The 72,089-nt window shown below is 40.3% G+C and overlaps 1 gene segment (V, D, J or C); it reads left to right on the top strand.

The window, feature by feature from the left end:
- Positions 1 to 41,186: 41,186 nt before the first annotated feature.
- LOC140461135 (Ig heavy chain C region-like) lies at positions 41,187 to 58,880 on the top strand. The segment is given in 6 exon segments: positions 41,187 to 41,607; positions 51,767 to 52,081; positions 53,970 to 54,266; positions 54,343 to 54,660; positions 57,202 to 57,522; positions 58,158 to 58,880. Coding segments are annotated over 4 exon segments (1,206 nt in total).
- Positions 58,881 to 72,089: the final 13,209 nt, after the last annotated feature.

Below are 72,089 nucleotides of genomic sequence, written 5' to 3'. Positions count from 1 at the left end.
CGGGCAGTTTAACATCCCGAAGACAATTGCACATTTCTTGTCAGGCCGATGACCCTTGTCATTAATAATTCATCGCAGGTCCACAAAGCAGGCAGCTTCATATGCAAACAACTCCTGGGATGCTGTTTGTTTGCAGTTTCTGTTTGGGAGCCACAGCCATATAAGCAGTGTTCACAATGAACGTCACTTGTTTTCAAAACATGAAGCCATTCTTCAAAAAAACCTTCAGTTTCAGGCTGTTCTTTCTTATTCTCGTCCTAACTTTAAACTTCTCAATCAAATGATAAGGCGTCGTCTTTGCGTTGGAAATATCTGTGGTTGGCCAATTGCTTCCCTTATACTTACCGTTCTTGAAAAAAAAGAGCATAAAGAATGTTGACAGAAAGGCTTTACCCCTCTGTTGAAAAACTACTCATTAGATTATAGCGTTCGTTTGACGTCTGTCGGGACGGATGGGCACCCTGACTCATGACTCACCATCTTTCTACCTCACAGAGATATCCGCATTCTGATATCTGTATTTTTACCAAGATACACCTGGGAGCTATTAATACACTAAGGAGACTCTCGGATCGTTTCCATGAGCAGGAAGTCAGGAATTGTGTGGCACTGGCGGAACTTAAACTGGACATCAATGAGCAGCTTAGCTCTGAGTGTGATGCTGTGTTTCAGCGATGCACATGACACTTTCTTACATTGTACCGATGCTCCAGTGTGGATTGGTGCAGTGGTAACTGGTCGAGGTCTGCTTTGTGTGTACACGTGATTTTCCAAATTGTCAGGTAATTGCCAGAGTTGTGGCTGCACTGAAACAGTTGGGTTCGGGGTGTGGAAAATTCTGGAGAAGTCTTCACTGCTAATGTTGGAGCGTTTTTAGGAGCCACAGTCTTTGATGCATGCAGTGACCACCAGATGTTCTTGTTAAGATATGGAGTGAACAGCTCTGATTGGAGACTGGCATCTGTGATGTTGTTGTGCTCTGGAGCTGCTGTAGACTACTACCTTTTCGATTTCCCTATCAGCCATGGCGACAGCTTTCTGCTCGTCCATTCTGTTAGTCCTGAGCAATTTCCCAAAGACCATTAGATGTGGTACCCTTTGTGCGTTCAAAAATACTTCCTCTGCTACTTTGTGGCATACTCTAACCTATGATCAGTGACTGAATTCAATTCTGACCAATGGCGTTAGTCTTGGAAAGTAAGTTGGATTTATTCATTGATCATGGCTCGAATATAGAGTCGAACAAGGCTCGAATATAGAGTCAAAGAGTCATACAGCATGGAAACAGGCACTTCAGTCCAATTAGCACATGCCAAACACATCCTTATCAAATTGTCTTTTAAACGCTATAACTGTGTTTTCACAGAGGCAGTGCGATTGGAAATGAAGTTCTCTTCTCTCTGCTGAAGGACTGTAGAGAATGTGAGGACTGCAGATGCTGGAGATCAGAGTCAAAAAGTGTGGTGCTGGAAAAACAGAGCTGCTCAGGCAGCATCCGAGGAATAGAAGAGTCCAGGCTTCCACCATTAGCTATTTATCAGGAACGATTGTGCGTTGTACTGCATAACATGTGAACGCCCATCGTTGGTCACAAGGGCACGTGTTATCCAAAAACCAACCCTGACATGACGTACTTGAATGCACTTGTCACTATTTAGTGGAAGATACCTCAATACTCTGGAAATATATTCTTATAAACTCTGACCCTAGTGTCTGTCGAGCACGCCTCAGCACAATTCTGGAGTTTAACATGTCTAAATATTCAGACAGGAACATTTAGTAACGGACTCTCGTCTTTATTCTTGCAATGTAGCAGATCAGGTATCATGGCACATGGAAATGTTCACCTGTGTCTCAAACTCCAGCCCTTTATTTCATGATCTCAAGCCCAGACTCATCACGAAGTTGCTTCCAGTACACAGTTAGGTTTCCATGAACCTCTGTTCACATTCAATATTTACCTTGTTGTCAGCTTGAAAGGCAACACACACATTAATCGACTGTTTCACGCTATCCTTCATCATTTCAATTACTGTTCAATTTTCTTTATACCAGTTTCTATTTCAAAGCAACATAAACCTCCCTCTGCGTCCTGCTTTCTGTCGTTCTTTTTTGTGTCGACCCCTTAAATCTTGACATCAATTTATACAATGCTGTGAAATCGCTTTAAACTATCTTTACGGATTGTCCTTTCGATTTCTGTGCTGTTACACCTCCCTCCAGTCTTATGTCTTTTGTCAAGAGAAGTGTCAATTTTCTGTCTTAAATGTAGGAACTTTGTTTCAACCTACAAAAATAGAATTCTCTTTATGCAGGAATTTCGATGAATCGATCTGTGGGAGCTCTACACTGAGGCGTGCATACACACAGACACACACAGACACACACACAGAGACACACACAGACACACACAGACACACACACACACACACATGGTAGACGGTGATGGAATTGACATGGGTTGTCTCTGGATGATGCTTATGATGTCTCTTCTGAGAAATGGTCATTGTCTGACAAGTGGCAAGAATCTCGCTTCCTGCTTGTCTGCCCAAACCTGGATTCCATACAGTGTTTTCCTGCATTTTAGACGTGGACTGCTGATGTTGAACATCGTCAAGTTTGTTACTTTATCAAAACAGTCAATCTCTGTTCGCAAGAGAGTTGGGGAACAACAGTTGCCTCTTCTCTATTATGTCTAAGTATGATAAAATTTTAGTTTTGCAAGTTTTTGCATTCATATAACATATTATCGCTTATTTACATGCTACCTTCATTGAGGACAATTGTTAAGACGCTGAATGTTAATGACCAAGTCCACTACCACCCTTTGCCCACCCCACTAGCACTTCATCCACCAGAATCTAGCCATTCTGTTCACCAAATGAATGCATGCAATGACACCAGCAGGTGGAATTAATGTATAAATTGTGCATAACAACCAAACATTTTCCATCCCCTATTATATGTGGTGGAACCGATCTGGTATCTGATTACGGATCCTGGGAAGTAAATGACATGCCAAAAAAAAGAAATGATCAGGGTAACTCATCCCGATTTATGATTAGTATGAATAAAATATTACTACCTCACGTTAGGAATATTCTCATATTGTCCCAGGAGTTCTGTGTTCTCATCTGATGATGCGCTACTGAAAGAATCATAACATTACACAATACTTTCAGTCCAACCATTTTGTTATGGTGTAGCGATGGTTAAGATGGTTAAGAGCTAGAAAAAAAAGTATGAAATTTGTCGCGACTTTTCAGTCAGGAAAGATTAAATGTGTTTCAAGATAATGGCAGCGCATGAATTTGTATACCATGAATACTCTCGAATTTCTGACTGCTCTGCCTTCGTGCTTTCAGTAATTTCAGCATTAGACTATGTGGTGATTAATGCATTGAACAGAAAAGGCAGAAGTGTGAGATTTCCAAGAAGAAATTATTTGCTGTGCAAAATAGAAGCCTAATACAGATTTCAACCTCCTGCATTGGATCCAAACCATGTTTTGTAAAGATTAGGGAATAAATTTCAACTTCCTGTTTTTGGCTCTAAGCCATGTTTTGTCGACACAGAGAATTAGAAGGGAACACGAATGATTTATGAACCGATATGTCAACGTATGAGATGCAGCATGGGAATCTGTGGTATCTTGCCCATCTACATAGGAAATGAATGTATGGCGCAAATTTAACAACCGTACGTGTTTACATATGTAATATTCAAGGGATTTGCAAAGTAAATGTTATTTATGCCAGTCACTACTGTTAAGAAAAACACTTGGCTATGATGTTTTTCTCTCTCCCTGCCAACGTCACTCTGCAAATGATCCCATTGAGACACAATATCCAAGCAGCACTGTGTCAGTTGCAAAGCAACTCCATGAAAGCCCTGTCTCCCGAACGGACTACATAATTCAGAAATTTATGTCACAGTGCTTTTTTCTTTTCACATCCCTGCATCTTTCCTGACAAAATAACAATGTCTCCTTTGATGAGCCTTTGTCACTTTAAACTAACTCAAACCTTCAGCGTTCCTACTATCCAGTATTATCACATATAATTCATTTCTTCCCTTTATTTTGCATCAAACCCAAACATCGAACCCAAGCATCGACACGAGACGGCTTTCAGCGTGTAACATTGTCAAAGATTTCATTTGTCCCTCCTTTCTCATTGCACTGTCGCATTCAAAGCATATCATATCAGCAATTTCTCACCCCATTGCAGAGTTTCGTTTCGATGCTATCATTCCATTTCCCACAGGCCTGCATCATGATTGTACGAATTGCAGAAACTCACATTTGCCTATAAATGTGCAGGAATGTTAACCTTTATTTAGTAATAAAACTAGCTTCAGCACTCTCAACATAGCTGTGTATCCATCTTCAGCTCGTCCCACATCTCTCTGATTCACTATCAACAAAGATGAACCAAAAACACAATTGGATCGAATTTATAACATTGCTGCACTTTCTCTTCAATAATATCAAATCCAATCATTGTTGTTTTGTGTAAAAACTGAAGATGAACATGTTAACAAGGAAAAAAGACACAGAATCTTTCTACTTTGTCATGCTGAATGGCCACAAGAAGAGAATGGCAATCGCAGTTAAAGCACACAAAAAGTGGTCAACATAAAATATAACACAAAATGATGTGGAACCGAAAAAGCAACAGGTCTCAGCAGCAGAGAGAAAACAGTTCGGAATTTGATCCTGGATTGGCGAGACAGTGCAATTTGGAAACTGGGCCTGGATTGTCTGGAGTTTTGACGAATGAGAGCTGACTATGTTGAGACTTACAAAATAGTTAAAGCAACAGACAGGGTCGATGCAGGTCAAGTGTTGTTCCCCCAACACCTCCACTCGCAGTTGTCGAGTTAAGAATCTGACGAACAATCTACAAATAAGGGAGCTGCGACCTTTGAGAAAACAAACGATACGAATCATTTTCTCCCTTCAATAGTCGTGAACTTTTGGAAATCCATTCTACAGCCTGAAAAGCAATTTCAGTTTTTGAGAGCATTTAAAGTTAGCATTGATCGATTTCTGATTGCCAATGGTGTTATGCATTATTGGAGCACTGTAGCTTTGAGCATTCTATCAGGCACGATTGTATTAAATTGCAGAGAATCTTCAGTGGGTTAACGATTCTCCACATTGCGAAGACGTTCTTCTAAAAAATGAAACGTTTAAGAATGGAAGTACTATTTGTCCTCACACGGTACATGCATGACCAATGGCGTGCCTGCTCTGCAGTAGCTTAATCTATGGGCTGGTAGATGCATATGTGGCTACAACCAACTGACTAATTTTGTCTGTATTTGCTTTCTGTTTTATCTGCCCAATGTAACGCAGACCACATCGTAAACAGGTGAAAACAGTGAACTGATTCGAATGGAGTACTGTTGATAGTGCCGGTAAGATAGCTTACGATGTGTTAGGTTTCATTGTCAGTGGGATTGAGGTCCGGAGCTGCAATATCATGCTGCACAGTTACTAAGTTTACAGGTTGCAACAGGAATATTGTGCACAGTTATTAGTCGCCATATGTGGAAGCTTTGGAAAAGGTGCAGAGGAGATTTACCAGGATATTGCATGGTCTGGAAGGATGGTCGTGTGAGGAAAGGCTGAGAGGTCTGGGTCTGCTTTCATTGGAAAGAAGAAGGCCAAGTGGGGATTTCATAGAGATATACAAGATGACCAGAGGATTACATAGGGTAGACAGAGAAGGTCTTTTTCCTATAATGATGACGTCAGCTTGTAAGAGGGGCATAACTACAAATTGAGGGGTGATAGATTTAAGACAGACGTCAGAGGCAGGTCCTTTACTCAGAGATTGGTTAGGGCGTGGAATGCCCTACCTGCCAATGAAGTTAACTCAATCACATTCAGGAGATATAAGCAATCCTTGGATAAGCACATAGATGATGATGGGATAGTGTAGGGGGACGGGCTGAGAATAGTTCACAGATCGGCGCAACACTGAGGACCAAAGAGCCTGTTCTGCGCTGTATTGTTATATGTTCTATGCTCTTCGTACAGATAATTCAATCGGTCCCTTGGAAGCTGTGTCTGGAACCTTATGTATGAAGGAGTGTGGAGATAAATCCGTAAATGGTGCACGTTCTAAGATTGCAGAGGACGACGCCATGCGGATTGTAGGAGATGTTTTTTGGAAGATGATTGGAATAGAATGTCCAAGGTGAAATATTCGTGCAAGGGATGGGGTGGGAATATGTGAGTAATGGTAGCATCCAGTTGGAGGTAATGGAAAAGATGAGTGTTGATGATTCCAATGAGGATGCCAGTGTGTGGAACGTGAGGACGAGTGGAACGTTATTGGAGGGATGAGGAGGTGTGAGGAATCGGTTATTAAACACTACTCTCTATCAGTAGTTGCCCATTGTGTCCAACTATTATCCTTTTCCTTTGCACTTTGTCTATGTCACCCTTGAGCTGTAACTTCATGCACTCATTAACTTTTCCTTTAGCTTCCACTTTGTTCCACATGCACACCACCATTTCAGCACAAACACCATCACGTTTCCACTTTGTGTTTGAAACATTAATTTTATTTTGCTCCTACAGTTACAACACGCCGATTGAGCTTGTGTCGCACTTGCTGTTTCTTTAGATAAACACAACTTTTGTTTTCCGTTCTTTTCCCCAAATTAGTGACAATTCTGGTACTGTCTTTTGCATTTCATGAACTTGAATCCCAAATTGATTGTCAATGTAATACTTCACACATTCTGGGCGATCCGGAAAATGCTGTGAAATTGCAGCAAAATGTCTGATCTCAGCAACTGTATTTCGAGATTCACAAACACATTCTGGTTGGATACAACACCTTGCTTCATTGCAAACAGCTTGGACATCTGAATTGCGTTGAGAAACAAGTTAGGATCAGTCACTCTGCAACGCACGAGTTTGCTGGAAGCTCTGCATAATAGTTATACTCCCTCGTACAAGCTGACGTAATCATTCTAGGAAAAAGACTTTCGCTGGCTATTTTATCTAATCCTCTGATCAGAAGCCTATTCGTTGCAGACAGATAGGTCATCTGCATGAACTGCATGTGTTTTAATTCGACAAAAGTGACAGCCATTTGCTTATTCCTTGCTGAGGGCAATGGCCTCATTGATCTGATTCAACGGGTCTGGTTTGAAATTTAGCAAAGCCTTGTCTTTAATTGTCAATCGTTATCAATGTGTATCCTCTCTGTATCCACCAATCAAAACTTGCCAAGCAATCAATATTTTCCCTTCATTCAGTTCAAGTGTTGGCTTTTCCCTTCCACTTGAAACTGTGACATTTCCTGATTTCCTTCAATAAAATTTATCTGTGTTTCGTCAGACCTCAGATTCTGTCAAGTCATATTATTAAAGTCAAGTTAGTCAAACATTTGAAGATCTGCACTTCTTTTCTGCATTAAATTCCATTCCATTTCTGCATTAGTTTTGTTTTCCATTTACTTTGCCAGTCTTTTTGCCATCTGGTGATTGCCAGAATTGGTAGCTCTCCCTTTACTATTTCTGCTGTTGAGCTGAAAAATATCCTGTTTGAAGGACTTCCATATTGTACTTACATTTTTGCCTCCAAATGATACATTCCAATTCTCTTAGTTCAGACTTGTTTTCAATTCACTGATGCTTGCCCTGTTGTGTTAGGTATCTTAAGGCTTGAGCTTTTAGTGCATATAATATATGACTCTTTAGCACCAGATGTTATTGTGATGAGGGTTTCTAAATTCTGGTCAACTTCAGCATGTTCCACATAATTGCATAGACATAAATTCAGCACGGGTTCCTCCATGATTCATCTGGAAAACCTTTAATTCAGAGAATATGAAACAGGGAAAGGGACAGTCGTGGATCATTCAATCCCTCGAACATTCTCCACCATGAAGTAAACCAACCTCTGATTTGTTTGCATCATCCACATTTTTCTTTTTCTCGCAGAACTGAAAATATGTTGACTTCTGTTTTGAATGTTCTCAGTGACAGAGTATCAGAGTTATCTCGTGTGGGGAAATTCCAATGTTCCTGAACGATTGTGTAAAGGCTTGTCTTCGTTCCATCTATAATAAAGTCATTGTTTTGCACATGAGGAAACAGACACTTCGGTCTAAATGTATTCCACACAGGTAACGTAAATTAATCTAGACTAATTTTTCAATTTTTGGATCATATTCTTCTTAGTCTTTATTACTCATACAACGATCGAGACTCTTTTTAAATGTCGTAATTGTACCAGCCTCTACAACTTCCTGTGGCAACTAATTTCATATATGTACCGCCCTCTGCATGAAAAACGGTGGGCCTCATGTAGCTTTCAAATCTTTCCCCTCTCAGCTTTAAACTGTGAATCCAGGTTTGGACTCTTCTACCCGAGTTAAAAGGCATTGTGCATTCAAGCTAAACATGTCCATCATGAATGTTTCAACAGCTGAGAGGTCACCGAAAAGGTGCCGACTTCCGAAGGAAATCAATACCACACTGTTCACCCTCTCCCTATAGCTCCAATCCTTCAATCCCAGCAACATCCGTGTCAATGTTTTTTGCATTCGTTCAGGTTTAACAACATCTTTCCAAAAGCAAGGAGACAAGCATTATCATGTTTTCCATAAATGTGAAAACCAATGTTCTGTACAGCTGTAAGGTGACATCCCAACATCTCTAATCAATGCACTGAGCAAAAAAGGCAAGCCACACAAATGCATTCTTTCTGACCCTGTCAACATGTAAATCCACTTTCAAGGAAGTATGAAACTGAACTCCGAGACTTCTTTGTTTGGCAACACCCCTGAGGACGTCGCTATTATGTGCAAATGTCCTGCCCTAATTTGCATTTCAAAAATATATGAAATTGTATTTAAGTAAATTAATCTCTACCTCACTTCTCGGCCCATTGGCTGACGTGATCAAATTCACATTGTACTGTGAGATAACCTACTTCACTGTTCACGGCATCAGCAATTTTGTTGCAACCTGTAAACTTAATAACCTTTCCTGCTACATGCACATCCAAATCATTGATTTCAATGATCGAAAGTACTGGACCCTAATGAACCCTTGTGACACACGACTGGTCACAGGTCTCAGTCCATAAACCAAACCCCCAACATCATGCTCTGTCCCCACTCTGAAGCCAGTTTTGTGTCCAACAGATAGCTTTCTCTGGAATCCATGTGTTTTAACCTTTTTTAACCAATCTACTATGCAGTTTCTTGGAACGCCTTGTTGAATTCCATATATATACAACTTCCCCATTTTTGCTTTCATCTGTCTCGTTTTCATCTCTTCAAAATACTCAATAACTTTAATGAGATACGATTGCCCACGCACAAAGCCATTTTGACTATCCCTAATAAGTCTTTGCCTTTCTAAGTATACACGAAAATCCTGTCTCTCATAATCCCCTCCATCGACCTTCCGCCACTGACGTCAGGCTCACCGCTGTAAAATTCCCTGACTTTTACGTATGACCTTTCAGAATAATAGTGCCACATCAGCCATGACCCAGGCTTCTGGTTCATCACCCATGGCTATCACTGGTACAAATACATCAGCAAATGACTCAGAAATATTTTTTCTTGCTTCCCAAAACTTCTGAAAGTTACGACACGGAGTAAACCCTCCTTCTTCATTTCAACCAGCAACTCAGAAAAGATTTATCCCACGATATAATCTGTGAAAATTCGAGTAGCCAGGAACTATTTAAAGTAAAAATTGACAAATTTATTTCTTGAAGTATAGCAGAGAATTATTCAATAACAACTATTTACCACTCCTTCCTCTAATCGATCTTTTACCTTCTGCTTTTACAATACAGTGGTTAGCACTGCTGCCCCACAGCGCCAGAGACCCGGTTTCAATTCCCGCCTCAGGTGACTGTCTGTGTGGAGTTTGCACATTCTCCCTGTGTCTGCGTGGGTTTCCTCCGGATTGTCCGGTTTCCTCCCACAGTCCAAAAATGTGCAGGTTAGGTGAATTGGCCATGCTAAGTTTTTGCCGTAGTGTTAGGTGAATGGGTAATTGTAGGGGAATGGGTCTGGGTGGGTGCACTTCGGCGGGTCGGTATTCACTTGTTGGGCCGAAGGGCCTGTTTCCACACTGTAAGTAATCTAAAAAAAATGCTAAAAATGCTAGTACCATAAAACCACCAATTAAGATTTACCAAAATTCAACTTTCCAAGGACCAGCCAGATTTTGAACCTCCTTTTCTTTTTTCTTTGGGATTTCTGCTTCAGTGGTCACTTGCCGATAGAGGTACATTTAAAACAGCTATTTTCTGGGCAGTCTTCAAATGTAGTTGGCTTGGCACTTCTCTCAACTGTTTAATAGTACGCCTAAAGAATCGGATTGTGTCTTTGGCTTTTATGATTGTCAGTGTACTCAATTCAAACGTGATTGGAGTTATTTTTCGGTGTGATTTAAACGGTTTGGCCTAATTCGAATTTATTTTTGTCCTCTCCAGGCAACCAAATATTTGAGTTTTCAATGAAATGTTACATCGTATCTTTTTGTGAGAACTCTTCGTGTGGCCAGGAAGATCTGCTGGCCTTTAACTCTCTTAAAGGTACAGCGCACCTACATCTTCATGACATTATGACAGGCCACTCTGTCGTCAGAGTTTCCTGAGGCCGAGAATGACACAGCAGAATAGTGTTTTCTGGCCTCCCTGGTCTCAGGATTAAGAATATCTATGAGGTCACAGTATATTCACAAAAAGGGAGAGGGACTAGCAGGAGGCAGTTAGACACATTGGAACTAAAGACATTGAAAGAGAAAAGGACGAGGTTATGAGAAATGAATAAACGAGGTAAGGCAGGAATATAACATCTTTGGATTACTCCCAGTACGACGTGATAGTGAGGGCAGGGAACAGAAGGATAAAGCTGATGGATGTGTTGCTAAGAAGCTGTGCATGCGAAAAGGATTCACATTTTTTGAAGTTTGGAATCGCTTTAGGGGTAGAAGTGAAATCTAATTTAAAGGAATCCTTCTGAAACTGGTACAGCTAGGAAAAGGAGCAGGTCAACAGTCAGCGTCGGCATGAATGAGCAGAGAATAAGGTAGGACTGATTAGTAGATCACATCCACTTTAATGCAAGAAGCCTAACTGGTAAGGCAGATGAACAAAGGACATGATTGGCTACAGGAGACTGAGGTATCACAGCGGTTGCAGAGAGGTAGCTCAGGAATGGACACAACTGGTAACTTAATATTCCATGGTACATAGACTCCCAGGATTTTAAGGCGGGCAAGGGAGCTGGGGATTGAGTTCTTGATTAAGGATAACATTATGGCAGTGCTTCGGTACAATATTCCTCAGAAAATATCCAGGAGTGATATTTGGGGAGAACTGATAAATAAGAAAGGAATGATCGTCTTGTTGTGATTGTCGTATCGATACTTCAACATTCAGCAGCAAATTAAGCAACAAGTTTGTAAGGCGATCTCAGTTTTCTATAAGAATAATAGGGTGATTATGGCCGTGGATTTTGATTTTCCAAACAGGACTGGAACTGCCATAGTTTTATAATCGTGGATACACAGGAATTTGTTAAGTATGTTGAAGATGTTTTGTCTTATTTTCGTATTCAGAATGTGGATATACCTACTAGAGAATATTCAAAACTTGACCAAAGGCTTGTAAATAAAGCAGACAGGTGACTGAGGTGTCAATGGAGGAGTACTGCGGGGCCAGCGACCATAATTATCTTACTATTGAAAGAGTGATGGAAAAGGTTAGACCTAGTCTCCTAGTCTAAAAGATAATGCTTTTAATTGTAGAAAGGCCAACTTTAATGGTGTCAGTTAAAATCTTACAAAAGTTGGTTGACATAGATGCTCGCAGGTAAATGAATGGCTGAAACATTAGAAGTCTTCAAAATTGGAGTACAGAGATAGTATATTCCTGTTTGTTTGAAGTGCAAGGCTGCTATTTGCAGGGAATGCTGGATGACTGGAAAAGTTGTGGTTTTTTTCAAGAAAGCATACTTCAGGTATAGACAGCAGGGATCGAGCTAATCCCTCGAAGAGTCTAAAGACAGTCAAAGTATACTTAATAGGGAAATCAGGAGGGCAAAAAGGGGACGTAGGATAGATTTGGTAACTATGGTTATGGGGACTCCACAGTTATGGAGAATCCAAAGAGATTCTACACATGTATTCAGTACGAAAGAATAATAAGGGAAATAACAGACCAACTTAAACATTAGCGAAGTCGCCAATGTGTGGAATGATAGGAGATGGGGGAAGTACTAAACTAGCATTTTGCATCAATGTTTACTGTGGAGAAGGATATGGAAGAGAGAGAATGGGAGAAGTGAACAGCGACGTCTTGAAAAATGTCTATATTTCAGAGAAAGCGGTGTTGGACGTCTTAAAATGCATCAAGTTTAATAAATCCTCAAGACGCGATCAGGTATATGCTCAAACTCTGTGGGAAGTAGGGAAGCTATTTCTCTGTCCCTTAGAGAGTTATTTATACTTTTGATAGTCACAGAGGGGATATCAAAATGTTGGAGGTTGACAAACGCGATGACAGTATTGAAGAAAGATGATAAGGAAAAGGCAGAAAAGTGCAGTGGATGCGATCTCTATGAACTTCACTGATATGTTCAACCATTTTTCTCCTGGTAGACTATCAGAATTGTTAGATCACACGTAATATACATAGAACTAGCCATTGGGATGCAGAATTAGCTCGAAAGCAGAAGACACAGGATGGTGAAAGACGGTTGCTTTTCACTCTGGAGGTCTGTGACCAGCTGCATGCCACAAAACTCGGTGACGGATCAACTGCTTTTGGTCATCTACATAAATTATTTGAATGTGAGCATAGGAGGTGTGGATATTAAGATTGCAGTTAACAGCAAAATTCGAAGTGTAGTGTACAATGAAGAAGGTTATCTTCGAATAGACCGATACCTTGGTCAGCTGGCCCTATGGGCCGAAGAGTACCTGATGGAGTTTAATGTGGTTAAATGTGAGGTGCTGCATTTTGGGAAGGCATATATTTAATGGTCCGATTTAGGGAGTGCTGCTGATGAAAATACCTTGCAGTAGAATGTCACAGTTCCTTGGAAACGAAGTCCAAGGTAGGATTGCGAAAAAGGCATTTGGTTTGTTTGCTTTTATTGATCAGTGTACTGATTGTAGAAGGTGTCATGTCATTCTGCAGTTGGACTGGACATTGTTGAGGCCACATTTTGAATACTGTGCGCAATTCTGGTCTCCCAGCTGAAGGAAAGATGTTGTGAAACTTGAAGGGGTTAAAAATAAAATCATAAGACTGTTGCCAGGGGTAGCGCGTGTGACATCTTGGCAGGGGCTGAGAGCTACCTTCCCTGGAGCGCCGGAGGTTGAGGTGTGACCTTATAGAGGTTTATGAAGCCATGAAGGGAATATTAAGGATGAACAGACAAGGTCTTTTTTTTCACCTGGATTGTGGGAGCTCAACACCAGAGGGCATTGGTTTCAGGTTGAAGGGGAAACATTAAAAAGTGACTTGTGGGGCAAAGTTTTCACGCAGATAGTGTTGCATGTCTGTCAGAGAAAGTGGTGGAGGCTGGAGCAACCACAACATTTATAAAAATCGAGTTTGGTATATGATAAAGAAAGTGTCAAATGGACATTGGATATATGCTGGCAAATGGGAGTATGTTTTTTCAGGATATCTGGTTGGCACGGAAAGTAGGACCAAAATGTTTGTTTCAATATTGTGTTGCGCTGGGACTCAATGAACTTTTGTCGTTTTCCAAATAAGTAATGGGAAGAAATATTCATTCAGTGTCTTTCCCATCTCGTGCCATTCCACACCCAGTCGAACGAATTAAGTCTTGAAGTCGCCCTATTCTCTCTGGACTTATTCATTTCAGCTTAATTTATTTGTGCAGTCTTTTTGGATTCTCCTTAAGGGTATTTTCCAAAACTATTCAATGTCCCCCTTTCCCCTCCTCATTTCCCTCTTCAGTACACTTCTACTGGACATATACTGCTTTAATGGTTCACTTGATCCCAGTTGTTTATACGTTCCAGGTGCCTCCTACTTTTTCTTCATTGGAGTGTCAATTTGTCTCGTCATCCAGTACTCCCCACATGTACCAGCCTTGCCCTTTCCAGTATTAGGAACATATTGTCTCTGGACCCTCGTCACCTCTGTTCCTCTGTTTTTGATGGTTTTCACTTTTTCTGACGCCCCTTTACTGAGAATAACCTCTACCAATCGGCTTTTGAATATTTTTACCTAAAACCATCAAAATCGGCCTTAATACGATTTCCATTGCTTTAAATCAGTTCGATAAGTTTGAATCTGGAAATAAGCGAGGAATGTAGCTGCTGGACCGTCAGAGTTGAAACGTCAGGCGCTGGAAATTCGCAACCAGCCAGGCAGCATCCGAGCAGGAGGATAATCGACCTTTTGGCCATTAGCCATTCTTCAGTCTTAATGAAGGATTTATGCCCGAAACCTCAAATATTCTACTCCTCGTATAATGCCTGATCGGCTGTGCTTTTCCAGTGCCACACCCGATAATTTTCCATGACTATTTTAAAAGCAATAAAATTATGATCACCAGTTCCAAAGTTCTTCCCTATTGATAACTCAATCGCTTGTCCCGCCTTCCGCCCAAGATGGGTCAAATTTTGCTCCTTCTCTCCTAGGTTAATTCATTTACTGAAGAAGAAATGTTTCTTGAACTCACTTAGCAAATTCATCTCCATCCAAGACCTTCACACGATAGACTTCATAGTTCACGTGTGGAAGTTAAAGTACCCCATTACAAACCTATTATTTGTATAGACATCTGAGATCTCCTGAAAAGAAAAATCCCTTCTCAGTTTCTCGCTGATCATTACAGGCCTAAATTACAATCTAATAAGGGGACAAACGCTTCCATATTTCTCAAATTCCACCCAAAGTCGTTCATTGGTGTTCTTCTGGGATAACCTCCCCAAATACGCCTGTAATGCTTTCCTTAACCATAAATGGCACTTGATCTCCTCTCTTGTCCACCCCCCCCAACCCCTCCCCCCTCCCCCCCCCCCCCACCCGCTATCCTTGCCATAGCATCTATACCCCAGGACATGAAACTGTTGTTTTAAAATTCATTCATGGGATGTGGGTGCCGCGCATTCGGCCAGTACTTATTACCCAAAGAGCAGTTAGGAGTCAGCCACCATCCTGTGGATCTGGAATCACACCGAGGCCAGGCAGGGTAAGGACAGTAAATCTAATTCCCAAAAGGACATCGCTGACCCAGATGTGTTTTTATGATAATAAGCAATGGTTGCATGCAATCATACAGCATGGATTGAAGAGGGATTGAATTCAAGAGTCGTGAGGTGATGTTGCAGCTGTACAGGACTTTGGTTAGGCCACATTTGGAGTACTGTGTGCAGTTCTGGTCGCCTCACTTTAGGAAAGATGTGGAAGCTTTGGAGAGGGTGCAGAGAAGATTTACCAGGATGTTGCCTGGAATGGAGAGTAGGTCGTACGAGGATAGGTTGAGAGTTCTCGGCCTTTTCTCGTTGGAACGGCGAAGGATGAGGGGTGACTTGATAGAGGTTTATAAGATGATCAGAGGAATAGATAGAGTAGACAGTCAGAAACTTTTTCCCCGGGTACAACAGAGTGTTACAAGGGGACATAAATTTAAGGTGAAGGGTGGAAGGTATAGGGGAGATGTCAGGGGTGGGTTCTTCACCCAGAGAGTGGTGGGGGCATGGAATGCGCTGCCCGTGGGAGTGGTAGAGTCAGATTCATTGGCGACCTTTAAGCGGCATTTGGATAGGTACATGGATGGGTGCTTAATCTAGGATAGAAGTTCGGCACAACATCGTGGGCCGAAGGGCCTGTTCTGTGCTGTATTGTTCTATGTTCTATGTTCTATGTTCTAACCCTTTGGTCCAATCAGACCACGCCAACAATGTACCCAAACTATGGTTGGCACAGTTGCACAGTGATTAGCACTGCTGCCTCACAGTGCCAGAGACCTGGGTTCAATTCCAGCCTAAGGCAACTGTCTGTGTGGAGTTTGCACATTCTCCCGTGTCTGCGTGGGTTTCCTCCGGGTGCTCCGGTTTCCTCCCAAAAATGTGCAGGTTAGGTAAGTTGGCCATGCTAAACTGACCTTAGTGTTAGATGTAGGGGAATGGGTCTGGGTGGGTTGCTCTTTCGATGGTCGGTGTGGGCTTGTTGGGCCGAAGGGCCTGTTTCCACACTAAGTAATCTAAAAAATAAACTACCAGTACAGCCATTCCCTGAGCTACGTTTTTGTAATGCCTTTGACATTCCTGTCCCATGCTCCCAATCATGAATTCAGTTTATCTGAGTTACCTTTCAGGCCTCTTACATCGAGACAAATTAAGTTTAATTTATCAGTCTTTCATAGTTCTCTGCCTTGCTCTTTCCTGCTTTTAATATTTTAGTTGATCCCTGTTCTCAACTGCACCAACCTCAGACTTATCTCTTTGCTCACTATCTCTTTTGATTCCCATCGAGTTGTCTCACTTGCTGACTAGTATAAAGCCACGGGAGTGGCACTGGCAAATCCCCCCGCCAGGATATTGTCCCTCTTCCAATTCTAATACAAACCATCCTTCTTATTCGGGTCACCCTCCCCCAGAGGCGATCCTAATGATCAAAATGTGCCCAACCATGCCCCCTGTAACAACTCATTCCTCTACTCTATTCTTCAATCCCTACTGTCACTAACATGTAGAACCAGAAGTAAATCAGATGTTTGGCCTCTTTTGAATTTTTAAAAAAATTCTGACTCGTTTCCTTAAATTCTCCTGAGTGAATGGTGTCATCTTTCTGTTCCTTTGTCGTGGTGTGCAGCGACCTCCTGCTGGTTTCTCTCCCCTTTGAGAATGTTCTGCACCGTCTCTGATAGATTCTTGACCTTGGCACCAGGGAGGCAACACGCACTCTGATATCTTGCTCTCTGCTGCAAAGATGTGCATTTCTGCTCCTGACTATAACGTCTCCGAGCGCAATTGCTTGGAAACAGACACATCATTCATTGCAATAGAATCAGTCTTGCTTGTCTGTCAATGCTGCCTCATTCTGAGAGCCCATCACCGCTTGAAGTTTGCAGAACGACATACTTAGTTAAGATTGGGAAAGCTAAGAGAGATCCCTGCACTCCCTGCCTACTGGTCCTACTTTTTCTAGAGGTTGCCCATTAACGTGATTGAGTGCATTTTTTCTACATTCTGAAGCTGTCATTCATCACACCCTCAGGTTCCTGTAAATTCTTCTTGCCTCTAACTGACGCAGATTAACTCACGCAACTGTCTTACTTACAGACAAGTGTCTTTGTATCCTAACTGTTGTGAAAACAGCCAATTTACCGAATCGAAACCAACCGTGTTTGTGACATCAGTAGAGTTTCCTTCGAACCCATCTTTTGTTTTCTTACCTGAAATCGATCATTTATTATTTGCTTGCTGTTTCATTAACACACCTCATTGTCATGCCAATATTTCTGTCCTGGGCTTGATACACTTTATCCAAGAAGCACAACGCAACTCAAGGAAGAACACATACTTTCCCCTCAGGTCCTTTTACAAATTCTAATGCTCATTTCTACCATTTCAGAACCTGACCACATGATGCTGGTCCTCCATTATTCTGCAATTGATAGAAACATAGCAGATAGTAACAGGAGTGATCCCTACAGCCCTCTCGACTACTCCACCATTCACTCTGGTTGTGGGTCATCATTCAGCACAGCACCTTTTTCTTGTTTTCCTCCATCTTCATTTAACCCTTTCAAATTGATAACTAAACTTAAATTCTCCTCGAAAACATTCGATGTTTTGGCTTCAATCGTTTACTGTGACAGAGAATTCCACAGGCTCACCAGTCTCTAGTTAAATACATTTCTACTCATCCCAGTCACAAGAGGCCTTGCCTGTGTACTTCACCTGTGATTTCTTGTTCTGGATCCCTAGTCACCGGGAAGATCCTTCCTGCAATTTCCCGTCTTCTCCTGCTGGAATTGTATTGGTTTCAATGTGAACTTCTCTGATTCTTCTCAGTTCCAATGAATATCCTCCTCAGAAATCCAGTGTCTCTTCATACATCCGTCCTGCATTCCAGGAATCGGTCTGGTAAGCCTTCAGTGCACTCCCTTCATAGCCAGAACGCCCTTCCTCGGAGAAGGAGATGAATTTGTACACAGCCCTCCATGTGTAATCATCAAAGCCCGACAATTGCAATGACACATCTCTGCCCCATACGGGAATTCTCTCGCTGTGAGGACTAACATACCAGTTATCAGCTTCACTGTTTTTTGCAGTAATACATGTTATCACTCTTTTTTTGGCCTTCTCCGAGTTGTTGTTCTTGTGTCTTGCAGGTCAGCTGAATGCCTGAAGTATAGTTAATGTAATGAAGACACATCCGGTTCCCCACGAATGCAGAATGTACATTTTCTTTTCCTCGTGAAAGTCCCGTATCATTCAGCATCTGATGTATTAAGTTACTCTATATGTTCATCGTGTGACATTTGATCCGCACAACAGTCGTTTGCAGTATGCTGGGAAATTAATTTAAAGCAGAAAAATGAAAGCGGGCCGAGAAATTACGAAGGCAGATTGTGAAATTGATCGGAATGAATATGTTAAGTCGAAAAAGCAACCATGAAGCTAATGCTATTCGAGAAAACCACATTTGTTCAATAATATCCGTCAGGGAAGGTGATTGGTTGGATCTTCAACTTGAATGTTCGATGTATAGAAGAAAGAGAGGGGGAGGGAGATCGGGAGTCGGAGAGAGAGAAAGAATGTAAGATACACAGGGAGAATGAGAGAGATGAGACAGACAAGGCGGCAGAACGGGAACGAGAGGGAGAAAGGAAGAAATGAGAAGTGGAGAGGCGGTGTGGGAGAGAAAAAGAGAGAAACGAATGAAGGAGAGAGATCGAAAAGAGAGAAGGGGAGAAAGGGTTGTGTTGAGCCACACAGAGCGAGAAACATAGAGAGAAATGAAAGTCTGGAAGCGTGGAACAGAGTGAGAAAGAGAGAGAGAGAGAGAGAGAAGCAATTAAATGAGATGAGGGTGAAGAAGATGGGTTTCATAAATTTTCATAAATTAGAGCTTCTGCGAAACCTCTCAAACTGGTTCGCATAGGAAACAAAAGGTAGCAAACACTCGAGTGCAAACATTTCCAATTTTGCTTTCAAGTTAACGACCATGGTCCTTTGCAATAAATAATCTCTGTCCGTTCTTTTGCTGAGCCTTGAACGTAGGATGTCGCTGAATGAAATTGTGAAAGTGCTTCACCAGAGGCCGGATCAAGAAAAAGATGGTCTCCCTTAATTGTTCCATCAACGACTGTCCGGGGATGAATGATAGCCTTTCTCTCAAAGCTGCACGAGAGACAGTGAGGAATATAGATGTTGGAGAGTCAGATCAGAAAGTGTGGCGCTGGAAAAGTAGTTCAGGCAGAATCCAAAGAGCAGGAGAGTCGAAGTCTTGGGCATAAGTTCTTCGTTAGGAATGTCAAGGCCACGCCCTTAGAATTAAAAGCCCTCATTGCATTATTTGTTCAAATACAAACTCCCAGCTGACGTTGCATGGATAGTGCCTGTTTATCAAGTTATTTTCCCCTGAAACTAACAGACAATGTTAGGAATGCTTGGCAGCTTCTGTTGCGAGTAAAGGAGCTCAGGTTTAAGGCTTTCATGGTTTGTCACAGTTAACATGGTACAAAATGGTAGTAGGTGTCTCACACGCAGTCATGTTCAAGCATTTCTCAAATGTTATTTATTGATATTAACTCACAAGGTTGGCACTACTGCAACTTTTGTGTAGAATCCGGAACCCTGAAATTTCACATTCACTTCGGAACTGATCACAGTTTGACACGAATGTCGGAGTAGAAACCCTGTTACATAATTTCTCATTGCCAGTTGTAAAGGAACAAACACTGGAGGAAGTCAACAGGTCTGACTCATCTCGAGTTTTGCAGAAGAGTCACACTGGATTTTAAGTTTCTGTCTCTTCAGATTCTGTCAGTTAACATTCCCAGGCTAGTAGTCTTTTATCAAAAATAAATTTGCGAGGTGACACTGCATGAATGAGACTGCAACTGAGTATCTGCAACTGGGAACATGACCAATTGGAAGTTCTCCTTGAAACCACTCACCATTCCGACTTGGACATGTGTTGCTATTTCTTCAATATTGCAGAGCCAATAGCCTGGAGTTGTCTTCCTAATAGCATTATATGTCGACCCTCAATACATTGACTGTGTGGTTCAAGATGGTAGCTCACCACTCCTCCTCCCGGTTATGGACGAATATGACCTCCTAAAATGAGTTCAAGAAAATAGCCTATATCTGAGCTTCTTATTTTGTAGGCAGATGTGAAGTGACTGTTCCAGGGGTAATGCAGCTGCTAACATCATTCGTTTTACAAAACCAAAATTAACTTTAAAACAAAATTGAACCACAAACAAAAGAAAAGAGAATTTAGAATAACTTAACTGCTGGAAAACTGATCAAATTGAACAAGCAACTTAATTAAGAAAATGCTGCAATCAAACAACGTTCCATAAACACATCCGTTGCAAAAGGGAAATTCAAACACGGGTTCTTACCAGTCCGAGGGAACAACTTTCAGAAAGTTCAGAGTGGTAAGTCAACTAGGAATCATCTTTTGGTGTTTTGAACGCTGCTACACAGCAACAGTTTCTCTCTGTTATTGTGAAACCAAAGTAGTAATAAGCTTGAACATGTAGCGACGTATTACCCCCGCCCCCCCAAGTAATGTAACCCCACGAGCACTGTCAGAATCAGCGATAATATTGGAGATAAACACTGAGTACTGCACTCTCCAGGTAAAAAACAATGACTGCAGTTGCTGGAAACCAGATTCTGGATTAGAGTGGTGCTGGAAGAGCACAACATTTCAGGCAGCATCCGAGGAGCAGGAAAATCGACGTTTCGGGCAAAAGCCCTTCATCACGAATACAGGCAAATGCGAGGATGGAGGGGGTGGGGAGAAAGTAGCATCGAGTACAATAGGTGAATGGGAGTGGGAATGGAGGTGATGCATCGGGGAGAAGGGTGGGGGAAGGTAGCAAAGAGTACCATGTGTGGATGGGGGTGGGATAAACGTGAAGAGCAGGATTAATATCAACTAGATAAAAACAATCTATACCTTCATCCCCACTCCCATTCACCTATTGTACTCTATGCTACTTTCTCCTCACATCCACCCTCCTCTCATTTGTCTCTCCACCCTTCATGTACTCTGCCTGTATTCCTGATGAAGGGCTTCTGCCCGAAACATCGATTTCCTGCTCCTTGGATGCTGCCTGAACTGCTGTGCTTTTCCAGCACCACTCTATTCCAAAATCTGGTTTCCAACATCTGCAGTCATTGTTTTTACCCAGTTGATTTTAACCCTACTGTGAATTCTCTTGCAATGATGCCTGTCTTGAAGACGTTTTCCTCCTCTCTCTACAAGAATCTCAGGGAGTCCCTCTCCCACTGCAACTCCCAGGTCATTCCCTCTGCCCTGAAGTTCTTCACCTTCATCCTAACCCCATCCCTCCATTGTACTCTTTGCTACCTTCACTCATCCTCCTCCCTGACCTATTACCTTCATCCCCACCCTCATTCACTTATTGTACTCGATGCTACTTTCTCTCCACCACCACCCTCCTCTCATTTATCTCTCCACCCTTCAGGCACTCTGCCTGTATTCCTGATTAAGGCCTTTTGCCCGAAACATCGATTTTCATGCTCATCCGATGATGCCTGAACTGCTTTGCTTTTACTGCATTCTCCAACTTCATGCTTTCCGAAAAAAAATAGTCATGGTAACTGCAATTTAGGTTGGAAATTAGTACATGTCTTGTTGCCGATGCCCCTATCCTGTGAACGATTAAAAAAAAGGCCAGGAACTTGCTACCAGGGAAAACTTATTATGAAGACAAAAGTTCGATTTTCCATGAACTATGCAATTTGAAGATAGGTTCATGAGTGCAAGGAATGACGGGCAGATTTTTTCGACTGACCAATAGACAATAAAGACAATTAATCATCTCAGATAGGATTTGCTCAACCACTGAATGTGTTCACTCTTTGTCTTCCCCAGTGAGCATTGAAGGCTGGGCCGTACTTTATTTTTGCATTCAGGAGGAAATCATGGTTTGGGAGAGCCGTCTGCAATTGGAGTTAGGCTGGAATCAAATGAGCCGTTGATTTATCACATGGTGGAACAGTTTCAAAGGACCAAATATCCTACTGCTGCTCCTACTTCTTATTCCCTTATTTGGGATTACACAAATTCAGTCAGTTTGCTGATAAGGTTTACGGGCAAGGCAGATGAAAGTATTAGTGTTGATTATATGTACAATGGAAAAGAGCAAGAATTACTGGCAAGGCGTCTACAGACAATTGATGTTCACAAATTTAAGTATGCAGCACGAAATGTTTGCAAAATCCCCAATAACATACGAAGGAGAAGGTTGTGTTGACGAATTGGTTCATTAAACAAATGGTGTAGAAAACATTCTGTTTTTACTCAGCTCTCAGGGTTCTTGCTCAATTTGATATAAATGCGCTGATTTGGATGTATCAGTAGAGGGCGCAGTTTATCGACAGGCCCAGCTATCTCATTTTCGACTGTCAGCTGGAAGGACGAAAACGAGCTGGTATTCTTTTCATTCATTCAAGAGACAGTGAGAGTCACGAAGTAAGCAAATATTGTATTGCACATCCGCAGCTGAGATGGTGTCTGTGATCCATTGCAGTCTCTGATCTTGGCATGGACAGCCACAGTGCTGTTGCGAAGGTCGGTCAAAGACAGTACCCTTCAGGAATGAGCAACATTGCAGGAGATGCGATATAACTCCAAGTCAAGACGGTGAGGGGCTTGGAAGTAACTTGAATATAGATGTGTTCTCATGCATCTGCTGCCCCCATCATTAGCAATTGTAGAGGTCATTTGGAAACTGTATAGTTTTAAATGTCTTAATGGGAAGGATGGACACAAGAACATTACAGCAAAGCAAAGGTTTCGTACCCCAGTTGGCTGAATGCTTGGTTTCTGATGCAGAGGGAACAGTGTGGGTCCAATACCATTGGTAACTTAGTGTTTACTGTCAGGGAGGATGCAATCGGGAATCTGGCGGGCTGAACGAAGGAAAAAAGAGGACTGAAAGGCAATATATTTGACACAGAGAAGTTGCACAACCAAGAAAGGTCGTATGTTATTTGAGAACAAGGGTTATGAGGTGAGATACATGGAAATTCTGAACACAGTGTTCCAAGTCGAATGTTTTGAAGGAGCTTACAGAAGGGATGGCGGACCACAACTGGGAGCCTCTTATTATGGATCGTGGAGGAGGCGTGCAGCAAACACCCAAATGTCAGTAACATCAACTGGAAGCGTGGTCACAGGCCAAGTAAAGAACACTTGTACAGAGTCTTGTTGAAAAGCAACATTTGTTGTTGACTTGGTAATGTCCGGATCTGAATTTCCAACGGCATTTCACCTTTTGCAAGAGCTGGAATCTCGCAAAATCGGTTGGAATAGACCATGAACAGGAAAGTGTATTGTGGTATCATAGCTATAAACCTATCCCTATTGCTTTATTGATACAAGATTTATTTTGTCATGTTAAAAACACCGAGGACACCAATTATTTAAAGACATGCAGTCAGAGAGTGGAAACAGACACTTCAGTTCAACTGTTACATGCCAACAAGGGTTTCTGAACAGAATTGGTCTCATTTTCCTGCGTTTGGTCCATATCCCTTGAAACATTTGCTATCTATGTACCTGTCCAAATTCCGATTACATGTTGCAACTGTATCTGCATATGTCACTTCCACTGGCAGCTCATTCTATCAATGCAACACCCTCTGTGTGGAAAAGTTCCCCCTCAGGTCAATTTTATATCTTTTTCCTCGCACCCGAAGCTTTTGCCCTCTTGTGTTGGACTTCCGCACAGTGGGGAAAAGACCTTTGCTATTCAGGCTTTAAATACCACTCATGATTATATGATGTGGATGTACTCGTGTTGGATTGGGGTGGACAACTTCAGAAGTCACACAACACCAAGTTATAGCCCAACGGGGCTATTTAAAATCACAAGCTTTCAAAGCGCTGTCCTTTCATCATATGTAGTGATGAAGAGACAGTGGTCTGAAGTTTGTGATTACAGACAATTAAAACTATAACGGGGCATCATGTGATTTTGACCATGAATGTTTCAACATTTTTAAGGTCACCCTTCAGCATCGTAACCTCCAGGGAAGAACAGTCCGAGCTTATCGTGCCTCTCCTCATAACTGAAGCCCTCTTGCCTCGGGAAGATCCTAATAAATATTTTTTGCACTCCTACCATTTTAATGACACCTTTCCTGTTGGCCGACCTGAATTGTCTGCAGTACGCCCAATGTGGTCTCACCAATTATGTATACATCCATAACGTGACCTCCCAAACTCATGTAATCAATGTTCTGACAGACGAAGGCAAGTGTGACAAACACTCTTCTTCACCAAGCAGTCTACCTGTGACACCACCTCCAAGGAACTATGTACCTGCACACTTAGGTGTCTCTGTTTGTCAACATGCCTCTGGGTCCTTCCATTATTTCCTACTCTGGTTTTTCTTCGGAAGGCGCAACAATTCCTAATTAGGCAATTTGAACTCCATCTGTCATTCCTCGTCCCACTGGACCAGTTTTCCTTGTAAGGAATCTACTTGACTATTCATTATATTGCCAATTTTGACTTAATCGCAAGCTCACGAACGATGCCTCCCATTTTCTCAAATAAAACGTTTACTTTAATGAGGAATAACAGTGAAAGAAACACCAATACATGAGGCAGACTATTGGTCACAGCCTCCAATCTGAACCACAACCTCAATCACCACCTTCTGTCTTCTCGCACAAACCCAATTTTCCCAATTCACTAGCTCTCCCTGCATCACATTTGTTCTCATGGTATTATCCAGTCTGCCATGCGGAACCTTGCTAAAGGCCTTGCCAATGCCCATGCGCACAATGACTGTCATGCTGTCTTCATCTACCGCCTTGGTCACCCCTCCAAAGATCTCAATCACGTTAGTTAGACGTGATTTCCCACGTGCAGAGTCATGCTGAGTGTCTCTCATCATTCCCTGCCTTTCCAAATGCATGTGGATTATTTTCTCAGCATCTCATCGAATAACATGTCCACCACTGACGTCAGGCTTACTGCTATATCGTTCCTTGGCTTTTCCTTGCAGTCTTTCTTAAATAGTAGCACAACACTTGAACCCTTCAGTCTTTTGGCAGTTCATCCGTTGTTGTCGATGTCGCAGATAGATCTGCGAGATGCCGCAATTTCATTCCTAGATTCGCACAAAATACTGCTCTACACTGAAGCATGTCACAGGCATGCGTCGACGTTTATGCATTTTAAGGGTTTCAGTGCCTCCTCGTCAGTGATGTGGACTCTTCTCAAGAGATGTCTAATAATTTTTCTGAGTTGTTCGGTTCCATATCTTTCTGCATTCTGACACAAAATATTCGATTAGGATCTAACAAGTCTCCTGTCGTTTCACACAGACAAGTGACCCTTTCTTCCGCCCTTAATATACATGCAAAATCTCTTTGGATTCTCCTTAATCTAAGCTGCCAAAACTATCTCTTGTCCCCTTTATGCCGCACTGATTTACCTCTTACGTATGCCCCTACACCCACTTTACTCACAGCATTCACTGATCTCAGCTGTCCATACATGAAATATGCCTCTTGCTTTTTCTTGACCAGAGCATCAACGTCTCTCTTCAGTCAGTGTTCCCTACTCCTGTTTTACCTCGTTCCCTACTCCTGTCAGCTGTCCCCTTGACTCTCAGAACAGCAACATGTTGTCTCCAAACTCTCGTTATGTCACTTTTGAACGCTTCCAATTTTCCAGACGTCCTTTTGCTTGCGAAGAGCCCCACCCCATCAACATTTGAAAGTTTCTGTTCAATATCATCAAAATTGGTCTTGCCCTGATTTAGAACTAAACGTGTGTATCAGCTCTCTCCTTTTCCATTACTATTTTAAGACGAACAGAATTATAGTCACAGGTCCAAACGTGCTCCTCCAAGAGCATGTCAGTCAATTGCCTGACGTATTTCCCAAGAAGTGGTCGACATTTCCGTCTTATCTATACATCCATCTACTCACTGAATGAGAAAACATTCTCTCCTGGAACGTAAATGCTGCTGCACACATATCAGTGACATGAGAGGATGAATAATAATGCGTATCAATCACCCCATTGACACATATGTGGTTATTGAATCATTGTACATCGATAGGTTAATCTGCCAATTGTCCCTGCGTGCTGGCTATGTTGAAAGAGAGATTGAATTTTTAGCACTTTAAATCACTTTTACTGTAATTTTTTTATTTGCAAACTGCTCAAATCTTTTGCTTTTTGAAGGTCATCAGTGCATCTGTTTTCAATACTTTCAGGCAAATATCGACCATGCACAAACAACTTGCTGTCTCAAACCAGAGCTAACCGTTTTTCTTGTTGTCTCTTGTTTTAAAGCAATTATCTTTAATTCATGCTTAGCTATTGATAACATTGACAGAGAAAATTGTTTATTCCCATAACCAACCTATAATGTTAAGTCCGTTCATTAAATATTCTCTGCAACTGCAGAAATAAGACAATAGAAAGTGGAGTTGCAGGTAGATAGGACAGTGAAGAAGTAGATAGGACAGTGGCCGGTATTTGTCATTCCATTGCATACTGAGTTGAGAGATCATGTTGCGGCCGTTTAGGACAATATCTAATCCAGTTTTTTTTTTCGATTCGATTCGATTCCCTCCAGTGCACAAGCAGGCCCTTCGGCCCAACAAGTCCACACCGACTGTCCGAAGAGCAACCCGACAGGACCCATTCCCCTACTCCCTACTAATGCACCTATCACTATGGGCAATTTAGCATGGTCAATTCGCATGGTCTGCATATCATTGGACTGTGGGAGGAAACCGGAGCACCCGGAGGAAACCCATGGGGAGAATATGCAAACTCCACACAGACAGTACAGATGGACGATCCACAATTCTGGTCTCTCTGCTGTAGTAAGGATGTCGTGAAAACTGAAAATGTTCACCAAAGGTTTTTAAGGATTTTGCTATGATTGGAGAGTTTGAGCTACATAACGTGGGGATATTTTCCTTGGAACATTCGAGGCTGAGGGCTGAAATTATAGCGGCTTAAAAAGTCATAAGGGACATGGATGAGGTAAACGGACAAGGTATTTTCCCGAGTTAGGGAAGTCAAAAAATCGAGGGAATACTTTGAAGGTCAGAAGGAAAAGATTTGAAAGGAGCAATTTGGGCAACATTTTCAATGACAGGGCGGTGCATAAATGGAATGAACTGCCAGAGGAAGTGGTGGAGGCTGGCACAATTGCAACATTTTGAGGTCATCAGATGGGTATATAAATAAGAAGCGTTCAGAGGGATATGGGCTGCATGTTGGCATATGTCACTAGATTCATCTAGGATATCTGGCCAGCATAGACATGTTGACTGAAATGTCTGTTCCTGTGTTGTATACCTCTGTGACTCCATAGCTCTTACAGGAGCATTGTGCCATGCAGAAATGTACTTTCGACCCTTTTCAATATTTACAATTTTTCATAATTGGCAATTTCAATAAAAGTGACCACATCAATGGCATGCTTTTTATCCTGAAGGCTGTGCACTGACATAAAACAGATCTCAAGTTGATTCAGTGACTTCTGAGGAATGACCATGTCTTCATGGTGTATTTTTCTCAGTTCCCCTTTTAATGACACCAAAGGTCTTGACTGTTTTAGTTAGAGCATTTAAAAGTCTCCTTTCCCTTCATAGTTTGTTTCTGAAACCTCGAGGTTCATATTCTTTGAAATTAATTTGCAAAATATTGGCAAAAGAAATAAAAAAGTTTTCCTTCATTTCACAGAGCTCTGCTTGTATGTTTTTTTGAGTTTGCACTCGTGAAGCACAAACTTTGATTCGAATATGACAACCGTGATGTCGGTCCGTTGCATACTTTGACATCTCCTCTTCACAGTTCACCTCCTTCACGTTCAGAACGTGAAAACTGAAGCAGAATTAGGCCATTCAGTCTATTGAATCTGTTCCGCTATTCAATGAGACTATGGCTGATCTGATAAACCTGGACTTCACTGACCTGACTTCTCCCTTTACCTATTGCTTCATTTACCGAGTTAAATTCTATCTATCACTGCTTTGAATATGTTAAATAACCCAGCACCGACTGCCCTGTATGATAAGGAATTCGACAGATTCACAATCTTCTTGTAGAACAAATACTTCTCGACATCTCCGTTATGTTGGTAAATGCTTACACTGATTGCGTCCAGTGGCCCTCGACACTCCCACAAGGGGAAACAACCTCTCCAAATCTCCTGCGAATTGCAATTGGTTTGATAAGATCGCCTCTCATTCTTCCCAACCACAATATGGAAAAACTCAATCTTTTCATTACAGTTATTAAAAGAAAACCCTCCATAACCGAAATTACCACAATGAAATTTCTCTGGACTCTAACCAATGTCAAAACACCTTCGACAGATAAGGAGACCAAAAGCTGTTCACGGTTTTCCATGTGTAATTTGATTGTTGCCTTGGACAGTTTTAGAAGGCCTCTTTCCACAGCTCAAAAGGAAGATGACCAAATATGTGAGATAATTCGCAGGTGTCGATACATTTAAAGTGAGGCAGGTTTTGCCCCCAATTTACATAGTGACCTACTTATGGAAAGAAGAATTATGAAGTTAGTCATTCACCACGCCTTACTTAAAAATAACGACAAACTAATTATAATGTATGCCGTCATTATTTCAGCTGGATTCCAGATAATGTGAGAGCAATCTTTCTTTATATCAAGATCGCAATTGACCAAATTGTGGTTCCGTGATCTTGACCAAAACTGGAGTGACTGAGAATCAGGTGAAAAATCTATGATGTTTCACGCCATTTCTGGCAGATGGAAAATATTGGAGATGTTGGAGATCAGTAATCTCAGCGCCAGGCATCTCTGCTGAATTTCTTCAGGGGAATAATCTTAGCTGAACTATCATCATGCTTTCCATTAATGACCTCACCTATACCATAATGGCAGGAGCAGGGATGTTCACTGATGATTATACAACTTTGGGTACCATTCATGACTCTTCAAATGCTGAAGCAGTCCATGTCTAAATGTACCACAATCTGTATTCATAGAAGGTTTTGAGTTGACAATTGTCAGCGAAATTCCCTGCCACTCTAATCCCAGGCACTGATTATCTCCAATAACATTGCCCGGAGATATTCAGTGATGTTAGTTTTACAGTATTGTCATCATTGACCAGAATCTGAACTATTGTAGTCATATAAGTACAGTCTCAAAAACAACTGTTCAGAGTCCAGAAATCTGATTCACTAACCATAAGATCGGGCGTTGCATCCTTGAATGGAATGATATTATGTTTGGCTACAGAATTACTTCTCGGGAAGATGGGACGGACAGATGTCACTGCCCGCATTGATACCACAACAGATGCAGATAGAAGAACGGAGAAGAAAGATTTCAACGAGTTCAGAATGAAATTGAAAAATAGATTCTCAAAGCCAGTAATCTGAGGATTTCTCTGTGCCATGTATCAGAGGGTATAAGAACAGAAGGATGCTGAAAACATCTTTCAAGAGCGGGTGTAGGAAAAGGTGCATTGAATGTCTGAGGAATTAGAATTAATTCTGCAGCAGGTTGGGTCGGTGGTATCTGAACGTGCTACATCTTCACTGGTCAGTCTTCTCAGATGCTGGAGATCAGGATCAAGAAGTGTGGTGCTGGCAAAGCACAGCCAGTCTGGCAGCACAAGAGAAGCAGGAGAGTCTATTTTTCGAATATGAGCACTTAATCAGATGAAGAGCTCATCCTTGAAACGTTAACTCTCCTGTTCCTCGGATTCTGCCTGACCGGCTGCGCGTTTGCATCATCACACTTTCTGAGTATTGCAGTTTCTCTTTAATCGTAACTCACAGGGTGTTGGCAGATGGATAATTCAGTGACAGAACACCATTGGGTATGAAGTGGTGATAGCTAGATTTCTTGTTGTCGATGATAATTGGTTGGATCTCAAAGTATTTGAAGTCCCCAAAAAGTTTCAGAAAATTCAGTGAAAATAATATGTGATAATTGATTCCGTGTCGAATGAGTCTGAGATGCAATTTAGACACGAATAAGTTTATACAACGCAATTTATATTACACAGACACACGTATGTGATATATATGGATATACATTTCTATCTGCATTTATGTATATATTGAAATATATCTCCTCACTTCTGTCTACTTCAGACCCTGTTTGGTCGGTACCTTAAATTCATTAACTTTTTTCTTCTGAAATAGAGTGATCGAGGCTTTCAGCACAGTTCAGGTCCAGTCCCTCCATCTTGGGGCTAATTGTGGTTTATCAATCATTGCTTTCCCTCAACGGCTGTAACATGTTTTCAGCGGTAAGGTTTAAAAAATTCACACAGTGCTCCATATGAGCTTTAAGAAAGCTGCTTTACAAATGAAATAACACTTCACGACTCCTGTGATGAAAGCTAAAATTCTATCAACCTTTCTAATTGCTTGTTGCATGCAGATGTTAGCCTTCAGTGCATAATTGAGAAGGGCACCCAAAGCCTTTTGTTCCTCTTTATTTTCCAACCTTTTCATTATTTGGCAACTATTATGCACACCGTTTCTTTCCACAATCGTGAGCAATGTCTCATTTTGCCAGGATATTTTCAATCTGCCATGACCTGATCATTGCTTTAACATGAATTACCATAAACCCGTGGGCGATTTTACTTCATGCCTCCGGGAAACAAATCAAATGCATTGTGTGTGTATTAATATTCTTTTGACCTTTTCCGGATATTTTAATTTTTATCTCTGTGAAATTCTCGGTTTCACGCTCTTTAAGCCTTCAGAAATAAAAAAAATCCCCTGACATTGTCAATTTGATATGTAACATTCCATGAAAAGAATGCTTCCTTCATGTTTCATTGGGGTGTTGTTCTGATCAGCCATTTCAGGCCATCTGCATCTTCCTGGAGATATCAACCGTGATATCGATAATTTGCACCTTTCATTATTTCCTGTACGCTGTTTTTCTCAGTCTACCCATTCCAATTTTGCATGGTTGAGCACAATCTTGACCAGACACAGCTCTTTTAATTAAAAGTGTGGAACCGGCTTTACGCTGACAGGTTCGCTCCTAATTTTCAATATTTTTCCTTTTGAATTTTTAAGAAACAATATTCAGTTAGTATAGATGCCTCAAAAGTACGATTGCCTGATGCAGATGCGTACTTCCATCAGTGCAGTTGAATTATCATTCTTTGATCAATAGCGCGGAACAGCTGTTAATCTATCGATAATGTTTGCATTTTTAAAGACAGGCAACTATTGAGAATCTGAATTTTATCATGCAAACCTTGCAAAACATTTTCAAGCTTCCTGACTGCAGAATACTGATCAGTTTCTGCACTATGAACTTGGATCAGCCATCTGCAAAGTTTTTGTGTAAATTGTAATTTGACTGCATAATGCAAGTTATTGTGCTCATTAATATTTTATATTTAACTTTAATGTTGCAACATGTCATTTATTTCTAATACTTTAAGGAATTTGTCAAGATTAATTTGCATTTCCATAATTCGCCCAAAGTTGATGAGTGTAGACTTACACAGTTACTGAATGATGTCGATTTTGGTTGAACTCCGAAACAGGTCACGGATTATTTTTTTTTGTTTTGAAAGTCTGCTTTACGGGAAAACAAAGCAGAACTGAAATGTCTATCAAGCACGTTTCTAACGCGTCTATTAATTTACTTGATGTCAACGATTAATTGCTTTGAGAGCAATATCTGTTTGAGTCACTAAGGTGCTATCCGAAATAGTGGAATACGTTGCAACTTGGCTTCTCAAGTCTATCTTCAGCAAATTACTGTTAACCAGATTGCAATTGACTTAAAATGAACTCAGCGCGAGGGTCAGAATATAAAACAACTTCGTGGCATCAAGAATAATTTCAAAGTACTGGATACAGCAAAGGCTACTGTTACTGCCAATGTCCATACAGTAGATACAAATTAAAATGCTCCATACCTTTCTAGTACAAGCTCTTCCAGTACAACTGAAATGCATTGCCAGTGTGGGATGGATCATTACGAATGCTGGGGGCCTCCCCTTGACAGCGGGCCTGGTCGATGGATTCTGTCCTTGGGAGGTTAGCCTTTGCAATTATCCATGCCGAGTACACCACTCGTTGTCGCCATCTCCATTATTGAATGTTTCGGTTGCCATACCAGGTAGTGATACATCCAGACAGAATGCTCTCCACGGTGCAGCTATAAACTTTGGTAAGGGTATTCGCCGTCACGCCAAATCTGCTCAGATGCCTGTTGAAGAAGAAGCTTTGGTTGGGCCTTTGTAACCATTGCAGCCATAAGAAATCCAACTCCCGGGAACTTGACACTCTCCTCTCGTTCCACTTCTGTACTGTTAATGTGTAGGGGGGCATGAGTAACATCCGCCAAAAGACAATAATTAGTTCCTTGGTTTTGCGGTCATTGAGAGCTCGGTTGTTCTCAGTGCACCATTTTTCCAGGTCTTCCACCCCCTGTCTGCAGCCTGTTTCATCGGCATCTGAGATTCGGGCGGAAGGATTGACTCTTCTGCTTTACCTCTGGAATTCAGCTCACTTGTCCCATTTGAACTAAGATTGCATTGACGTCAAGATATCAAGATCTAAGCAGCCTTGGCACAAGTCATAATTACTGCAAAGCAATTGGTTCTTTTTAACACTGTTGACGAGCCGTATCTTCACTTTTCCAGTGATCGAGATTATAATGATTGGGTAATAATTGTTTGGAGTGGAAAAGGAAAGAGCGAGGCCATTTTCATCATTGCTGTTGAGATAGCATTATTGCAGCTTTACCAGAACAACTGGGCTCATGGGACAGCAGGTTTTGCAAGACAAGTATTGAGTACATTTGGAGGAACGTTGTAAGTCCTCATTGAAGTATTCGGAGCCTCCAAATACTTGATGGTATGAGCAAGAATGAATCGAAACTGTAGACTGACATCTTTGAATTCTGGGGCCTCTGCAGGAGCAGAAATTTAAGAACAAAGCTGACCACCTCTCAATTTTAACAAGGAATGGTCAGTAAGTGCTAGCTCAACCATGATATACATGTCCCACAAATTAAACAATTTAAAAGTTAGCAGGATTACAATTTTCAATGCACATATTTACTTTGACAGAAAGAGACAGGGTGTGCTAGGGATGAGAATAAATCACAATTTTCCTTCCAAACTTGATATAATACCGTGTTCTCTCACGCATTTTAAGAAGCCGCAATGGAACCTTCTGACAGAAATCTGGGAGTTTATTATGATTGTATGAAGTGATTCAAGATGATGTCTGTCCATTATATTCTCAGGAGTAATTTGGAACTGTAACCAAAACAGGTCGAAACATTCTCGTCTCTTTTGCAAATGTTGAGTTCAAATATGAATTTTTTAAAAAGTGTATTACTCGATCTAAAAGACGTTATGTAGCCCATGGGCAGCTCATGATAACTGAGGTGCATTCCCCCCCATTAGGAATTGTTTTGTGGCAAATTCTCAGTTATTATAAATTGAAAAGATTTTTCTGGACTTTAACTGGTGTAAGGAACAAAAGTTATTGATTTTACGGGAGCGGGAGGTTAAAGGCAATAAGAGATAAGAAACGAGCTAGTTCCTTCTTTTAGTTCCCTAATGAGACAGAAATATTAGGCCATTTGTGGCATCGGGGCGAACCCGACTGTATGTTGCAGTGAACACTGCATTTATTGATTGGCTGAACTGCAGTTCGTATTTATGTTTAGGAAAGGAAAACGTTTGAAATTGTGTTCATGCATCTGTTGGACTGCAGTTGTTTGGTTTGTTTAATTGCGGTCTCACGTAAAATATATTAAGTTGTGTGCATGAAGTAATGACGGTCATTAAATCTACAACAGAACTTACATTTATATAAGTGTTTCCCTGTCTCTTGACGACTACACAGCTTCACAAACAACGAGTATTCTTGTAGGCACTGCAGTGAAAGATATATAGTAGATACATTGCCTTAGTCTCGACAACTCATTCTAAATATTATTTCCTGATACGTGTGTTCATGTGTTCCAATGTTTAATATTGTTTCAGCACCACCCAGAATTGCTATTGCATTCAAAATTGCTCCATTCTGGCATTATTAGGAATTCTAAACATTACTATCAAATAATCAAAACAATCTGGTCAGGATTGGTTCACGAACACCGAGCTGCCATGGATTCTGAATAGAGACCACTTTACGGGCATTCTGGCGAAAATGTGACGTTTCTGCTTCAAGGTTTTTGTGGATTAATGTAACAGTAGGGTTATGTGTGTGCTTAGCAAGTGTATAAATAAGTTCTGATAGAAGATATAGGAAAATTAGAACAGGATTAAGAACCCCCATCTGACTGTATTCACAATATTGTAAAAACTCTGCAAAGTGTGTCAATATTAAACCATACTACCGAAAGAAATGGGGGATCAATAAGTTCATTTCGTATACTCAAACTGCTCCGTTATTCGAACATGGTTGACAGGCCCCTCAACCCCATTCTTTTGCCTTTGCTCTGTGACCTTTCATGCTCTTCCCAATCAAGAACCTAAATCTGTCTTAAATACACTCAATCATTTAGACTCCACAGACTTCTGTGGCAACGCGTTTCACACTTTTACAGAAGAAATTCCTCTCCATCTAAATTTGAAGGACCGGCCCTTCATTCTGAGCCTGTGCCCTCTGGTTGAAGTCTGTTCTGCCAGTGATTTTTTTTTTGTCTGCGCACCCACTATTATACTGGTCTCTCAGTATTCTGTAAGATTCAATGATACTCCACCCTGATCTTGCTAAACTGCATTGAGCACAAAGGTAGAATCTTCAACTGCTCTTCATTAGATAAGCCCGGTATCCAGTGTACAGTCACTGCGTATCCCTTCCAATGCCACACGTCCTTTGTTAGACAGGAGACCAAAACTGCTCACAATGATCCAAATGTGCTCCTGATGGAACCTTATACAGTATCAATAGTAAATCACCGTTCTTGCAGTGTAGCACTCTTGATATGAATGATAAACCTGTATGTGCTTTTCCAAAGGCCAACTGCACCTGCATGTTAAACCTGAAGAGAATCTTGAAGTTGGATTCCCAACTCCCATCATGCTTCAAGTTTCAAAAGTCCTTCCCCATTTCGGAAGTGTTTCTCACCTTTATCCTTTCAATCAAAATTCATAACCTTACATTTACCAACATGATATTCCATCCACCACTTCTTTGCTAATCCCCCAGACTGTCCAAATCTTTCAGCAAAATCTGCTTCCTCAGCATTACTTGTCCCTCATTTCATCATTTTGTCATCTGCCACTTGGCAACAATGCCCTCAGTTTCTTCGTTCAGATCGTTTATGAATAAAGCGAATCGTGCTCCCAACATTGACCCTGCAGAATTCCAGTAGTCACTGGCTGCCATCCTGAAAATAACGTCTTTATCCCCACATATTGCCTTCTGCCAGTGAGCCAATTCTCCAGGTATGTCATTGAGTTGTGCCAAACACCTTGGTTCTTATCGTATTTAGCAGCCCCTTGTACTTGTTAAAATCATACTGGAAATCCAAATAGATCATATCCATTGAGTCTCCTTTGTCTTACTTCCTGGCTGCTTCTTGAAATACTTCGAACAGATTTGTGAGGCATGACTCCCCTTTGACGAATCTATGCTGAATCAACTCTGTTTTACGAATCACATACAAGCTTTCTGAAATATCATCTTGAATAATTGAATCTAAAATCTGAACAACGACCGAGGTCAGGCAAACTAGCCTAAATGTCCAGTCTTCTGACACCCTCCCTTCTTAAACAGCGGTTTTACATTAGCCATTTTCCAATCCTCTGTGATCTTCCCCAACTCCAGTTATTCCTAAAAAAATGCGCCACCACTGCCTTCATGACCTCTTCAGTTATTTTCCCCAGAACTCAGTGTTTACGTCCACCTGTTAGGGTTATTTATCCATCTTCAGAACTTTCAGCTTCCCCAGCACTTTCTCCTTAGCCATGGACTCTGTACCTAACCCAGCTCGTTGACTTTTTGAATGCTTGCAATGTTACTGTAGTATTCCATTGTGAAGATTGATGGAAAATACCCATTCATTTCGTCCACAATTTATTGGTTCATAATATCTCCTTCTCCAGTCTCATTTCTTTGTGGTCCAATGTCCATTCTTGCCTCTCTCTCACCTTTTATATATCGAAACAAATTTCTTGTCATCTTTTGTAATAAAGCTAGCTTTTTCTGACAAATCACCTTTTTTAAAATCAATTGCCTACTGCCGCTTTTAGAGATTTTCTAATCTTTCTTTTCCCACTCACCATCACTCGCCATAATTTTCTTCTGCTGTTTCTGATTTCCCTTGTCAGCTATGATTGCATCGTCGTCACCTTAATATATTTTTTTCTCCTTGGAATGAATTTCTATTGTGCCTTCCGAATTGCCTCAAAAACACCTGACGATGCTCTTTGGCATCTTTCTGCTAACCCTTCCTCCGAATAAAAGTCTGGCCAGCCTCCACACCCCCATGTAATTTTCGTTACTTCTAATTAGTTAAATACCATGATCTGTTTTAAGCTTCTTACTCTTAAACTGCAGGCTGAACTATATCACATTATGTTTATTGCTCCCGAAAAGTTCAAATTCATTACCACAGGAAGGAGGTATAGAGTCATAGAGATGTACAGTACGGAAAGAGACTGCGGTGCAACACATGCACAACAATCAGATAAACTAAATAAATCCACTCCCATTTGCCAGCACTTGGATCATATCTCTCCAACGTCTTCCTAGTCATATACCCATACATATTGGTTTTAACTGCTGTAACTGTACCAGCCTCCACCAGTTCCACTGGCAGCTAATTCCAAACTTGCACCATTGTCTGAATGAAAAAAGTAGCCCCTTTAGTCTTTTTTAAAATCTTTCCCCTCTCAGTCCAAACCTGTGCACTCTACTTCTTGACCAATTAAGCAAGGGACCAAACTTTGTCTATTTACCCTGTCTGTGCCCCTCATTATTTGAAAAACCTGTACAAAGTCACCATTCATCCGCTAACGCTACAGGTGTAAAAAAAACAGCCTAAGACTATTCAGACTCTCCTTCTAGCTCAAATCCTTCAATCCTGGCAACATCCTTGCTTATCTTTTCAAGTTTCACAGAATACTTCTCATAGGAGAGCGACCAGAATTGCAGACAATCTTCCAAAAATGGCCAAACCAATGTCCTGTACATCTGCAACATGATCTCTCAACTGCTATATTCAAGATATATGAAGGCAAGCGTACCAAACGCCTTCTTCATTATCTAACTGCGACTCCACTTTCAAGGAACTATGAACGCGCACTTCAAGTTGTTTTTCTTCAGCCACACTCTCCAGGATCTTGCCATTAACAGTGTATGTCCTGCTCTTATTTGCCTTTCGAAAATACAGCAACACACATTAATCTAATTTAAACTGAATCTGACATCACTCGGACAATTCGCCCATCTGATGAACTTCCTGTTGTACTGTGAGCTAATTTGCTTTGCCGCCCGGTATCCCTCCAACCTTGGTGCTGCCTGCAAATTTACTAACTTTGACTACGATGTTGACATCCAAATTCTTCAAATAAATGATGAAAGCAGTGGACACAAAACCAATCCTTGTGGAATACCATTGGGTCCCAGGCCTCCAGCCTGAAAAACAACACTCCTCCACCTCCAAAACGTTGAAAGTATTCAAATGTCTGCCATGTATATCACCTAGGACAAATTGGGATCAACGCTGATGGGGAGATTTCATGATTAGATGGTTGAGATGTTCGTGATTAATGGCAGAGAAAGCTTGAAGAGCCGAAAGGCCTCTTCCTGCTCTGATCTTGTTTCTGATTCGTGTTTCCTGTATTTGCCTTTCAGTATTATTCGATTTATTGCACATCATGTTGATGTTGTCTTTTTAACCTAGAAGTTTTATTTAACTTATCCTGTACCAGGCAAGTTGTGAATTTTTTAAAAAAGAATTCAATATAATACATCATTTTATCTCAATCTGGACAAACGTCAGTTTATTTTTCCAGGGTATAATATCTGTAACAAACAGAAATCTGATGTCCACTCCTGGTGAGTCCCATTCATTTCTTAAATCCTAACGCAAACTTTTCAACAATACCGGGCTGTCAACACCATACTTTCAAACAAGCCCCACTTTCCAGTTTTTGTAAATGACTCAGTTAGAAAATCAAATTGCGCCAAGTGTCTAACAGCCACGAAATCTCCTGTACCCACCTTCCGTCTAATAATCCACAAACGACCGTCCCCAGAGATATAAATCCAATTTTCAAGTCTTTGATGTAGAATGTCCAGGAAGCCTCCATAAAAGATGGGATTTGCAAACATTCCCAAATGTACTTTGCGTGTCATTTGCCGAAATGATTCCTCTCTGCTAAATACAATGGAACTCCTCTGAACGCAGTTCAAACTGGATGCCCTCTCAAAATTATTTACCGAAAGGTGTGGAAGGCCATTCCAGACAGGTTAAAAACCATTCAATACGACACAACGAGGCTATTCATTCTGCAAAATTCTGAAGAGTGTGGTATCAGGTTACTTTGTCTCACAGTAAAGATCTTTAACTCCCACTTCACTTGTTTATGTTAACAACAGCATGCAAAGTTGCTGAACATTTCGCATTAAAAACGGGGAAATGCTCAACAGCGTTAGCAATGTCTGAGTAGAACAGAACAAAGTTTAGACTTCACGCCATGAGTTTCAATTGGAGCCCTTCTCATGAAGCTTCCCGAAATGAAGCTACAACCCAGGGAAAAAAAAAATCACAGCGTCACAACCTTGTCGACGACGGTGTGCATTCGGCCCCTCCGAAAAAGAGTTTACATTCAAACGTGTATGAACGGCTTCTAATTCCAGATTCTTCAACCTCTGGAACTTCTCTTCCTCAATGGAAAAGCTTTCTGGTCATATTTCAAACATTTATTATTTGAACCAATAATTGCAGTTCTATGAACAAAGAAAATGCAATTTTCATGTATTCCTCATATTCATATTTCCACGTGTCAGGCAACATGGGAAAGAATCTCTGGTGCATGCTTTGAATTCACAGCATGCAAACTCTTGGCTGGAGTCGAACGCTGAGCTCTGATATAGTGTTGGGATTTATTGTTTCGGCTATTTTGTAGTGATTTATCAAACACGAACTGGAATTTCTATTGACTGTAAAGTCGAACCAAGCTCGAACGTTATGCTCAAAAAGAAGTCTTCCTCAACAAAACAAAACACTTTTAGGAATTCAAAGCATATCGAATCTCCTGTCGATTAACAGCTCCCAAAAACCTTTTTAATAATTGATCGTGAATTCTGTCTGCTGCTTCTAAACTGATTCACACCAATCCATCTCTGTCTCTTTGATCTTCTAAATTGCTTGCCATAATTTGTAGCTGAATAGAACATACAAATTTCAGCAGCACCGTCTGGAGGATTACACCCAGGTCGATTATGTCAAAGTGACTGGAAGTTTCTCCAGAAGCAAATCGTTTGTGAAACTTCCATCTGTTTTATAGTTCTGGTGAGTATAGCATGCATACATTTGGCTATGTGGCCACTCGGTTTTCAGAGTTCACCATGTGTGGGTTACAGTCTTAATTATTTAAGCGTGCCCCTTTGTTCATGAATTCGCTGTCTGAACATGACAGATGTTCCCAGATATGAAACTAAAATATCACCAAGTTAAACACAAGGAAATTAAGTGCATGCTGCTAATTTAACCGTTCTAAATTGATGCAGATGTCCATGATGTGATGACGGTTCTTCTGCACAAAGCTCAGCCCATCACAATTCGTGAGTTAGAATCAACGCGATTGGTTTCTCGCTCCACTTGATGCAAATAAACACAGTGTCCCGTGGTTTATAAGGTCGGTGCTCCGACACACACTGTTACACAGAACAGGTGGCATTTAATTCCGGAGTTGGCTGCGTATAAAGTTCTGCCTGCTGTTGCAGAAACAATGAATATTTTCTTGTTTTCGTGCCTTTTAACCTGGTTACCAAGTAAGTACTGTTTCTTATAGATGTTACTCGCAATAGAGACCGTGTTTTCATTATTGAAATGTCCTTGTCTGATACTCGCCTGTTGAGAGGTAAATGTCATGTATTAAATATATTTTTCTCCACACAGATGTCTTTACTGCATGGGTTGAGCAAACACCGAGAACATTAACGAAGGAGACAGGCGAATCACTGACCATCAACTGTGTCCTAAAAGATGCTAGCTATGCATTGCGTGGCACATCCTGGTATCTGACAAAATTGAATGCAACAACGTGGAGCCGCATATCAATTGGGGGACGATACTCTGAAACAGTGAACAAGGGATTAAAGTCATTTTCTTTGCGAATTCGTGATCTGAGAGTTGAAGACAGTGGTGCATATCACTGTGAAGCGAATGTTGACCACAGTAATAAACCTGATCTTCCACCAAGACAACAACATCTTCAGATCGTCCATGAAGTAAATTGGCCTTGTTTCGTCATGTCAACGCTCAACATTCACTTTGAGGCCATCATTTATGATACGGATTAGCAAGAGGCAGGTTCTAAATGATAGTGACAAAATTGAGCAGGAAAGTTCAGAGAACGTGCACTTGGATATTCAGTGCTGTTGTTGAACTTAGTGACGTGTGAGCATTTGTTTTTGCCCTGGGATTTATCACTGTGACAGCTGTGATGACCACAACAATCGAGAACTCGACGTCTGTAATACAGAAACAACCAGCACACATTGTTACCAGAACCGCAAACACTTTGATTTCTTGGTTATCAGGATGGCCAGCTGTTCTGGAGCTTGGTCGGATATCAAACCTGGTTTTCTGAAACAAATGTCAGAAAGTGTCCATTGGTTGGAATCCAGCTTGCAGTTTGTGCAACTACTTGAGCTTGTTGTATGAATGACAATGCGACATATTTGCACTGCTGTGTGTGACTGTGTGGGATTGCACAGGGACACAAGGCACAGCACAAACCTCTCTAACAGTAATTCCCTTTTCTACGTCTGATGGGCATGATTTCGTAATGAGATTTTTGTAATGAATGCTGCTTCATGGAGTTAACATAAATTCCAATTCGTTCACTTCTGGAATTCTATGCATATTGTTGATTATAGCTCGGCATGCTGACGTTTCCAATGTCACCCAAACTTGCATTGGAGATAGCGGATGTATGAGTGAATTTAAACTGTTTACAAATGAAGACTTGTTAAGGCTGTGAATATATATGGAATATGGTGGAAAGGATGTGCTTTGGCTTATTACAGGACGGTTGCTTCACTGACACTTTTTGAATGGCGTTGAATGGGAGCTGACGGATTGTGCCTGCTACCATCAAGGAAGAGGAACTTTTCTAACAGTGAAACCTAGTAAGTGACCCCCTTGCTACTTATCGCTATGATTTTGCAGACGAGTTAAAATAATGGTTTTTCTTGTTAAAACAGGCTGAACTGCACAATTGAAAAGCAGACCATTTCTTCATCAACAAATCTTGTATACTGTCATGTATGTGTCTTCCATTTCAAACTCATCTGCAGATTTTGTTTGAGCAAATGTTTATGAATATAAAGATATAAATGTATACTGTAGCCGGAAACAAGCCAATATTTAAATATTTATCTTGCTTGGCACAAGAACATAAGATGCTCATTTGTGTAGATCAGGGATCTTAGTGTTAAGACAGGAAACTACCCAAGTTGTGAGGCTGTACTAATACATGACTGTGTGCCCGAAGTATGCAAACCTTCGCATCCAAACAATTACCATTAGTCTGGATTGAAGAAATCTTTCTGTTCACATTATTGATTTGGATTGTGTTCAAAATTAATATGTTTCAAAAGGAAAGACTTATCGTGTAAAATAATTTCGATTACATTAACATTGTCATCAAATCAGCAAATATGCCGTCCATTTTTGAAACTGGAACAATGGTGGCTTGCTAAAGGTGGGCTTGATAATAATGGTTGATTGGAGCTGTGCTCTAATTGCGCAAAATAATGAATAGTTTGTGCACTGATTTCACCAGGGCCCCATTTCAGACAACCAGCAGAGAGTAATTTCGCTGTACTTCAGCATGAAACCAGATGACCTGAAATCTGATCTCACTGAACCCCGTTCATCTGCGCGTCGACTATTTGAGAACTCTGCAGTCACTGGAGTTTTAGCATAAGCTTTTAGTTTGAGTTAAAGTGGAAATCATGTCGCCCATCTGTTCGTTTTTTTTTGATTGGGTGGGAAAGTGGAATAATTTTTTCTTTGACTGACTGATTACACTCATTGCTGTCCGATTCAATTATTTTTACCACATAATCCTACCTAATTAGAATCTTCTGCATTGATCTCATGGATCCACAGGATTAAGACATCATAGCAAACAAAGCAGGATCGATGAGTTGATGTGTGCACGCCAGCATTGTTTTTGTAATGCAACCACCCTGCTGTGTTCTGGTTGTCAGGTGGCCAGGCGTGGGGATGATCTGAGGGGAACCCCACATATGTGGTTAGTAATTGATAACAATTAACACAAAAAAGATCAGAAATCAGGCTTCACTTGACGAAGGGGCAGCAAGTGTATGATATTAAAAAAAAACTTGTTCGACTATGAACTGGTGTCGTGTGAGTTCAGACCTTGATCACACAGTTCAACACTGTCACCTCCAAATCCAAGAAAAGTCTGGATTTTCCGTATTATCAATCCCACAAAAGGAAGCATGCACTTCACTAAACAACGACTTCTGCTTTTTCGGCATTCGTAGACGAATGTGAAAAGACTTACAAAAAAATGATATTAGTGCATTTAGGGGATGCGTGGAATAGGTTTCCCGGCAGAAGGCACTGTCACTTGTAATTGAAAAGTAACAAGACCTTTCTCTGCAGTATTGGTTGTGTGGTGTGAAATTCCAAGAATATGGCTCTCTTATAGCCTGTGATTTGCCACCAACAGGCTATAATATATGGCAAACAAAATTGTTAAAATTTGACCCAAAATCAAGTCTGAATGGCACGATCTACGCAAATAACTGCTCTGCATCTTCCCTAAGAGAAGGTATGCAGTCAATTTTGCAGGAAAACAGATCAGCTGGGCAGACTAGAAAATGACGTTAACCTGAAGAATAACCTTCAATATAAAACGTGACACCTTAGAAAATGCAAGTTGCAGCAAACCAGACCCTCTAAACTGCTCCAACATTCAGTATGATCATGATGGATCAGTCAGCTCAATCTTTCTACCCGTTATCTCCCACGTTGTTTCATCCCTTTCGGCCTAAGACCGTTTTTGAATTGGTCTCGAAAGCAATGAATGTTTTGTCCTCAACAGTTTTCTCTAACAGAAAATCCCATATGTTCACTATTCTCTTGGTGAAGAAATTCCTCGTTATCTTATTAGAATTTTGTAACTGTTCATGAGGGATCCCTCATTTTTCGCTCTCCAGTGAATATGGTCTAGCAGAGTATGCTCTCTCCATGCAGATCAGTCCTGCCCCCCAAGAAATAGTCTGGTAACGAGTATGGTCAGATAAGTGCTGTGTCTGAAGGGAAATCATAGATATATATGGTTCTGAGAAAAAAAAGATTTGGAGTTTCATGTATTTCATCGTCAAGGTAGAAGAATAAATTGCAGGTCGGAAATTTTCTGGAAGGGAACAGGAAAGGTTGCAGTGAGATAATCATTTGGCTTCAGGTAACTTATTAGTACCTGAAACTCTCCCAAAACAATTGTTTCCACGCCTGCTTGAACAACTGTAGAACTGATTTTAGTTTTGTATGTATGTTACTTTATTTCATTCAGTTAATAGCTATTTTGAAAATTTCATAGAATACTGAAATGATGCAAATTGAGCTTCAAATGTATTTCCCTAAAATGGCCGACAGAGATTTTCAGGGTGAATTTGACGTTTGTTTTCTCTCACTGAAAACACTGAATAAGACGATGGTATATTCGCTGAGCCAGCTGCGTTTACACAGATAACGTATATTTAATATTGAGATTTGCCAGCAGTATGAATCTAATATCTGCATTATTGGTTATCTTCAAGCTAATTACTCACACTGTTTCCAACTGGTTATTCCATTACCATCTCTGTCGTTATTTAATTAGCTCTGCTATTTTTATCATCGTCGTCAAATACTACTCACTGTAATGCATCCATTTGGCTCTGAAGTTTCCAGTATTTCATGGAAATTCCTCTCCTTTCCAACAACACAGGGAATGCTGCTTACGTTATAAATATTGCATTTCTTAAGAATTTCTGTCGATTTGATTAAAAAAATGTCGGCATCACCAGCAAATTTTCACACCAGCAAATTTAGGATATAAATGCACTCTACCCTATAAAATATGGCATTAACTTTGCTGCGTTCTCCAGAAGTATTTAGCAATTTTATTGCAGTTATTGGCAAATTAGACCAAGCCGATCCTCCAATCCAGCATGCAATGTCATAAAATTCGTGACAAAGTCCTGCTGCTCCATAGGAATCATTAACAGTATTTCCTTGGACGTCTCAAATATTACTGGGAAATTGTATACTGACTTCTTCTGATTTGCAGTATTTTTCATGAACATGATAACGTAATATCTCCGTACATATGCAGCATTCCAGTAAACATTCAGCCAGGAGGCTGCAAAACCATTCCTCATAAGATAACCGGTTCATTCCAAAGGTAACCCTTTTCTGAACACCCTCTGACGCAATTGCAACTCCTGTGAATGAGATGAACAATCTGCCACACTGCAATCCAGGGCTAAGCTTGCATGTATCTGATTTATCTAATACAAAAAAACTGACTTCTGTAGATTGTGTCGAGAGCGTGGTGCTGGAAACGCACAGCAAGTCAGGTAGCATCCGACGATTCTCCTGCTTCTCGGATGCTGCATGACCTGCTTTGCTTTTTCCATCACCACACTATCGACTCTGATTTCCAGCATCTGCATTCCACACTTTTTCTGTACATTCGTGTCCACTTTTCCTTTTGATAAATGATATCATTGCCTTAATTTCCTGAGTTATTTGCTGACCACGTGTGCGAACCACAAGCAATCCATCCATTCGGAAACTGTGGTCCTTCTGCACCTTCGTGTTGTACAATCTGTCATCATTTCTCTTCCTCTTGCCAACTGGTCAACTTGTTCACCAAACCCCACAATCATTTTCCGTATTATTCACACATGTCATGATAATCTTTTAATTTCCTTGTGCCCTCTGAAGACATAATTCCCCTTTTTTATTTTTGAGAGCTCAGCAAATTTAGCAAATGGAACATTGCAAACAGTTACAATTCCCACATAGGTTCGTCTGGCACACCACTTGTCAACTGTAGGATTACTCCTGCACACCCATTGTCAATTTCAGCTACTCAGCTATTCACTTCTCCTCCTCAAAGTTCTAACTCCTTGGTCTTTCATTGTCGACAATGAACTTTGATGTCGCATTTTATTGAATGTCTTCGCAAATCAACACACAGTGCAACCACTGATTCCAATTTATCAATTACGATTTCTCTTTTAGAACGCCATGATTTTCTTGAACTTATCCAGTTGAAATTCATTTTAAATAGCTTCGAATATTTTGCTATTACAGTTTCGAAAACAGACTCGTGCTATTTCTTGTTTGCTTTGTTAAAATGTTTTGATGAACTTGTTAAATGTGATATCCTGCAATCTAAAGGGCCTTTCCAGCATTGGAGATGATCTGCAACAATAAACTCAAAATGTTAGTTATTTCACTATCATTTTATGTTCGAACGCAGGGATAATGCCACGAGGGGACCGGAGGTGTTGGCCCCCGAGCTGCACATTTTATCCCAGTCCTGTTTTTCTGTTGCATGTCATTTCCATGCTTTTTTTCCTTCCTTTCATTTGTCGATTCATTACAGTCCCTGGAATGTTGTTGTATTCCCTACCGTGAAACCTCATGTAAATTAAGTATTCTATTCATTTTGTGTCTCCTTGGTTTTACAGCATGATTTGCCCACATTCATTTTCAACATGACCGACGTTCACTTTGTCAATTACTTTGTTTTAAATGCAGGGATTCGTATTCTCTGATTTAATCTCTGGTGAGCTTCCTATCAAAACCTGATGATTCAATAGTTAATAATTTTCATATCTTTCATTTCTGCAAATTTTACTATTCTGTCTAATTTTCTGACTTACCATCTATTTGTCCACAGTCACATCCATTTTGCTTAATGTTAATCTTAAACCACAGGTTATAGTCCGAAATTGGAATTTTCCTTCAACTTTGGAATGTACCTATTTATGTGATCTGAAATGTCTCCTTACATGTCTGCCACTATATCATGGATAAATTCTCCTCTAAGATTATTTTGCAATTCCCTTCAGCCAGCTCTGCTTTCGTGCCCTCATAATATCCTATGCCAAACAGCAGTTTTCTCTCCCTCAGTTTGAAAGTGAATGCAATCACGTTAATGTTACTAATGACGAGGGGGGCCTTTACAATGTAACGATAAATTAATCCTACCTCCTTGCACCATTGCAGGAGGTTCAACATATGTCGAAAACGTGCGAATTTTATGAAGTATTCAATAATTTTTTTCGGAGCTCCATATGTAGGCTGTCTTTGCACATCTCCCTTTGACAGCTTCTTTTACACATAATACCACTCATAATGATTGTCTGATAATAAACATTATCAGACAAGCTCTCATAACGTTTATCTCTATGCCCTCCCTATCGTATAATCACACAACGCTGACCAGAACACCACTCCCACAAATAACCTCTTGAATGCTAATTTCTTAACTTTACTTAAAAACCAATTCCACGGACTACTTTCCTGAAATGGTGAACACTTATCTGCCTTTCATAAGATAAGAACAGCCAGAATATAAATAACTTGACATTTATTAAGCGTACGTGTATTTGATGATGTGGTGTATTATTTTATTATAAAACTTCACAAACTATATTTTTTAGTGTTATTAATGACGTCAGTTGAGTAATGATAGATATTGGATATTAATACGGAGTCAGCAATGGACCAGTACCATGAACTAAGAGTGTGTTTATCTTGGGCCGTTATAATAGCATGAATGTGGCTGTGGCTGAATTTGAATAAATGGAAGAAAAATTTAATTCGAAAGTATTGTCTGACTTTGAGAAAATACTTTGATGGGTAAACAAGAAGTCCAATTTAGGTTCTGGGCGTCAGGATCCTGATTAGAATTACTTCACAGAGTTTGAAGATGGGAACCCAGCGTGGAAAATGATGGAAAATCTCGGATACCTTTGAAGTTATGGTCGCAGGTCAGCTGAGGCATTTTCGAGAGAGGAGTTAGTTTGCAAGAACAAGCAGATCATCTTGCTGAATTTGTGTTAAGTAGTCTGATGATTATAACAAGGTCACCAGTAAACCACAGCTTGTGAACAGTCTGGTCAGATGGTTGCATTGGTGGCATAGATTTTGTTTATTTAGCTTCAGTTGTGGGTAAAGTGTTGGAAAATGTTTGAAGAGCTGAGATTTTTAATCATCGAGAGAGGAATACGTGTATTAGGGATAGTCAATACGGCTTTGGTAAGGCTGGGATGTGCTTCACAAACCTTATTGAGTTCTTTGAGAAGGTGACGAAACAGTTGAATGAGGGTAAAGTGGTTGATGTGGTGTTTATGGATTTCAGTAAAATGTTTGATAAGGTTTCCCACGGTAGGCTATTGCACACAATAGGAAAGCATGGGGTTGAGTGTGAATTAGCGGTTTGGATAAGAAAATGGCATGCTGAAAGAAGGCATAGTTTGCTGGCTATGGGAAATGTTCATCTTGGATTTCAGTTACTACGAGTGCATTGCACGGGTTTGTTTTTTCGCAACTTTTGTTTGTCATTTTTATAAGTGACCTGGAGGAGCGCGTAGGATGATGAGTTAGTAAATTTGCAGATGATCCTAAGGTCGGTCGCATTGTCGATGGTGCTGAAGGAGGGTGTAGATTACATAGGAACATAGGTAAGCTGCAGAGCTGGGCTGAGAGATGTAAAATGGCGTTTGATGAGAAAAAGTGTGAAGTGATTCACCTTGGAAGGAGTAACAGGAATGAAGATTATTGGGTTAATGGTAAGATTCTTGGTAATGTGATGAACAGAGAGATCTCGGTGTTCATGTAGATTCATCGCTGAAAGTTGCCAATCAGGGTGATAGGATTGTTACGAAGGCATGTCGTGTGTTAGCTTTTATTGGTAGAGCGATTGAGTTTCGGACCCATGAGATCATGCTTCATCTGTACAAAACTCTGCTGCAGCTGCACTTTGAGTATTGTGTACAGTTGTTGTCACTGCATGATAGGACGAATATGAAAGCTTTGGAAAGGCTTCAGAGGAGATTTACTCGGATGTTGCCTGGTCTAGAAGGGAGGCCATACAAGGAAAGGCTGATGGACTTGAGGCTGCTTTCCTTATAGAGAAGATGGTTTAGAGGTGACTTAATTGAAACACATAAGATAGTCAGAGGCTTAGATAGGGTGGGGAGTGAGAACATTTTTTCTCGAATGGTGATGTCTATCACGAGGGGACATAAGTTGAATTCCGTGGTGATACATCTAGGAGAGATTTCAGAGGTAGTTTCTTTGCTCGGATAATAGTAAGGGAGTGGAACGCACTGCCTGCAACAGTAGTAGATTCGCCAACTTTAAGGGCAATTAAATGGTCATTGGATAGATATACGTATAATCATGGAGTAGTGCAGTTTAGATGGGGTTCAGGTTGGTTTCACGGTGGGCGCAACATCGAGAGCTGAAGGGCCTATATTGCGCTATAATGTTCTATGCTCTGGCTAAAGAAAATGTACTCCCTTTTCCTTAAAGGAATGTCTTTAAGTTATGAGGTCCAATCAAACACTGAACAGAAAGAAACCCATTTGTGTTTATTGGGGACTCAAGTGATTCTTTGAAAAAACCGTCTGAGTAAAGGAGATATTAAGTGATGCCTTTTACGATCGAGATAGCTGTCAGGTTCGAGGTATTTCGCTCCAGGAGTGATTCTCCCAGAACGACTGTGTGTACGTTATACAACAGCGAGGCACGAATGCCAATTTTTGGAATAGACAAAAGCTTGAAGTTATGGGACTGAAGAATATGATTTCTGCTGCGTAATAGGCGTTAACTGTTCACTTCTACTCCAGGATGGGACTTTGAGAACAGTGATAGAAAATCACAGTGCGAGGATGGGGAATTGATTTATGTGTGCTGCCATCCTGTACAACGTGTTGGCGAGAACTGGGGAAACAGTCTGAGGATTCGAGTTGGACCATTTAGGAGGCATTTCAGGAGACATTTCTTCACCCAAAGTGTGGTGAGCATGTGGAAATCATTACCACAGGAAGTAGTTGATACCAAAATCTTGAATGTATACAACAGACAGTGTGATATTGCACTTGGAATGAATAGAATTAAATGTTATGGGGAGCAAGCAGGATTGGGCGATTGAGTTGAAAGATCAGCAGAATCATGATGAATGCCGGAGCAGGCTTGAAAGGCCGAATGGCCTCCTCCTGTTAATAACTTCTATGTTTCTACGTTTGATATAGGAGAGTTTCCAGTAAAGTAAGGAGCAACCTTGCTCCCTCAAGTATATTAACAAGGCTTCGAGATCCCTTTTGCCTCTGGTGTGCAAACACACTTCTGTTGACTTGTCAAAACTAAAATGACACCAAAATGAAAAGCTTGTTCAAAATTCTCTCCCGACAAATTATAAAAGATGAAACTGCCTCGTTGTCAGGAAATTTAAAACAGATATTGGCAATCACTCCTTAAATTTTAGAGACATGGCTAAATTTTAAAATAGAAAGATATGCTTTAACAAGTGCACAAAGAATAGAAAGAGGGGATGAGAAATAAATAGGTACATGGAGGAATATTACATAACCTCGATTCTTGGAGGCTGGATGGACATTGATTCGTTTTGGGACAGTTGAAATCAGGACTTCTCCAGAGGCAAGTACATGTATGCAGATTTCTCATACGATGTGAGCTCGGTATAATTTTAGAGTGAGAGTTGAGTGAAGCTATTGAGAGCTTCAGGACAACTAACGGAATTATGAAGTCGATGGATGGCTTAACATGGCAAAATTTAGGTCACGAAGCAGACAGGTGTTCCAGGATAGGAACTTAGATTTTGTTTAAGACACTGGCAGAAGACTAATTGAAGCCCCAAAGGTAGAAAGTGGTGATTGGCCAAGAATGCATTCTCAAGATTGTGCAAATGCATGACTTAATGTTTGAACAATAAATTAGCTTAGAGTTAAAGATAGGCAGAAGTTAGATATAAAAACAGGTTGTCTTAACGAGGAAGTCCGGGGCAAACATTTAGCGATTGATAACATCATGCGAAGCCTGTATCATTTAAAAATCAGAAGTATTTTTCCTAGGGCAGGGGAGATCAAATCTAGAAGGTATAGGTTTAAGGTGAGAGGGAAAAATTGCAAAGACACCTGGGGATCAGATTTTTTGCACAGATGGTGGGGTAAATGTGGAATGAACTTCCAGAGGAAGGGGTAGAAATGGAGCAGTTACAATATTTTAAAGCGATTGGGAAGACACAGTAGGAAAAACTATTTGTAGAATATGGACCAAGTAAAGCAAATGAAGAAGGCGCTTGGTGTACTTTCCTTTGCTGATCAGTGCACTGAGTATAAGAGTTGGGAGGGCATATTGTGGCTGTACAGGACATTGGTTATGCCGCTTTTGGAATACTATATGCAATTTTGTCTCCTTGCTTTTGGAAGAATGTTCTGAAACTTGAAAGACTTCAGGAAAGGTTTACAAGAATATTGTCAGGGTTGAAGAGTTTAAACGAAGAAAGAGACTAAATAGGTTGGTGCGATTTTCCTTGGAGTGTCGGAGGCTGATGTGTGACCTTATAGAGGTTTATTAAATTATTAGGGACATTGAGAACTTAAATAGACAATGTCTTTTCCTTAGGTTGGGGTAGTCCAAAACTAGAGGGGTTCGGATTGAGTTGAGAGGGAAAAGATATGAAAGGGTCCACCAGGACTACTTTGACTCTCTCAGGATGGTGCGTTTATGGAATGGCTGAAAGATGAAGAGGTGGAGGCTGGTAAAAATTACAATACTTAAACTGCATCTGAATGGGTACATGAATAACAATGTTTAGAAGGATATGGGCTAATTTCTGGAAAATGAGATGAGACGAATTTAGGCAATCTGCTTGGCATGGGCGAGTTGGACTGAAGCGATATTTCCTTGTTGTACAACTCTATGACTCTATGACTCTAAATCGAACAATTACAAATAGTGAAACCAGGTCAGCGTGGATGAATTCGAGTGAATGTTTTTTTTCTCTGTTCTTTGGACAATATCAGTCTATCCAGTTTGGAGCTCACCTCAAGGTTAAATATGATGCCAACGTTGAGAGTAGTTTATTTTCACAACGTGATACCATGAATAGAGTAAAATGATTACTTTTTGTAATGTTTGACAGTAATCGATTCAACAGGGCAGCACAGAAACTTTCTAATCATCTATACACAATACAGTCAATCTTTTCTGTTGTAATTTTAGGAGCATACCCTTCTCGACCAGTCATCAGTCTCCTCTACTCTGAAGAACAGAGAGCAAACGGATTTCTGCAGCTGGTTTGTCTTATCAACAAATTCTATCCTGGAAACATTGCGGTGAAATGGCAGAGGAATGGAAATGCCATAAGTTCTGGCTTTACAACCACATCTCCATTGAAAACAGCGAACAATGACTTTAGCTCTACAAGTTTGCTTAAAGTGCCCCTGCAGGAATGGAGCAGCGGTTCTGTGTACAGTTGTCAAGTTTCCCATTCTGCTACCAGCAGTAACCAGAGAAAGGAAATTCATTCAACAGCCGGTAAAAAAAGTTGAACTATCTCACAAACTCATATTAATAATCAATATCACTTGCATAATAAATATTCGACGAGAAGGAACATGATTATGTTGTCTTATTTCTGAGGATGAAGCATTCTTTAAATAGTTGCAGTGAGTGATATCAATGGCAATTTGTAGTCCAGAGTAATGTTACTCGAAAAGTGAGTGGAAATGACCCAGGTACCTAAAAATTGTCTTCAAAAAAAAAATATTGGTGTACAACATCTGATATTATTTCCCTCTGCTCTGTGTAAGTCTTTATCTCAGTAGCAAAAGCTGATGGAAATAAATAGAAGCCTTGGAAGAAGACAGAGGAAAAGAGACAGTCATATAGGCACTGTGACGAAAATAACAGAATGATAGAGGTTAATGTACAATCTCCTGAGATGACGATTTTAAACAAAGTTCCTGATTCTCGATATTAATTATCTTTATAAAACAAGGTAATTCCACGCTTTAACCAATTTACCAATTCAATCCAAGGCATCAAAAATAGTTTCGAGAGTATGTGGTGCTAAAAAGCACAGCAGGTCATGCAGCATTCGAGGAGCAGGAGAATCGACGTTTCGGTCAGGTGCCCTTCCTCGGATGCTGCATGACCTGCTTTCATTTCCAACACCACGCATTCTCGACTCTGATCTCCAGCATGTGCAGTCCTCACTTTCTCCCATCAAAAATACATTGTCAGTGCCTATTCTTCATGAGAAAGGAAACAACTTCAACACTGAGTAATTTTCCTTCTAACGTTAAGAAGGATTTAGTGTTTTCTGCTGCTGTGTGGAACCGAGCATTTGTAGAAAAGATGAACTGGGTGGATGGCTGTTCAGAGAAACTAAGCGGAGAGACAGAGGATTCTGATGAAACAGAGACAGAAATTTGATTTTCGATGGGAGACAACATGCTTTATTGAAACCTTCCTGATAGGGATCGCCAGAAGGAGAAGACAAATGTTGTTTTTTTAGACAGTACATCCAATGACGTATGATAAAGACTTCAATATTCATTGTGCTTCAGTTTCAGCAACCCTTATGATGTGGTAATTTTTCTCTGTCTCGCCATCTTTATCTTGCTATCTCACGCTCTTTTATTACTGCCAGACTCACTTCGTTTCTGTCTATTGGCTTGTGTCTCTCTGCTAATTCTGACCACTCTAGTTCTGTAACTTGATATTTCTCTTCACTGACCATATGTGTATACGTCTCCCTTTCTCAAAAATATTTATTCTTTCACGCTCCTGTTTCTGCAGATTTTCATAATTCTTTGTGCATCATTGACTGTAGCTGCTTATGCTTCTCTTCTTCTTTGCGCCTATCGGTATTTATGCCTCCATTTTGTCTTCTTTTCCTTGGTACTCTCTGACCATCTTTCGCTCTTTCTGTCTGTTTTTTTTCTAATCTGTTATCTCCAGATCCCATTCTCTGAGCTTTATGTCTTTTTATATATCCATCTGACAATCTCAGTTTGCCTATTCCTACATCTGTCTTACTGCATATCTTAAACTGCATTTGTGTGTGCATCATTTTGAATTAGTTTGCATTTTCTTCTCTACTGCTTATTTCTCTGTTTCTTTCTTTCCTGCTTAAGAAATGGATCCACATCACTTCCTTCATTCCTCAAAATGCTTCTCTCGCTTTCCTTTGTGTTTATTTCTTCCTTAATTGTATTGGCTTATACAAATTATAAAGCAAATTAACAAAAGTGAATAAAGCAATGACACTGCAAATTCTTTCTTGTTGTTTCTGTGAGAAAGACATTTGCAATTTATCGTACCATCTCTTGGCACTGATTTTGGCATTCTTGTTACAATCCTGGTTCCATTATTATTGGAACATGGAAAAGAACTTGAAACTCTGATTTCTCACCAACAGAGATCGCCGTATTACTAAGGGATCCTTTGGTTGAAGAAATCTGGATCAATAAAAATGCCACTCTGGTTTGTGAAGTGCTTTCTACAGTTTCAGCTGGGATAGTCATCTCTTGGATGGTGGATGGAAAGGTACGGAATGGAGGCGTTCAAACTGAGGCAGCTATTGAAAACCAACGTCTGACCATCAGCCGCTTGACTAGCAGCGTGGATGAGTGGCAGAGTGGGGTGGAATACTCATGCTCTGCAAAACACAAACAATCATCAACCGCAGTATCAAAACGAACAAGAATGGCAAGAGGTTGGTAACCAGAGATATACATTTATATATGTCATTTTATCAATGACGAAATACTAAAATTGTAATTCTATTGCAGTCAAACCAGAGAAGCCACATCTCCGCCTCCTGCCTCCATCACCAAACGAGGTACAAAACGGCACCTCTGCTACTCTCACATGTTTGATAAGAGGATTCTATCCTGACAAAATACGAGTTAACTGGGAGAAAGACGGATCTTCGGTCAGCACGAACATTACCATTTTCCCCACTGCTCTGGAACAGAGCTTGACCTACAGCACACGGAGCCTCCTCGTTGTACCTGCAGTGGAATGGAAGAGCGGAGCAAAATACACCTGTACTGCCTCGCATCCATCTTCACAGTCCACTGTGAAAAGGGAAATCAGCCATACGAAAGGTAAGAACAGGGTTTTAGCAACTTTTCCCACAGTTATCAATTTGTGGTAAATAAGAACGCAACACGAAACCATGACCAAACATTCCAAGGTACCACCAACTTTAAAATGCCCATAACCTCTTGAAATTATACAATTTTAAAACATTGCACACGGGTTGACAGGAGAAACAATAATATCCCACAACCGCATTGGCTCAAGCAGTGTGAAGTCTGCTGAATCAAAGAACGGAGAGGGCCTTCTTGTGGCTAATTAGCAGTTCTGTGCACTGGACAAAGGGGTGCACGTTTCCTTCCCACCTGCTCCAAGGTGGTGTCTTGATCTATCTGAACAGGTTGATAAGAAAAAGTGGTTAACTAAATGTTTATATTGAGAAAAAAAGAGATTCATTGCACAAATAAGTCTTGAAGGCTTTTTTTTTGATAATAATGAATGGCGATGAGAGGGAGATTGAGTCTCCATGATTTTGTGTCTTGTTCGCTTCAGTCACTGCTTCACCTTTGAGTCAGTGGAACAACAACTGCTTTGACAAATGGATGACAGAAGATCACATACAACAAAGGGAAAGAGAAAAGTTTCACTGATCAAAAGCTGCTCGTAGATGTGGTAACAAACACTAAGCATGATAAATTCCGTTTGGTGAGCAACCATGCACTAAAATAGCAGGCATTGAGAAGGCCATGTGATAATTTCGGCCTGCTGATGATTCTTTGAAAGTTAGACCGGAATAGACTTGCATGATTTCCATACAGTCCCTTTGTTCTATCTTTCATTTGAGGAGTCTTGCTGAAAATAAACGTATTTGCACTCCTGCAAAGGGCAAGGTCAAATGCGATTCTTACAGATTTCCTGTGGAATGGGCTGCCTATATTTCATTTCTCCCGCTGATTTACAAAGACTGATCAGCCAATATGAGATTCCTAAAGGAATCTTGCAAACCAATACCGGTTCTATGCCAATATGAAAATCAATTTTCTTCTTCACAGTAATGGAATACATTCACATGAAAATGTGATCGTTTTCAATTCAGAACTTCGATGTAAACGTGTCAATTTTAAAATCATCTCAGCTATACACGCAACATTCTGAAATTGTTTGCTTTAATGAGTCATTGTTAAAACTCTGATTTCGATTTTTAATGTGAGGAGATGGTTAATTTCATTCGGATCAGTTTTCCCACAATCCCGTGCACCGTCTATAAATTATTACTGAAAGGTTTTGACCAAGACTCATCAGATGGACCTGATCTTGTATGTTAAATTGGGCACAATTATTTAATCAAGAATTGAAAATATACCACGACTGAGCTCAGGTTGTCAATTGACAAATTCATGTTAACAGTCTGCTTGGTTGAATGGAGGTTTAGTGGAAGAGATTAACTCTGGATGGCTGAAGACTAGCAAGTATTTAGACTTAAGAGCTTGGATTGTGAGACAGTAGTATTAATCAACTCGGGAGTAATTTTAGCAATATCATGTTCACCCAAACAACCTCGCAGAGGCACTGGCATAATTGAAGAACTGCATAAGCTTTACAGTATGCGTACAAAATAAAATTAGGCCCTTAGAGCTGTACAATAGACACAGAACATGAGTCATCACAAGAGGTATTGGGACTTTCAGAAATAACTGGTTTAGCGAACATAGTAAAGGTACTGATATTTATGGTAACGGCACAAGCAGAACATTCAAGAACCTTCTTTTCATTGGTATTTTCCGTTATGCATAAATAAAGGAACTACTATTGTATTTAGACCGACGATTTAGCTTGAAGACATCTAAAAGCATGCTTTCCCCATCTAATTTGTCCTTTTAACGTTATCACGATTCTGATAACTGATTCTGTTCGTTTTAGCAACTCCCAGTATCAGAGTTGAGCTGTGAAAGACAAGTATTCACAAAATTTTATACTTCCTCACTTCACACTCTTCAAAAATAGTCAATTAAAAGAATAAAAAAATGTTTGAGAGTGCCCTTGATTGGACTTGAATTATGCAGTAAGTATCCTTTTTTACAACTAAAACGCTCTGCTGACGAATCTGACAGCAAACGCATTTTAGAAAATGCAATCAATCAAATGCAAGTTGATACCAGTTAAATTTCTCCAATGGTTGGTCCGTCACAATGAAAGTAATTTTAGCTGTTGAAAAGCAGACACTGATGATGCGTTTCTTGCTCGTCTGGTATTGGATTCTTTCGAATTAAGTCCATGTGGCAGCCACTATCTTCTGGCGTCCGTAACTGCAATAGTTGAAAGTGTGCAGTATTCGAACGGAGACAATAGGTATCAGTATACCCAAGGCAGAGCAATTTCCAAATTGTGCAAGAATACATCGCAAATATTACTGAAGTCATATCCATAGCAGTCAAGGCGAAAACAACCAACACGAACAGGAGAGCACAACATCTAATTCACCAAGTCGAAACTATCAAACAGAAGAGATGACAGATCACAGTAAGTAAAATTATTCCCCACCTCCTGAAGTATTTTGGAATTAATATCGATATTGCAGCCTGAAAACATGCATTCCTTTCTCGTTCCAGATGAATGCCATCAGCCAGATATTTCTGTCAACCTACTGAAACCTGCGTTTGAAGAGATTTGGACACAAAAGACAGCAACCATCGTTTGCAAAATCGTTTCCAGCAAGTTAGGAAACATCAATGTTGTCTGGCAAGTGAACGGGTCGGAGAGAACCAAAGGAGTCGTGACGGAAAAGCCTGATTGGAACGGAAGTAAATTCACCATTGTGAGCAAACTTAAAATCGTGTCGTCAGAGTGGGACAGCGGTGCCGAATATGTTTGCTTGGTCGAAGACAGTGAATTACCAACACCAGTAAAAGACTCTATCAAGAGAGCAACTGGTAAGTGGGAATGGTACTACAATAACTTCAAAATTGAATCGATTTCAGAAATCTAAAATGAAAAAGAAATGTTCTGTCGAGACTGAGCAGGTCTGGCAGAATCTATGGAGAGAAAAATAGGGTGAACCTTTCTAGTCCACTAGGTGTCTTTCCAAAACTAATAGTTAATGTTACCATGAGATAAGCTTGACTCATAAAATTGTCAAATTTAAAAAAAAATCTGTGAAATAATTAATGCTTTACATTAAATGGTCAGAAGTTAGCATTGGCGAGGTGGATCACTGATTTGCACTGCTGCCTCCCAGCGCCAAGACCCGCATTCAGTTCCAACTTAGGCACCGTCTGTGGGGAATTTTCCCATCCTCCCCATGTCTGCATGGGTTTACTTCGGGTGCTCGGGTTTTTGTCCACAGTACAAAAAAGTGCAGTTTGGGTGGAGGGGTCATATTCACATATGCGCAGTGAGGGTGGATGGGTCATGGGAAAAATAAGGGACGTGAAATGCTGTAGCATTTACAGATATTTCCAAAGTCTTGCAGATAGGAAATATTTTATCTATCACATGCATTACTAACAAAGAAATTGTGACACAGACATAAGACAGTCTCAGTTAAACAATCATCCTCTCTTTGCAGATGGTCAAATGTGTCCTCCTCAGGTTTATCTCCTGCATCCATCGACTGACGAGATTGACACCGAGAATTCAGCGACCCTGATGTGTCTCGCCACCAGCTTTTACCCAGCTGACATTTACATTGGATGGATGGCCAATGACACGCTTTTGGATGCCGGTTACCGGACGCACATGGATAGTGAGAAGGGGAATGGTTCCAACTTCGTGACCAGCAGGTTGAGAGTCACAGCGGCGGAATGGAACAGCGACATCACTTACTCCTGCTTAGTGGGACACCCATCCCTCAGGCGGGAGTTAATCAGAAGTATAAATAAGTCTCGTGGAAAACCGACATTAGTCAATGTTTCAGTCGTACTAAGCGACGTTGTTAAATCTTGCACGTAACTTGTCGTGATTGACGAGCTGTTTTCCTTAAATAGGTTAATGTTGTTATGGCGATAACTATTTAAGCAACCAAACCAATGCATTTTCAATTCATTGCATGCAGCGGTCGCATTTCTGATCAGTGAACATTTTTGTAAAAAGGAGAATGCCCACTATTCTAAATTGTATCTGTTGATAAAGGGTAATTAAGGTTAGAATCGGAATTTCCAGGAAAAGCTTGTCCTGTGATTACAATCGTTCAGAAGATCGTTTGAACGTTCCACACCGCTACTGAAAGATCAGGAAACCGTGTTTAAGTCTGTATGTGGCTCCAATGATTGCAATAAATGCAGAATGAAAACTCTTTGACTTGCTTATTCTTTATTTACATGCATCGTACTTTCAGAAAGATGATTTAGACCTTGATTGAAGTGTTTGGGATATCCATTTTTTGAAACATCAGCACTGCAGCTTGTTTAAACGTGCAGAACTTTAGACTCGCTCGGGTTCCCTCTGACTAAGCCACAACTAACATAGCCGTTTTTGGCAGCAATCCTTCATTCTCCATTGCTCATTTGATATCGAGATGTGAAGTGAAATGACTGAAGTTGATGTGATGCCAACTTGTTTCGTTTAGCAATAAGGCATCCAAATTGCCCTCGCCTTTATTTATCCCAGTCCTACGAAGCTTTCTACTGCAGTGATGTCCAATTCTAGTCTACAGTTTTCGTGTTGCATCACTACGATGATCTATGCTTGAGCCCTCATCCAGAACAGGCTACATCCAATCCCTCACGCGTGTCATGCAAATTCAGATTCCAATTCGGCACTGCTACCACATAAATCTCTTTCACAATCGCTTGTTTTTTCCTCTGTAAATGTCCAATACATCCAAAGACGTGAACACACAATCAAAAAGTGCAGAGTCCAAAATCATAATCCAATATTGTGGTGACCATTCAGGCTCGTCACTCATCTGAATCAGTGATGTCTTTGGCCATTTCCTGTGGTAACTTTTGTTTATTTTTCTGACTTTACATTCCATTTAAACTGAATTTCTAAACCAATCACTGAACCCAGAAGATGACTGCATTTCTTCTGGATTAATCTGCTTTCAACAACATCACGTCTTTCACACTGACCGTTGACAACACTCGTAGTCTGCTATATATTTTCCACTCTCTATAGTCTTAAATTGATACAAAAATCAATTACGTGGCATATGAATTCGCAGGAGTTCCAAATCATCCATCACCACTGAACTATTCAATAATGTCCACTCATGCTTACCTTACAAAATTATTCCTGACGTGTCTAAATTCCGCCATATCCTCTTCCATCACCGTCTCAGTGACCCCTCCGATTTATTTTCACTAAAATTTCTGCACCCATGCGGTTCTGGCCTTTTTTACTTCCAGATTTTTATTGCTATCACTGTGTTCATTGAATGACATTCAGTCATTCAATTTCGTGATTGGCGATACTTACCTTCACTTAACCAGTCTTCCCAAATATTCCGCTAAGGCATATCTAATGGCACTCGCACAGCATTATTACTGCATCGCCACAAGACACCATGCTTAGAACCTCATCGATGTGGAATCGGCACGCTGGCCCTGACTAATAACATGCAAATTTAAATTCTAGCTAGATGATGAACACATCGATTTACTGATGATATCATTGTTGGAATAGCATTGTGGCGTTTACAATCTGTGCACCAAACAGTCCATGTTTCAATTACCAGTTGGTTTGGCAGTGTCTGTGGAGAGAAAAAAAGTAAGAGTAAACGTTTTGTGCGAGTGATCTTCTTTAGAACCAATGAATAGAGTCAGTCGACCCGAAACGTTAACTCTGATTTCTATCCACAGATGCTGACAGATTGCAGAGCCTTCTGAGCAACGTCTGCTTTTGTTACTGATTTACAGGATGCAGAATTTCTTTTTATTTTTATCTTAATTTTTATGCCAGCATTTTGCACACAATAAGCTGAAACCAATAGAGTAGTCTGGGGAATTGGTTGCCAGGTGTTTAAGTTCTTCTGACTTTACGATGCCTCTTCTCCGAAATGACCTACATTTTAAGAGGACAGGTAAAACTCTTTAACAAACCTTTTATGACATTTCGAATGAACAAAGCACAAATTTCTCATTGAGCATTCTGATCTAAGTTTTTGATAACATATGTGTTCTGAATAGTTTAAGGGGGAGGAGTGCTAAGGAATGTTATTCTGAAATTTCTACATGGTCACGAATATGCACACCAATGTGCGGGGCCACGCTCACCTGACCTGATTGGTTAACATACGTGTCTGACCCGTTGTTCGTGAATGTGATGAGACTTCTGACATTCAGCATCTGTCGCTATTTCATGACGTGAGATACTTATTCTCAGAAGATTGCACATCCGCGTGTGACACTCTGCTTTGCTCTTCAATGTGACATCTTTCCATGCTGTCGGACGTATCTGTGCGTTTTTATTTCTGTTTAATGTGAGGTGACAACTGTTCTTGTTTGATCAGTGTTTGGAGAGCTGAACTTCAATTGATTGTTCTGTGTATCCATAGATGTCTTCTGAATGAGAAAATATCTCTAATGCGGTATGTGGCATCTGTTTGTGCAGTGGCCGTTTCATTATATAGGAGAAACACAGTGCCATATCGTGTCCCGCTAGTCCATAGTGTTGGAGGTGTCAGTAACGAGAGCAGATTCCTCAGGTCAACCTATCTATCCATGTTTGACATTACCTGTGAATTGAAGAATGATGCTGCTACTGAAGTAGAATATGTAAATGTATAATCTTGCTTGATTTGACGATAATACAAACTGCTAAGCTTTTGTGTGTGATATCTCTTCATGTGAAAAAAAGAATCTCGTTTACTGCGGGATCCGCGACTTTACATACAGGTTAGTTGATGAACTGTGGAATTGACCATACTATGTCAGCGATTTGAGCAATAGTTTTCAATCAGGCAGAACTGCAGATAATGTTCTGGTGTTGCCTACAATCTACTTCTCAAGATCTCAATCGATTTCCAAAGTGCTGAAATATCTCCTTGCGATATGAACCCATTATTTTTCATCGTCTGTTCCTCAGTAAATCGATGTGAACTCCTTCAACTCACTGAAGTCCTGTTATCAATTGTACATGAATAAATTAAAAATGGTTTGTTTTTGAGTTGAGATGGATGCCAGATTAAGATGTTGCTGAGAATACACAGTAGATCAGTTCAACCTGACAGTGCAGTGATAGGCTAAAACCCTGGATGTGAGCTTCTAATTCAGTCTGTGAGATAGTTCAGACTGTGAGAAGTACAGCACATCATCGATCATGATTATTTTGAATATGAAATCCCACTGCCTTAAAACATTATGAGCACTGATTTCTCCATGTTAACTATACCTAGTGTGAATCAAAGATTTCTTGATGACGGATATTATACTGTCATTAATTAAGATTTAATTAATTTGAACAAAACATGAAGTCAGTCTAAATGGAATACACAAACAATAATTAAGTTGTAGCAATGTTCTTACAAGTGAGTTATTATAATGACCAACATTTGTGCACTCGTTACTCCAAAGCTGTGTCAATGATTATAAGTACAAAATACTAGATTTCCAGTATTGTGAGTAGTACTTAATTATATGGGTCATGATGAGAATGTAAGGAGGCTCCAAGCTGATACGGACAGCTTGATGTCTGAGCAAGTAGAGAGCAGATGGATTAGATTGCGGATTAAGTGCATGGTTCTACTGACTGGCATGACGACTTTCGAAGAGGAATATCTTTGGAAAGCCAAGAGAATGGGGAATGTTGGTGCTAAAAAGCATCTTGAAAACTTGATTAGAATAGTTATTGAAATCTAACAAATGCAAGAAAGTAATGGAGTGCTTAGAAGGATGGTGTAAAGACAATAATCTCACTCTCAAAGTCAATAAAACCAAAGAGTTGATCTTTGCCTTGTGGAAGTGAATCTGAGGGCACGCCCTTGTCTGCATCAATAATGCTGAGGTGGAGTTGGTGCAGAGTGTCAAGTTTTGGAAGTGCTGGTCATCAACAATCTGTCTGGTCCTCCCATGTCGTCTCAATGTTCAAGAAAGCACAACAACCTCTCTACTTCCTCAGGAGTGTTAAGGAAATTTGATATGTCCAAAGGACTCTGACCAATTTTCAGAGATGCAACATAGAGAATCTTCTATGTGTATTCATCATACTGAGATTTGGCAACTGCTTTTCCCATGACTGCAAGAAATTACCAGAGTCATGGAGACAGCCCAGTCTATAACGTAAACCAAACTTCGATCTGTGGAATCCATGTTTACTTCCCGTTGCCTTGGGACAGCAACTCATATAATCAAAGATGGCTCTCACCCCTCTTACATTTTCGTGCATCCTCTTTGATCGGACAGATGATGTAGAAGTTTGTACACATCCACGAATAGATTCAAGAACAGCTTCTTCCCTGCTGCTATTAGATTGCCGAATGGAACTATCACATTTTAAATTTAGTGTTGATCTCTCCCTGTACCCCTTACCTGCAGCCGTCACTTTTTTTGTTCGCTCTGTCTGTGACCCGATGCACTTTGTATGGTTTGATCTGCCTGTACTGCACTGAGAAAAACACATTTCACTGTACTGAGGTGCACATGACAATAATAAACCCAATCAAATCAAATTGGTGAGTAATCATTGAAGAAAGCCAATGTTTTAAGAATTCTCATCGCGAGCAAATTTGAATATAACGTCTGCCTTGCTTCAAATTCATAATATTGAAAAGATTGTAACGAGATATAGGACGAAATCTACGACTTTCACTTAAGTTAGGACCCACTTCCCTTCAAATGAATCGCAATGGATATCCGGATAATAGATTTATGAGATTGTCAGACTGTCATACGAAACGAGTTCGATGAGACTGGACTGATAATCTCAGGTAATCAAATAATGAAAGACTTATCCAGAATGTGCATGTGAATCTACGATTGATTTGTAGATGCTAATAACATCAGAGGAAATGTGGATGTATGGCAAAATAGCCCGAAGTAGATGATCTGATACTATCTAGAATGGTGAATCAGTCTCAAGAGGTTGAATTATCTGATCTTGCCCGTATGTTTCCAAGTTTCTATGGAAACAAGAGCATAAAACTGCAGAATTCAAGGCAATTAAAGCAAAAAAAAGGATTTAGAAAGCAACGAGAGGATGAAAACAATGGAAATTTAATGAAAACTTAAAATACTTTCTTCGTGCTTTTTCAGGCAAGATGTTGAATAATGAAATTGTTGGGCCGAAAAGCCATGGGCATTGTCACTATTTCTTACAGAATGCTTTCTCTTCACGAAGAAGGGAGTTAATGCAGACAATGTAGTTTAAAAAAAGAGTCCAGTAAGATATTAGAAAAGAATAGTAATGATAATGAAAGTAATACAGAGACAAACCTCCATGAAATTGCATGAGTATCTCGTGGTAAAAAGAAGCCAGTGAGGAGAAAGTAATAGATGCTGCAAGGATCATTTACCAGTTCTGACGAGATGCATGTGAGGCACCAGAGACGTGTAATTATAAGTCTACAAATGTTTCAGCCCGGAAAATGCTTTGATAGTGGACCATATAGGTTTTGGCCAGTTAGTCTGTACTCCGTGCAGTGAAATTTACAAGAACCAATAACTAGAGATCAGATGGAATGCTACCAAGATAGGAATGAACTAATCAGGAAAAGTCGGTATGAATTTGTGAAGTGAACATCGTGTGTTACGAAGTTAATTGATATTGTTTGGTGCAATAACACCAAGGGGATTCATGGGGATAGTAATGTGGGTACTGCCTAAATGGATATGGTGAGGAATTTGACGAAGTCCAAAGTGGAAGATTGGCCAGAAAGATAGAACACATGGAATACAAGAGAATGTGACACGTTCGAATGCAAAACTAACTCACGGCAGGAAGCCAAATTTTAAAGTGCAGACTGTTTTTCTTGTTGACCATCTCCAGTATTTTCTGACACGACTTCGTATTGTATCCCTCGCAATTTTATGTGTGATTTAACGATTTAGAGTTTAATGCGAAAGATTTGAACTGGATTTCTCTGGTGATACAAAGTTGATGGTGTTATTTATAAGTCTGATATCGGCTGTTGAAGGCAGCTTTACATTAATGGTTCAATTCGGTCGTTGAAATATGACAATTTGAATTTAGTCTCTCAGTGAGAATTTATGAAGTGCAGAGGACGTTAGAGAGTTTGGATTTTATGTCCAGAGGTCCGTGATTGCTGAAGAACAGGAGATAAACTGGTTAGAAAAAATGCATGTGTAAACTATTGAGGCGTTTTCCTTGTTTTGATGAAATGTATAATACAAAATAGGTGCAATGCTGGAAATATTTGGGTTGCTTGAAATATCGTATCAGCAGTTTTGTATCGAGTTCAAGCCACCATGTCCCTGGAAAGGCAAAGCTGTTCCAGGTAGAGCACAACAAGTACAACAAGAATGTTATGAGGACTTTTCAGTGAAGGTGCCATTGTTGTTTACCTTACAAGGGAGGTGCCTGAGTCCAACTAAATTGAACAGTGCGAAACAATGAGGCGTTTATATAGTATGGGCAGAGAAGTCGTGTTATTATTGCGGTGAGTCCAGAGGGAGTTACATTACTGCATGAGAGACGGGTAAAGTAAATTCGTTGTAGCTGCATTCTCTGATTAGAAAACGAAAACTGACCGTATTCAAGCACTGGGTACCTCTAAGTACGACAGGCGAAGCAAGGGAAAGAAAAACATTTCTCCCAGATGTTCGGGGCTGTCTGAGTTTTGATTCCTGGTTTGGTGGTTGTGACAAAAATCCCCAAGTTAATTGCATCCAGTTTGGATATGCACCTGAGATACTGTAACCTGCAGTAATTTTGTATGTTTCTATGGTTCTGCAAGGTTTCATTCATTCTTGACCGTAACATATTGCCGATGTAGGTCTCTTCAAACCAGTCAATGGAACTTTGTCATCGGGATATGGTTTGTATTTAAAATGTATCATTTTGGATAAAGTTGAAAGCCAGTTGGAGATATGTGAATTACTTACAGGAATGAAGTCATGATTCAAAACAGGAAATATGAGTTCATGTGACGTGATTTCTCTTTTGATTAGGTAACAAAGTGAGTCCATGTGTGTTATCTTGTTGAGTCGCTGACTTGAAATCGCAAGAGGAAGAGAAACAATATTTCTCTTTACTTATAAACTCATGTAACACATAGAATATTGTAAAACATCTCAAGGAGTTATACAAATGTCAAATGACAGAGAATACTGTGTCCTTCTGAATTGAGAAACATACATAGTAAGCTGTACTGAACAGGCCTTAAATCTTTAAACGAGAATTGACGTCATCTCTCCTATCCCCTTGCGTTGCCTTTTTCATGTAATCTTTAATATAAAGTGAGCATCTGATTCCGCATTCAGTTAGCCATTTAATGCCTTTGACTTTTCTGGACAGAACAGTGTGAAGTGTAATTCTTTTAGTTGCATTTTATTTAATTGTTATTGGTATCAAGACGCAAGATATTAGTTGCTGATCACCCAATGCTGTTGTCAGCCTCATAAAGCATTTTCCCCCTGACGTGAAAAGCACATTTGTATGGAACATTAATGCATTTTGAAGATACATAGATTCACAGATTCGCAATAGCACAGAAAACACCCTTTGCTCCATCGAATCTGCACCAACATAACTACCATTAAATGTGCGCTAATCACAACTGCCTTCACCTGTCCCACATCCTTGAATGTTGCGATATTTGAAATACTTATCCAATTTCTTTTTTCAAAGTTTGTAACGTTTCCAGCCTCCGTTACCTTCCCAGGTGGTGCATTACAGATTCGCACCACACGCTGAGTGACTGAAGTATTTCTGCTAAATTCACTCTGAACCCTATGCCCCTTCCCAGAAAATTACTCCCTGTTGTTATTGAACTGGTGCTCCCTATTAGACCTTGCCATACCTTTCATAATCTTATACACATCAATCATGGCCCTTTCAGTCTTTTCTGCTTTAACTAGAACGATTCAAATCTATCTAGGGTCTCTATTTAGCTCAATTTCTCTGTCCAGTCAACATCCTGGTGAATCTTCTCTGTATCCCCTCTTGTCCTATCACATTATTCCTATCGTGACGTGACCAGAACTGCACGTCATACTCCAATTCTTGATTAGTGGTGCTGGAAGAGCACAGCAGTCAGGCAGCATCCAACGAGCAGCGAAATCAACGTTTCGGGCAAAAGCCCTTCATCAGGAACTGGCTCACTGCCTTTATTCCTGATGAAGGGCTTTTGCCAGAAACGTTGATTTCGCTGCTCGTTGGATGCTGCCTGATCTGCTGTGCTCTTCCAGCACCACTAATCCAGTATTTGATTTTCAGCATCTGCAGTCATTGTTTTTACCATACTCCAATTCTTGCCAGACTAACATCATGTACAAGCCCAACATTACTTTCTTATAGTCCATAGCACGACAGATGAAAGTAAGTGTCTCATGATACTCCTTCCTCTTATTTCTTCTTCCAAAGTGCACCATCCCGCACTTATCAGGGATAATTACCATCTGCCGCAGGTCTGCCCATTTCAATATCTTATCCATATTTTCAAATAACCCACAAGGATCTTCACTATTGACCATTCAAACAAACACGGTGTCTTCTGTACATTTGATTCATATCACCCCGACTTTTTTTTTAATCGAAATTGTTTATGTCTATAACGAACAATAAGGGTCCTCGTTCTGATCCTCGTGATGCATCGTTGCATTCAAGCCTTTAATTATTCAAACAGCCTTCTACCATTGCACTTTGTGTCCTATTGCTGAGGTAGTTTCTGTACGAGCATCCCAAATTTCCCTCAAGACTACATATTTTAACCATCTCAATCAATCTCCAGTAAGGGGTCTTTTAAAAACTTTGCTACAATTCATGCATAAGTTACATCAACAAAACCCTCGCTGTCCACACACTTTATTCCACTTTCAAAACATCCTAACCAATATGATAGGCATGACGTCTCTCTGACAAAGCCATGCTTGCTGTTCTCTGCCCTCTTTTGCTTGTTCTGACAACGATGCAATCTACTCTGTGATGACAGCCCGATGATAGGCCATTAATTCCTTTATTTGAATTCACTCAGTCTGATGACAAATGTGCTAAATATCTCACGATTGCCACTGCCATGATATTACAGATACTTGACCTGAAAGTTTTACTCAACGTGACTAATTTTGCTTCAATATTCATCCATTAATTGCAGATAACCCAGAAATAATGGAATACCCAGGAGACTTTGGCATCGAAGAAAACGAACTAGAAAGTGTCGATGGAGATGCCAACAGCTCCTTATCCATCATGACTTTCGTCATCCTGTTTATTCTCAGTATGCTATACAGCACATTTGTAACTGTGCTTAAGGTAATGATGCATTTTTATCGCAGAATGACATTCATAGCTGAGATGTGGTGAAGCGGCACATAATAATGCATATAAATTTCAAACAAATAGCTTATCCTGTATAATGAATAATGCTGAACTTTGGTGATTAACTGCCATTTTGAAAAAAATGTCCTTATTAGGACTTTTGCGCAGAGGAATGCAGACACACATGATAAAATGTGGACTTGAAGAACAAAAATATGTCAGTAATCAAATAATGCTTAATAGTTAGTGTCGACTCATAAAAGGACAGACATCGGTTTATAAGAAAGGAGTTTGTATTTATTGTACTAAGCTGGACACGGTGAAATATATTGATACTTGTGGTTATAAAGGTAACTGAATAGATGGAAAGAAGCTCACAAATAATTGTTTCAAGTAATTCAGAATCTCCGTGAAGGAATGGGGAAACCATTATTTAATGATGGAACAATAACAGATCACCATGAAAAGATAGGAATAAAAACATGAACATGATTTGTGGCTTTCCGTATAAAATGCAAGAGTCGCCGATGACTTTACAGGATAGGAGCAGAAAGGTTTAAAACTCACACCAAACCAGGTTGTAGCCCAAAAGGTTTAGTTGGAAGCATTAGCTTTTGGACCACTGCTCCTATGAAGGAGCATTGCTTTGAAAGCTCGTATTTCCAAATGTACCTGGTGGACTATAAACTAATCTTGTGTGATTTTTAACTTTTTACACTCAGTCCAACATCGGCTCCTTCACATAATGCAGAAAGCTTGTTTGTCCTGATGGTAGTGAAAAACATACACAGAACACACAAGAGGAACTTCAAGACTTTGATTCTGCACCGACCTAACCACTCTAATCCTACTTTCAGCCAGTTGTGTTGAATGTGATGACACTTGAACTGATCATCCACATTCATAGTTAAATATTATCACGTTTCTCGCTTTTAGTCCACTCCGAGGCAGTGCACTTCAGAAGCCCACCACTGCCCGAGTAAATATTGCATAAAATTCATTCTAACACGCGGTCCAAAGAACAACGAACAAAGAAAATTTACAGCCCAGGAACAGACCCTTCCACCCTGCAAACCTGAGCCGATCCAAATTTGCTTTCTAATTCCTTATCATCTGTGTCCCTCTACTCCCCACCTACTCATGCATTTGTGCAGACCCATCTTGAATGAATCTACTGTGCCTGCCTCTTACCACCTCTGCTGGCAAAGTCTTCCAAACGCCCTCCACCCTCTGTGTGAAGTAACTACCGCGTGTGACCCCCTTCAACTTTCCACCCTTTACCTTGAAAGTGTGACCTCTCGTTACTGAATCATTCACCCTGGGAAAAAGCTTATCTCTCTCTACCCTGTCTGTACCCTTCATGATTTTGTAAACCTCAATTCGGTCCCTCCTCAATCTCTTTCTTTCTAATGAAAATTAACCTGACCTAAGCCACCTTATTTCATAGCTAGCACCTTCCATACCAGGCAACATCCTAGCTAACCTTCTCTGCACCCTCTCCAAAGCGCCCACATTCTTTTGCTAACTTGGCGATCAGAACTGTACACATGTTTCTAAATGCATCCGAACCAATGTCTCGTACAATTTTAACATGACTTGCCAGCTCTTATAATCAATACCCCGTGCAATGAAGGCAAGCATACTATATGCCTTCTTGAGCACTTTACCCACCTGTGCAGCAACCTTCAGGCTACAATTCACCTGCGCTCGCAGATCTCTCTGCCCAACAACCTTTCCCGAAGTTCATTGTATATTTCGCTCTCGAATTGGTCTTGCCCAAATGCATCACCTCACATTTTTCTGGATTGAAATCCATCTGCCACTTTCCCTCCCAACTCTCCCTTTTCCGTTTAATTTCAAACATGTTTCTTGCTTACTGAACCCTCAACTAAAGGAAACAGCATTTTCACATCTACCCTGTTCATGCCACTTATAGTCACGTACACCTCAATCAAGTTCATAATCTGTTTTTTTCTATTGTGAAGAAAGCAATCAGGATGCATATAGTATCTTTTCACATCGAGAGCTCTCCATTTCTGGTTAATCTTCTCCAAACCCCTTCCAGTTCAGAAATATTCTTCATATAGTTTTCTAACAGTACTGCAGACAGTAATTCAGCTGTGGTCTCACCAAGATTTTGGTCAGCTTCAACATAACCGTCCTGGTCGTACATGTATACAGTGCATACTGATAAATGCAAGGGTCTGGAATGCCTTCTTGAAATGAAAGTGGCCCTCGACATGCACACCAATTTGAGTAGGCGACTGCAACATCTCCGACACCCTTTATTTGATAAAAGAAACTGGTTCATCACATCACTCTCTAATATGTTAGCACTAATTGATACTGTTATCCCGCATACTTTTGTACTTTGTGACCATCATCATCCTGATCACCGCTAGATAACGATGATGGAGTTATCAGTTCAACACTTCGGTTTCATGCATCTCAAGTGTTATCTTGTTTCACTGCATTTCTTTCAGAGCTAATCTCAGCCCCCCTGGGTAATTTATCTTGATAGAAATTCACCATGATTACTGCAACTACCAACATCCATTTGATGTTTTTAGGCACGACATCATTCTGGTGTTTCTGTGTTATGCAGACTCTATGACCAATGTATCCTTCTTGCTGTGTGGCATCTGCAGCCAAACACAAAGTTAAGAATGCAATGCAATAATAACAGAATGTCCAAGTCCTTGTGTCCCACACACTGCCTTAATCTATCAAACAAATACCAATACAGAAGTTCTGATGAAAGGTTACTGCATCAACATCGTCAAATCTACTTCCTCTCGACAGATGCTGCCAGGCCCGCGGAGATTTTCCATCAATTCCCATTTTTGTTTCTGATTTACTATATCCACAGACGTTTAATTTTTGTTTTGATTGATGAAAATGTTTTGCCTGCGAAAAAAAAAAGAATTCCTGCATTACAGTTGGTTGCTTAGGAAGTCGGTGAAAACTTAATTTCACAGGGCACCAGATTAAAGTAGAGAAGTGGTTTCGAAGTTTTTTTGGAAATATTCAAGGAATATTCAAGAGCCTTAGAATATTTTTAAATTTTAATCTCTTGTATTTTAAATAAAGCACACATACATAATGTGTCATCAGTTAATTCTTTCAGGTTTGGTAGAGCATGGAAAACAGATTAGCCTGGAATTTCCTGGAGCAATTTTCGAAATTTGATTCTCAACAGTTTGTCGTTATATGCTTCAGGGTGTGCATTTACATTTTTCCTTTAACTGGCCTCTGAAGCATGTTGTTGACAAAACATTTCAAGTTGCAGGCAGGATGATGATGTAGAGTGAAAATTAATTCAATTATGTTAATAGTGGGAACTTATAATTTGCTAACGTTTTGAAATCAAACTTGATCTGTCTTCATCGACTGAAAAACAAACCTGACATTTGCCCTCAGGGGCCATGATCTACCTTTATTTGTAATCGTTTGATTTGCTAAATCACCAGAGAATTTGTCTCCTGTGCAACTGAACTTAATTTTCTCTGAAAACATGAATCTATGCTCCATTTGTCTTTCTTCCGAGTCTAAATTGCTCTGTGTTCTTTCCATAATTGAGGACATATCTAACCAGAGTTGAGGTTACTTCGGCATGATCTTTTCTGAATAGTTTCCAGATTATATTCCAGATGTCCCGACTTCATAACTAACATCTGCTTTTGCCTTTTTGTGTATGCTTTAGAATTCTCAATGTTTTTATACATTTCTTCTCGTAATTATTGCGCTTGTTCTCCCTACAGGTGAACTGACCTCCACTATTGAAAATAATTACATCTGATTTCATTGAAAGCTTGTGAATGAAGCTCCATGCGCTGCTGATTGCAAATCGCATTGAATCGATTTTCGCTCTCAACCGTTTTGTCTGCTCCACATCAACGTGTAATCCTATTTACTCTCAACAAAGGAATGGGAACTGCTCGCACATTTTTCATCATTAATGCTTTCCATCACGCTTTCTTTTTTAAGTATTGATGTTAAGGAATTTCCTTGTAACTGTTTCAGACTGAGGAAATTGCACTTACCCAATTTAATAAGCTGAAGACAAATCTTTGAATGTTGCCAATTGTTGGTAACATTTTGAAAGTTTGATGTGTATCTAATGTAA

The sequence above is a fragment of the Chiloscyllium punctatum genome, chromosome 36 (genome assembly GCF_047496795.1).
Source record: "Chiloscyllium punctatum isolate Juve2018m chromosome 36, sChiPun1.3, whole genome shotgun sequence".
NCBI classification, from domain to species: Eukaryota; Metazoa; Chordata; class Chondrichthyes; order Orectolobiformes; family Hemiscylliidae; genus Chiloscyllium; species Chiloscyllium punctatum.
Note: the sequence above shows the minus strand (reverse complement) of the source record. Positions and strands in the feature narration are given on the sequence as shown.